Genomic DNA, 72,089 nt, shown 5'->3' with positions numbered 1-72,089 from the left:
ATGTATTATGCATGCATTCCGCAATAGTGTATAATTGGGATAATCTTTGTGAATATGTGTCATATTATTCAAAATTTCTAGATGGTATCGGAGCGAGCTAATTTGTAGAAGAAGTTCTACATGATATCAGTGTTGTATTGATCATCAGATCTATTATTCAGAAAGTGTTTACATTTTATTTCTTCAGGCAGAGTCTGTGATCAGGCCAGGTAGCCTCTTGATTCATCCTTCTTTTGGAAGGTGAGATATCCCGTGAATGCCCATACAGTCGATCTCTGTATGAGAAATACTTTGTTCTCAAGAATTTTAGATCAGAAGCGGTTGAGTTTTTTGAGCTGGTGGAATTCGAATTTGCAGCAGTGTTTTCTTGGTGTCAAAGTTGAAATGTCTTTCAACGGATTGCGATTGGAGTATGCCCTTGAGGGCAGCTCGAACTATATTGCATGGAAGGACAGGATGGAGGCAGTGTTAGATGATAATGGGTTGAAGGAGTTCATAGATGCGGATGTCTCAAAACCTACTGATGCTGCTCAAGTCGGGGATTGGCAAAAGGAGACAGCAAAGTGTTAAAGGATTCTGTTGGAGGGCGTGAGGGATCACATTGTGTCCAGCCTCCATGGAAAGGCTTCTCCATATTTGATGTGGAAAACGTTAACAGAATTATTCCAAAGCAAGAGAAACCAGAGGAAGTTGGCGCTCAAGGATAAACTCAGAAACATTAGGTGTGAGAATGGAGACAGTATGCCCCAGTATCTCACGAAGTTCACCCAATGCCGAGATGAGCTGGGAAGTGTTGGGTTAACTATTGAGGATGAGGATATGGTGAGTCTAGCACGCCTTGGCCTTCCTAAGAGTTGGCATAACTACCAGGACTCGGTGAATGGAAGGGAGAAATTGCCAGGATGGGAGAGACTTTGGTCGGATCTTGTGCAAGAGGAAATTAGACGGCACACCAGAGACAGTTCTTCATCTATGCATGATGAGGAGAACTGTGCCTTAGCGAGTAACGCGAAGAAGGGGAAGGGGAAGGTTTCTCTTTCCGAATCCAGTTCTTCCAATTATGGGAAGAAGGTTGACAACTTGAAGGTGAGATTCTTTCGTTGTCATGAGTTGGGCCATTATGCTACTAATTACCCAAAGAAGAAGTCAAACAAGGGATCCGGGGAAGGATCTGAAGGTGAGGCACTTGCTTCACAATTTGAGTTGGATTTCACACTCTTCGCATGCATGGTTTCATCCATGATGGGAAGTGGTTGGTTTCTTGACAGTGGATCTTCTTTCCACATGACCGGTGACAAAAGTTTGTTCAGTACTTTGGAGGAGAAAGATCTCCAGATACTCATAGGGGTGGGTAATGATGAGAAGTATAGTGTCTCAGGTGTAGACACGGTTATTTTTCAGAGGGAGCATGTAGCTCGCCTTACCTTGACCGATATCAAGTATGTACCAGGACTGAAGAGAAACTCGGTGTCGATCGCGGTGCTGGAAGATAGAGGCTATGATGTAGTCTTCAGTAAGGGAAAGGTTTTCCTTAGACACATCATCACTAGACAGGTGAAGCAGATTGGTTCACGAGTCAAGAACCTGTATGCTCTTGAGGTTCAAGATGCATGCAAAGCCTTGAGCAGCGAGGCAACTGATGGAGACTTATTGGTTGAGAGGGAGCATATATTAGCTCTCGACATGCAGAGCCAGAAGAAGTCTCAAACAATTGTGGAGGAGCCACGATTGGTGCAGCAGCTTTAGGAGGTTGTGGAGTAGCCACAACAAGGGAAGCTGAGTGGAGATCGAGTAGAGACATCTACTCATGCAGAGACCTCCAGTAGGGGGAAACTTTGAGCCAGGTGGGCTGAGGGATCGCATGCAGCCATACCTCCAGGTAGGAGGTGGGGCGATATAGAGTGATCGTCAGAAGGAGGAGGGGCAAGATCCTTGAGGTACCCAACCTCTTGGATGAGACCTTGCTATGGGAGCCCCGATGTGGAGTAGCAGGAACTGACTAATTGGGTAGAGACAGATGCAGATGGAGCGGCAGAGAGAGCGACAGTGCAGGGAATCCTAGGACAGTGCATAGCATGCAGGCTGTAGCAATGCAAGAGGCACAAGTGTTTTGCACAGTGCTAGGTAGCACAGAGAGGTGTGCAATGGTGCGAGATGCATGGGAATGTTGCAGTAGCATAGATTTCAGAGAGGGAGCACTTGTCAGTAGCAGGTAGAGCTTCAGCATCAGAGTATGTTCCTAGCCCAATAGAGTGGTCAGTTGGGAGTGTTTTTGTTCCAAGTGTTGTTGGAGCAAAGTGGACTGGGCAAATGTGTTGCATGCAGAACATTCCAGAGTTACAGGATCGGGTTTGAGAGGAAGCCTTTCTTGTTGAGAGGGAGTGTTGAAAATTTTGCAACAAGAAATGCTTGTTGAGAATGCAACAAGATGATGGAGCTTAGTGGAAAGGAGTCGCCTTCACTAAGTGGTCCCGCAGGCAAGTTTTGGTGCAAAGTCTATTTTTAGACTATGTCTATTTTTAGACATATGGACCATGGTCTATGAGTTGCAGGATGCTGTTTATGGATGATTGGTCATGTTGGGAAAAATAGATGGACTTCTATTTTTGGATCACAGCAGGAGTGATCAGAGTCTATTTTTAGACTGCTAGTCAAAATAGAAAATTCAAATATTATTGTCTCATAACAATATTTAGACTATAAACTTTATCTTATCCTCTTGGAGCACTTCAGTTTGAGCTACAGATGTGGCACATGCAGCTGTCAGAACGAAATACGCTTTCTTTATGAGTCAGTTGAACTATTGCATGCAGGACATTAGTTAGAACTCATGCATGTGAGTTCTATGGAGTTGGATGAGCAGTTAATGGAGTTGTGTTCAGTTTGACTTAGTTGAACTAGTTGTATTTAGTCTAACTGGCCAATAGACTAAGTGATGAGTTATGTTAATTAGTTATTAATTAATTCACTAATTATTAACTCATAATGCAATTGAAGAATACATCAGTTAACTCAGTGCATGTACAGTTCAGTGGAGACAGGTGTTAGAGGTTGAGATTGCTATCAGTTGTGACTATAGTTGTGCATGAGACTTTGCACAATCAAAGGATTGAGTATGCCCATGAGAATTGCATATGCCCAGTGATATAGCCTGTGCTCATGTGATTTCCAGTGTGAGTGATTTTCAAAGGTAAATAGAACTTGGAACGAGTTTGGATTCATTCATTCTCTTGCAGGATTGTGCAGTGGAGGTAGGCAAAGCAGCGGGGGAGATTTGGAGATCAGATCTGAGCTGTATTGTGTGTAACAGGTGGAGATAGTACTGAGTACTTGTGAGGAGTATTGTACTATGTATTTTTACATGTTATCAATCATTAATATACAGATAGTGTGGGGTTTTCAGCTGTAAGCTTTCCCCGGGTTACATACTGTGTTAATGTGTGCATGCGATTGATGTTTCATTATTTTTAATGCTGCTAAATTGATGATCAACGTAGAGGAGGTTATGTATTATGCATGTATTCCGCAATAGTGTATAATCAGGATAATCTCTGTGAATATGTGTCATATTATTCAAAATTTCTACAAGAAATAATTAGGTATCTTTACAGGTTAGAAATTGGTTTGAAGAGTGGAAAATATTGAGAATTCTTATGGATGATGAATAATGAGATTGATGATGTTAAATCCCTACTTGTCATTTCTCTATGGGGTGTTTGGCTAGCCATAAATTCTTCCATATTTGAAGGAAGGTACATGGTACCTTTTATGTTAGCCACTCAAAGCGTAAATATTTTGAAATTTTGGTAATGGCTACAAGGCAGATTATGGAGGAGTTCATTGATAGATTTGGGAGTCGGTTATATTTTGATGTATCAGAACAAGGGAGTCCTCTAGTATACATTTTGGGTGGTATTATCTATATTTTTAAGTTTCATATTGTGAATACCAAGGTAGTGTCGGGACTTGGAACAAACAATTTTGTTGAGAATATGGCTTTAAAATTAAACTAGATCTTAGTAGAAAAAAACAAGGCCTCTCGTATCCAAGTTTTTGGGGACATAATGTTGGTGATTAAATAGTCATTTGAAGATACCATTTGGGAAACTTTCTATTACAACCAATATGTGAAGAAATTATCTATAATCACTTTTATATTATCTATTTAATAACATGTCTATAAACAAAACAAAAAAAACTAAACAGAAAATAATCTTCGAAAGATAATCCACAATTGAACCTTAGTCAATACATCTTAGTAGAAAAACAAAATGCGTGCATTTAATAATTAGAGGACACCTTATTTTTAATCCTAGTGAAAGATCCATAATTTTTATAATTTATATGGTTCACTCTTTACAAGTTTTCTTTATAAAACATATAACATGTTTATCTTAAGCTGAAAAGTAAAAGAACAATTGTGAGAAGCTCTGGCGAACATGGTGACTTAGGGTTTGGGACAAACCTACAACGGCAGACCTGCAAAGTTTACAGCAACTCTGCCAACTCTTACAGCAATACGACAAACCATAAGGGACAAGGCGAGGCGCGCGAATCATGAGTCTCCCTCAGGGGGAGGACATGCAGCCTCCCCCCAATGAAAATGAAAACACTCCAATGCATGAGGAAGCCTTCAAGCAAACTGTACAAGGCGAAACGGGAGCAGGACATAATACACAAACAGACAAGACGACCGACAATGAGAATCCCAAAGTGACATCGACCACCTGCAAGCCGGTTGCAGCCAAAAGACCTAAGATTGAGCTCCCAGGCAATCAGATCAATGCTCAAATCTAATACATGAAGGATCATGCCTTGATTGGAAAGTTTATTGGCTTTTGGCCCACAGAAAAAGCTCTGCAGGGTTGGATTGCAGCCAAGTGGAAGCCGAAAGGACACATTACCCTGCAGTTGGGCCCTAAGGGTTTCTTCACGGCAGTTTTCAACTATCTAGAAGATAGGAACAGAGTCCTTGATGGAGGGCCGTATTTTTTCAATGCTGCTGGATTGTATCTGAGGGATTGGATTGAAAGATTCAATCTGGATAAAGAAGATCTCAGCTGGGCACCAGTTTGGATTCGTCTATACTCCCTCCCTCTGGAGTATTGGGATGAAGCTTCACTACAAGATATTGGCAATGGCCTTGGCGAATTTTTCAAGATTGCAGAGGAGACTAAACTTCAAAGATATACCTCATATGCCCGAATATGCGTCTACATGCATCTCAGCAATGCTCTTCCGGATGCGGTAAGTCTTTTCCATGACGATTTTGAATGGGTCCAATCAATAGACTATGAACATGTCCCGTTTCGCTATAGGAAATGCCATGCCCTTGGCCATTTATTCCGCGACTACCCCTCAAATCTGAAGACCTCAGCCCCAACCTCCTCTGATAAATCTGATTCGAATGGCTTTACCAAAGTCACCAATCATAGAAAGAACCCCAAAAAATCTATTCCAAACCCTAAGACACCTGCTGCCAACCCTTCCATGCCTTCCACAAGGAACAGTTTTGAAACCCTGGCATAACCAGAGTTGAACACCTTCGAAACCCCTGCTCCCTCCAAGGAGCAGCCCAAGTCAAAAGTCCATTCTGCCTCCACCAGCTCAAAGAAAACCCAGAAATCTAAACAAACCATCGACCTCACCTCTCCTTCTCCCAGTGTGATCCCCGCATGGCACCCTCAAGGCATGGATGTGGACAACATGCAACCCACTTTCAAAGATGCAACAGAAACTACAGAGGAAAGAAGTGAATTCCAGCACATGGAAGAGGAACCTGAAAGCATAGACATTGGAGATCTAGATATACTAGGCTTAGAACAAGCCTGCAAGACAAAAAATTATGATAAGATTCCAGAAAGACAGTTGGAAAACCTGGAAGTAATTCTTTCCAGAGCACAATAGCAAAGAACCCTCGGCATACAGCCTGGAAGTCAATGGGATGGCAAAAACTTTACCAAAGATAATAAAAAGAGAGGAAGGAAAATGGATCTCCAACGAACTATCCGCATTGGGGAAATGCTGGTGGAATCAGGAAGATACTCCAAGCTTACAAAGTACTACAATACCCTCCCCAATACTTCATCATGAATCTCATCTCATGGAATATTATAGGGCTCAATAGCCCTGGGAAATACAGATTGATAAAAAGTATGCTTCAACAGGAGAAACCCCAAATCTTCTTCATGCAAGAAACCAAATGCAACTCTACAACTCTAGACAGAACCATAGCAAAAGCATGGCTAGGTAGTCAAGCAATAGCAGTGGATGCCTCAGGTGCTTTAGGAGGCCTTGCAATAATCTGGGATAAACAAGCCATCACGCTTACCAATATTCATGCGAATAAGCACTTCATTCAAGCCACCTTCCACATAACAGGGACAAATATACATGGTCACTTAACCAATGTCTACTTTCCCCAGGAGGCCATGAACAAGATAGACATACTGAACAACCTATCTTTGATCAATGCTGACAAAACCCACCCACTCTGGATCACAGGAGGGGACTTCAACATGATAACCAAATTGGAAGAAAAGAGAGGGGGCAGGAATAAACTAGTTAAGGAGAGCTGTCATTTAAAAAAAATCATCCAAAACAACTGGCTCATTGATATGCCTTCTAATAATGGAATTTATACATGGAAAAATAAAAGAATAGGCTCTCAACAGATCGCCTCTCGATTGGACAGATTCTTGCTCTCTGACAATGCAATCCATCTAGGTGGAGATCTCTCAGCTTCAATCCTGCCCCTCACAGGCTCAGATCATTGGCCAATCTCGCTTCAATGGACAAGACCAGGCAACACTGCTCGTCGGCCCTTTTGCTTTGAAGCTTTCTGGCTGTTGCATCCAGATTTCAACAATCTAATAAATACGGTCTAGAACAGCTTCAAACCTGCGGAAGGCTCAAAAATGTTTCAATTCCAGCAAAAACTCAAAAATCTCAAAATCAACATCAAACAATGGAACCATTCCACTTTTGGCAATATTTTTCAGGCACAAAATGCTCTAGATCAAGAAATGAAAAGGCTACAGCAAAGGATCATCACAGAAGGAAGATCAAAGGAACTCTTAGCATAGGAAAGACACCTGCAATCACAAATATCAGAAAGAGCCAAGCAAGAAGAAGTTCTTTGGAAGCAAAAATCAAGAGTCAGATGGCTTAAGGAAGGTGAAAGAAATACAAAGTTTTTTCATCGTACTACTGTTCAAAGGAGGATGAACAATACCATCACTCACATCCAAAACAGGAAAGGAGACAAAGTGGAAAATCATGAAGATATAGAACAATAACTTCTCACCTACTTCAAGCAGGTTCACCAAGAGCCACAAACAGATAGGACGGAGGCCATAGAGAAAATAACCAAGACTATTCCAAAAGTAATCACTAAGGAACACAATCAGCTTCTTCTCAAGCCAATTTCCTTACAGGAGGTGGAACATGTGATGCGCCAATTAAAAGAAGGAAAAGTGCCTGGCCCCGATGGGTTTACTTCCAACTTTTTCCACAATTTCTAGGATCTGATCAAAATGGAAGTCTGGCAGGTAGTTGAGGAATCCAAGACCAATAGGTGGATGCTTCCCTCCATGAATGCAACTTTCATCGCCCTCATTCCCAAAGAAGCACAATCTTAGACCCCTGACAAATTCAGGCCTATCGTGCTGTGTAACGTCATCTACAAAATAGTCTCCAAAGTCATTGCCTCGAGGCTTAAACCACTGCTACCGTTACTCATTTCGCCAGAGCAATCAGGGTATGTGGAAGGCTGGCAGATCACGGATGGCATTATTCTTACTCATGAGATCATTCACTCCTTGAAGCAGTCTAAAAAAGCAGGTATGCTTCTAAAAATAGATCTCTCTAAAGCCTTTGATAGCTTAAGCTGGAATTATATTCAAAAGATGCTAAATGCCTTTGGTGTTTCTCCCCCATGGGTTAGATGGGTCATGAGTCTCATATCATCCACCTTCTTCTCCATTTTGATTAATGGCATCCCTTCCTCCCCTTTCCATCCTTCCAGAGGAATACGACAGGGAGATCCCCTATCCCCTTTTCTGTTCGTCATCATGGCAGAAGGTCTTGGTAGAAGCATCAAAGAAGCTCTTCATTCCCAGCAACTAAGAGGCCTCTCCTTTCCCAACTCCCCTACCTTTACCCACCAGCAATTTGTGGACGATAACATGCTTTTTGGCCATCCTTTAGTCCAGGAAGCTGTTAAATTAAAATCCCTGCTGAATGTTTTTTCGGTTGCCTCTAGAGCTAATATAAACCAGGCTAAATCCCAAATCTTCTTTTTTCATACTCCTGCTGTAACCCAAGCTTCTATTGCTCATATCCTTGGTTTTCCGATAGCTTCACTCCCATCCAAATATTTGGGAGCTCCCATGACTGATACTACCCTGAAACACTCATCTTGGCATCTACTCTTAGAAAAATTGGAAGCTCATCTCTCTTCTTGGACTCACAGATCCCTCAATATGGCCAGTCGCTTAGTCTTAATAAAAGTTGTTTTACAATCTATGCCACTGTATCTCTTTTTTGTCTTGGCAGTGCCAAAATGGGTCCTCAAAGAAATCAAACAACTCCAAAGATCCTTTCTGTGGGGCAACTCAGGACAGAATCGCAAATGGGCTCTAGTCAAATGGGACACAGTTTGTCTTCCAAAGAACTCAGGAGGCACAGGGCTTCGTGATCCCTATCATAGCAACGCTATCATGGGAGCACGCATCTGGTGGAATTGGCTCATGGCACCGCACACTCCCTGGGCTACCCTATGGACTACAAAATACGCCAACAACAGACCTGTAGAGGATCTAATTCAACTCACTGACGTGGGCCCAGGATCCCTAATCTGGAATGCAGCCAAGAAACAAAAGAATTTAATCCAGCAGCACAGCTTCTGGGAAGTTAGGGACAGTACCATTGCAAGATTCTGGGAAGATTCTTGGCAGCAGAAACCCAAGCTAAAGGATTTGATCAAACCCCACCAAATACCTAATTGGGAAACACAAAGGCTTGATAAGATCAATCAATATTGGAGACCTACCATAACCCAGGGATATAGGCAATGGCTAAGCTTAGATCACATCATTTGGCACGGCATGGAGTCCGAACAGCAGATCCTGGGAACAGAACTCTCCAATAGGAAAATACGATATTCAGATAAGAAGGATGTGCTTAGATGGGGCTATGAGGCAAGAGGAACTTTCACCACGCATGAAGCTTATAACATAATTATAAAAGATCATGCAATCAAAGATCCTCTCTGGAACACAATTTGGGCCCCCAATATTTGGCCGAAAGTGTCCACCTTCCTTTGGTTGCTTTGTCAAAACAAAATCCTCACTTGGGACAATCTTCGGAAGAGAAACTTCCATGGACCTTCCATTTGTCCCAATTGCAAACAAGAGGAAGAAACCACTTTGCACCTCATGAATTCATGCTCATTAGCTTACAGGCTCTGGGAAAAAGTGAGTTTTCGATGCCAAAAGGACAGCAGAATCAAAGAAGACATACCCACCACTGTACGCAATTAGGCACGGAACCCATATAAGAGTAAGCTACTTAACTCCTTATGGAAACTCATCCCAGGCCTTCTCATGTGGACAATATGGAAAGAGAGGAATAGATGTATCTTCAAGGATCAATCCTCACCTTTGGAAACCCTCTGGAACACTATCTGCCAAAATCTTAAGGAAACTCTACTACTTCAAACTTGGCAAGACGACGACCTTCCCTCCCTTCCACAGGAACATAATATCTGGGACAATTGGAATCTACACTGGAATCAAGAACTGACAATCCATGTTAAACTTGGAGCAAAGAGCACAATATCAGACAAATAGTTTTCTCCACCCCAACATGTGATACAACTGAACTTTGATGGCGCCTCGAAAGGTAATCCAGGCAAAGTAGGGTTTGGTGGAATTTTTAGAGATCATAAGGGTGCCCCCCTTTTAACCTTCATAGATTCAAATGGATGGGACACAAACAACTCAACAGAACTAGAAGGGTTATGGCAGGGGATCCTCTTAGCTCAAACTCATGGTTTCTTCCCACTCATGATTGAAGGTGACTCTCAAATCCTAATAAATATGGTGAATAAGATTTTGTAGGGGACTCCTTCAAACAAAGTGGGCAACAACTGGAGATTAGCGGAAAGACTGGAACTCATTGAAATTTGGCTTAGGACCCACAGAGCAGTCAATTTCAAGCATATTCGTCGGAAGGGTAATAGAGTGGCTGACCTTCTAGCTAATATAGGAGTGGAGAGTGGAACTGCTCTTTGTGCAAACCCGCTAACTACTGCAGCCACGGAAGCCCAGCTAAAGGAATACAATGAATTAGTGAAGATTGAAAAGGCACAGGGAGAAGGAGCACACCCGGATGCGGGTGACATCCAATGCGATTAATGAATAGCAGGATGGATGGCGACGAGAGGACGGGTCATTTGGCCGATGGCGCTTCACCCCACACCAGCCTGAACCTCAATCAAGACAGACCGTAAGTAGCATTTAATGATTGCTTGGGTCGAGAAATGGTTATCATTTGCCCAGGCATGGACTCCCCTCATCTAATTGTGTCTCCTTCTCCCCTGTTCCACTGCAACTGCCCACCCCAAGCTACTGAACCCAGCTCCCACACAGTCACTGGGCGTCACTGTTGGTTAGCAAGCTGTGTTGATTTCGGTAATGGGCATCATCATTCCCATTCCAGGTTCTGCCAGTTAATCTCCGCCCTGCCAGTCCTTGTTCCCCTGCTCAATTCCTCCGCCATCACTCCCACTGAACATTTGGCCAGGCATTCCGTCATGGTTCGGCATCGCATGAGGAGCCACAGAGGAGGGACTCGGGGGGGCAGTGCCCGCCCTCAGACAACGCTGAATCTTGAGCCCGTTGCCTCCTCTCCTTCCCCTGAACTTCCTCACCCTCATAGCTCTATTTCGGGAAGGTACCCCAATACTCGTAGTGGCCAGGGTCATTCTCTGTCTCTAGGTGATGGTCGCAGGGACTTCGTAGTTCACACTACCAATTTCCCTTTGCCTCCTCACCCTGCTCCCCACTTGACCCAATTCAAATTTCGCAGCAACCTGAACAGGCCAGTGATTACTGCTACAATCACCATCCTTTTCATTGAAGATAATGAGATGCAAGCTACCCAGGCGGAAAGTTCTGAAATGCGGCAAGAGGAGACTCTCAGACGCAGAAATGGCTATGACATTGGAAAGAATCTGCTGGACGAGGAAAAGGCTGCTCTGCATGGCCAGACCATGGGTGGCGGTCAGCATGTTGAGGGTGGTAGTTCTGGCACCACACGCTCCCCAGGTGGAAGAGGGACTGAAGGGTTAGCTCCGCAGGCGGCGGCTGGCAGCTATGGTGGCGTCCAACTTGTGGGTGGGCCACATGGCGGTGCGTCGTCGTCGGAGGAGGATGACTGGACGAAGTATGTGTGTCCAGTTGTAGAGGAGCCCATCCCAGACGAGTTCAAATGATGATACGTGGCTGCCAGGTGTCGCCAGCTGAGGTCTCCTTTACTGATTGGTCTTTTTTGATATGTCTGCTCTACTGGAATTTGTCTGGATTTATTTTTGTCCTGGTGAAACTTCTCTGGTTTTTGTTTGTTCTGGTCTTAAAGACTGATATCCCATATCTGGGTTTTTTTTCCTCTGCGGACTGGTTTCCCCAATGTTGGGGCAATCAAGATATTCTTTGATAAACTATGTTAAGCATTGTTGAGGCCTAAGCCTCACTGTACTTTTGTGTTACATATTAATAGATTAACTTAACTTAGAAAAAACAAAAAGTTGAAAAGTAAAAGATTCAAATAGAAGATCATAGGGTTAGCTTAGAAAAATAGACTTTATAGTAAATTTTAATTTTAGAACATTATTATAGTTTGGTTCATACCAAGGATCAATAGAGAGCTTCAATTTAGTTGTCTTCTTTTTTCCCTGACTAAAACCAAGAATGCACTATAAATTATAAATGGATGTATGAACGTAAATGGTAAAAAAAAAAAAAAAATTATCACAACATTTGTGTAATGCAACCCCTTCATATTTAGAAAATATAATTTTATTTCATTCTTTATGAAATGCTAAATTCAAAACAAAATGTAACACATATTGAAATATAGTTTTTTTTTTCAAATTTCATGTTTTCCTATCATATTATTTTCCATATAATTATTTACATAAATGGAAAGAAACAGAGCCGCTTTTGAGTATGTTCAACATATTATATTAAATTTTGTAAATAAATTTTATTAAATATTTAATATTTTTTTAATCCATTCTTTATTATTTAGTTTTTAAATTTAATTTATAATAATATTATTAATAAAATTTAATTTTATCATTTATATTAATTATTTAATTTTAATTTTTTATTAAAAAAAATCTATAAAAAAATTATTTAGAGTATTAATTATTTTATCATATATTTCAAGGAATTCAATGTAAAGGATTTATAGTTTAAAGCAACAACTCTATATATATGGTCTATATATTAACAAGGCTGCATAGCTTGTTTAGTATAATTATTGATTTTGAAAGGTATGAACTAACACTCACATTTGAACAATGGATACATAGTAGTTACTCCACTTAATTTCAATGTAGTTAAATTAGAGTAAAAACAATAAAGACATACAACTTTATATTAATAAAAATTATAAGTAAAATAGAAAGATAATTCACGATTGCATTATAAGAACTCTATTTGTGGATGTTTTTTTTATAAACTATAATAACATATTTGTTCATTTTAATCTATTATTTGGATAGATTTGTATGGAAAATTTATGTTTTTTTGACAAAAGACAACTTCCTTCTAGGAACGCTCTCATGGGAAAAGATAGATGTGTGGTGTTATATTAAAATATAGTTAAATTAAAATATATGTTATTGTTAAATATGTTCTCTTTATTATTAATTTGTACTATATACCTAATTAAAGTAAAAGAAAATAAAAGAAAAGATTGCAATTGATAAATGACTTATAAAACTCAAGGTTTTCATCACCAACCTCATCCATGCATGTGAATGGAATATTATGCATGGATGGAGAGGAACTTTTAGAACAATCACACTAGGTTATTGATGTTAAATGGTGATAACTAATTTAATTTTATGTCTTCATCATCATTTAATTTTAGTTACTACTTTAATGTACTGTAAATTTTCAAAAAAAAGAATCCATTAATAAAATAACGAAAACTACCTCAACCTTCTCATTATTCTCTCCTTGCATTTAATATAACTACTTCAACCAAACAAAAGAAAACTAAACTTTAGAGATTTATTAGTTTTGTGTTTACTATCCAAGTGAAATTCTCCTTGAATTCTCCTTAAAAGCCAAACAGATTCAAAATGAAATGAATGAGCGCGCAAGATGAAATGAAATGCTAAAGGGAGGGAGAAGAATAAATGGGAGATTGGTTGCAACCTTCATGTGTGGAGGCATGAAGATGGGCATCGCCGGTAGGCAAGAGGGGATAGAAACTAGGTCCAAGGCGCTCATTGCATGGTTCTGCAAATGATCTGTTGAAGAACCCATTGTGTTAACCCCTGTTTCACTTGTTCGAATTGAATCACATGGATAGATACTTGGGTTCATCATATCTGTCATCGTCAAGTAGTATTAAAAAGCTCTGGGAAGAAGACCTATGGCCTGTCGACATCGAGGAAGGCGATCTTGACTCTATCCAATATCACAAAGATAAGAATCGTAACCACAAACATTTTGTCATACACAACACCAGACTCAATAGGAGTGTGCATATGCTTATGAGGATTGAAAATGATTCATCGAACGTTGGGCGCTGACAACATCATCAATATACACCTATTGACATTCCATACTATAGCAAAATACAGGGCTCATCAACCGTCAGAGAGAGCCTTGTCTCAATTTCAGTCTCAAATCAAAACAAAACATTGTAATTACCAAGTTATGATGCCTTAGTACTAGTATGATAGTACAAAACATGATTGTAAATGGCACTGCAAATGATCTAGTGGCAGCAAAAATCATTGCACAATAAGACTCAAGACTCATTAACCAATCATAATCCAAAAATATAGAATTAAAATAATTGAAAAAATAAATTGATTTTTTTATAATGTCAACATTACAAATTGTCGTTTCATTTTTTGTTAAAGAAGAATTAATTCAAGGTCAACACATATATCAAATGTGTTATACCTTGCCTGCCGTAGGAATAATAAACTATGAGAGACTATATGTTTTCATAGTTATTCATATTGGGAGAACTTTTTCGGATGAAACTTTGTAGAGGATTTTATATTCTTTCCAACGTTTCGGGTGGACTGTCCACCCATCATTACGGACTGAAAATTTGAATGATCACTGTGTATTCATTTATCGAAGAAAGGTTTAGAATTAGTCATTAAATGATAATATTAAATAATAATAAACTAGTCGTTAAAGATAAAATTATTAGGAATAATATTAAGATAATAAAATAGTCATTTAAAATAAATAAGTCAAATAAAATAGAGGAACAAGGGGAAGAGAATTATAGGGGATTATTAGGAATATATTAGGATTAACTAATTAGATGTTGAAAGTCAAATCAAGATAATTAAAAATTAAAGGGAATGTCAATTAAAAATAAATAATTTTACTATTAAAAGAAAAGGTTAAGCCCCCATATTTACCTAAATAATTAATTAATTAAGTAGGGGGTAGAGAATTAAGAGAAAACTAAGGATAATAAAAGGATTAAATTAATAGTAAGAGTCAAGTCAAGAGACTTAAACAAATTGATTAATTAAAGGGATGCAAATTATCAATTAAAAACAAATAATTTTACTATTAAAAGAAAAGGTCAAGCCCACATATTTACCTAAATAATTAATTAATTAAGTTGGGGGTAGATAATTAAGAGAAAATTGAGGATAATAAAAGGATTAAATTAATAGTAAGAGTCAAGTCAAGAGACTTAAACAAATTGATTAATTAAAGGGATGCAAATTAAAGGGAAATTTAAGTTAATAATAATAATAAAGAGGACAAGGGAAATTTAGATAACATTCATTAACAAGTGAGAAAATATAACTAGTCAAATAACCAAAGCTTAAATTTTTTTGATGGTTGATAAGCAAAGTAAAGGAAATAAATATAAAAAATGAAAATGAAAGGTTAAAGTGTTTATTATTGGATTAAAATAAATAAATAAATGAAATGAAAAAATGGTTAAATAATAAAATGAATAATTGTTTATTTAATTTTAACAATGATGGAAGGAAATGGAATCAAGCACGCAAGGTAAGGAGAGACAAAGAAAGGAGAAGAGAAGAAAAAGGTAAAGAGATAAGGAAAACGAATGGGGGGAGCGATAACTAATGAGTTAAATACTGGAAAATTAGATGCCAAGGATGGATTAATTTATAGTCATCTTCTCGATTAAAGTTTTCATGGTGCTTCTCTATTTCAAGAGCCTTCCTAATGATTCTCGAATTGTAAAAAGGAATAGAGGCAAGAATTTTGATTTGATTAAAACATAAAAGATTCTTTGAATTAAAAGAGTGCATGACTATGATAGACTTTGAAAGTCGGAGATGATTGGTGTCAGAAATATGTTCTTTAATTCGAGCTTTGAAGGAATGCCCCGTCTAGCCAATGGATGATTTTCCACATGAACAGGGGATTCAGTAAACCCCTAGATTCAACATGGGATCAGACTTATTTGTGGCTGACGAGAACAACTGCTTCAAATTTTTATGAGGTTTGAAAATGGTCTTCACGTTCGCTTTTAGCAAGAATTTTGCAATAACATTAGTGGTCCCTTTTATGTAAGGGTGATAAACTTGACCGAGAGGTGGAGAGGAAGGAGGGCTAATAGATTTGGATTTAGAGACAACCTTGAAAGATTTATTAATCTGAGAAGAGGAATAACCATTAGCTTTTAAGGCTTGGAATAGGAGGGCTTTTTGAGAAAGAAGGAATTGGGGAGCTCAAATTTTAAGGGCACGAGAGATGAGGGTTTTAATAACACTAGATTTTTGGGATGGGTGGTGATGAGAATGAGCATTAAGGTAACAATTAGTGTCGGTATTTTTTCTGTAAACCTGATGGGTTAGGGAACCATCGGGAAGATAGGTGAGAAGGACATCTAAGAAGGGAACAAAACTATTAAATTCAATTTCCACGGTGAATTGAATATGAGGGGAAATGTTGTTGAGATGGGCAAGAAAGGCATCTAGAGTTTCTCTACCATGTTTCCAAATAACAAAAGTATCATCTACAAACGTAAACCAACATTTAGGCTTTAGATGCCAAGAGTTAAGAGCTTTAGCCTCAAAGTATTCTAATTAAGCTATGCCTCTTATCCACTTTCTTCTCTTACAAAGGAACAATTTATGAGCAAACTGAAGGTACAACAATGGGTTCATCTCTTTCTCCTGTCGTGGCTAACATCTTTATGGAATACTTTGAGGCTAAAGCTCTTAACTCTTGGCATCTAAAGCCTAAATGTTGGTTTAGGTTTGTAGATGATACTTTCATTATTTGGAAACATGGTAGAGCAGCTCTAGATGCCTTTCTCGCCCATCTCAATAACATTTCCCCTCATATTCAATTCACCATGGAAATTGAATCTAATAATTCTCTTCCCTTCTTAGATGTCCTTGTCACCTGCCTTCCTAATGGTTCCTTAACCCATCAGATTTACAGAAAAAGACCCACACTAATTGTTATCTTCATGCTCATTCTCATCACCACCCATCCCAAAAATCTGGTGTTCTTAAAACCCTTATCTCTCGTGCCCTTAAAATTTCATCTCCCCAATTCCTTCCTTCCGAGAAAGCCCTCCTATTCCAAGCCTTTAGAAATAATGGTTATTCCTCTTCTCATATTAATAAATCTTTCAAGGTTGTCTCTAAACCCAAATATATTAGCCCTCCTTCCTCTCTGCCTCTGGGTCAAGTTTCTCTCCCTTACATAAAAGGGACCACTGATGTTATAGCAAAATTCTTGCTAAAAAAGAACATGAAGACCATTTTCAAACCTCATAAAACTTTGAAGCAGTTGTTCCGGTTAGCCAAGGATAAGTCTAACCCCATGTTGAATTAAGGGGTTTACCAAATCCCTTGTTCATGTGGAAAATCATACATTGGCCAGAATGGGCATTCCTTCAAAGCTCGAATTAAAGAACAAATTGTTGGCACCAACCATCTTCGGCTTTCGAAGTCTGCCCTAGCCGATCACTATTTTAATTCAAAGCATATTTTATGTTTTAATCAAACCAAAATTCTTGCCTCTTTTCCTTTTTACAAGTCGAGGATCATTTGGGAGTCACTTGACATAGAGAAGCACCGTGAAAAATTTAATCGTGAAGACGACTATAAATCAAGTCATTCTTGGCATGAAATTATCCACCATTTAACTCATTAGTTATCACTCCCCCTTATTTTTCCTTATCTCTTTACCGTTTTCTTCTCTTCTCCTTTCTTATCTCTCCTTACCCTCTCTACTTATTCCCTTTCGTTCAATCATTGTTAAAATTATTTAGCCAATTATTCATTTTTGAGCTGAGAGGCACTCTACCGGCTAGTATATGAGGGAGATGTTGTCATGTAACATTACATTAAAAAGTATTTAAAAAATACGAGGGAGATGTTGTAATGTAACGTTACACTAAAAAAAAATATTAAAAAAATATGAGGGAGATGTTGTCACGTGCTGCAGGAGCATTTAGCCCAAGGAAAATCATTGTAAATAGTAGACATAGGGGGTCATGCAGTTTAGGAAATAGTTTCCTAAGTATCAAATTAATGCAACATTTAGGCTTTAAGTGTGATTTAATTAGATGCTCTCAAAACAAGTAAAGGATAACATGAGTAGTTCCATGATCCTAGGGGCAAGAGAGAGCTTTTAGGCATTAAAGGGAGAATAGATGTGGACCCTTGAGCAAAACAGGGGACTTTCTATTTTAAAACAGAGAAAAGATTGAGTGGATAAAGTCTGCCACATATGCAAGCTTTAGGGCTTTAGTTGAGTGATTAAGGGAAGGATGTGATCAATCCGATCCAATATTTCCATATAAATATATGTAAGCCTACGGGCAATAGGGAGGAGGCCACCAATAGTAGAATCGGGCCTGTGTATGTCTGTGTGAGCGAGATCGAGGAGTCTTGAATGTAATCTGTCTTCTATATTAATATGTTATGAAACCAACTCACAAAAAGATAAAAAAGATATATGAACGCCTTAGAAATAAGCCTCCTCGAGGGGGCAACCTCCTTTACATTACACAAATGAACAATTCTTGGATGATACAAATGACAAGACCTCCTTTCTATATATAGGAGTCTAAGGGGTCATAATATAATCAGAGCCGACATAAAAATAATAACGTAAGGGCACATAATAACAATAATGGGCTTCCATGGGGCACAATAATAACAATATGGGGACTACATGGGCACAACAATATAATAATGGGGTTGTACTAATAACAATAAGGGGTTACCCTAGTAGTATAGGGTCCTAACATGGCCCTCTCCTTCAAAAAGTGTTGTCCTCAACGCTTGAGTAGTTCTTGATGCTTCTGTACAAATTCTTATCCTCCCATGTGGAATCTTCAGCGGGTAAGTTCTTCCACTTGATGAGATACTCTGAAATTGATCGATTTTGTAGCTGTCGGGTTCTTGTTTTTGTGAATGATCTAGGTTCCAATATGATTTTTCCTTCCTCGTAAAGTTCTGACAATATTGTTTGAACTGGGATCTTCTGCAACTTTTGAATGAGTGGCCATACTTCTTTGTCCTTCTTCCATTCATCCCTTGTTTTGTTTATCCAATCTGGTTGGATAATAGAAATAACACAAAACAATGCTTCCACATCCTCATCCTTTCTTGAGAGTGCATCTGCCAAAAAAATTTCTTCCCTTTTCTATAGATGTTGTTAAAGTCATAACCCAACATATTTGTGACCCATTTTTTTTGTTCTTCTAAAGATAATATTTGTTCTAAAAAGTATTTAAGACTATCATGATCCATTTTTATCTTGAAGTGTCTTCCCATTGGGTAAGGTCACCATTTCTTAAGTGTATGTAGTATTACCAACATTTCCTTCTCATAAATAGCTTGCTTGAGATGTAGCCGTAAAAATACCCAATCACCTACATCAAAAAAAATTTCACTGCAATGTTGATCTACCTGTTGTTTCATTCGATTCTACACCAAAGTGGCGTTATCCTTTAAAAGTTGGAGAACTTGTTGTTGATGCTCGATGTGATCTTTCACTTTGAACATTTTTCTTCTTGATATGTCCTTCTATCTTGATGGTTTGAGGAGTGGTAATTTCGGCCAATGCATTACAAGATATTGTTGGATTCATTTCTTCTTTTTCAATTTGATATTTCACTTCTTGAACCTTTTTCTTCTTGATATGTCCTTCTATCTTAATAGTTTGAGGAGTAGTAATTATTTCCAATGCTTTACAAGATATGGTCAGATTCATTGCTTCTTTCTCTAGGGTTCGTTCTTGGTGTATATACTCTTCTTTTGACATTTCTTGATCCTTTTCTTCCTCCTCTCCACAATCTATGTAAAATAGTTTCTTCTCAGCACACTTATGACTTTTAATGTATTTGTTATCACAATTGTAACAAAGCCCTTTTTCTCTTTTTTCTTCCAATTGTTGTGCTGTAACCCTTGTAGGTTGTGGAAGGCTAGGAGAAACAACACTTCCATCTTTATATTTGTGAGGGGTAGAATTCCTTGTTGCCATAATTTTGCTTTCCACTTTGTAACAAATCCCTTTTTCTCTTTTTCCTTCCAATTGTTGTGGTGTTACTCTAAAGAAGGTGTTGATCTTTGTATCCTCATAATGTGCTATCATTTCCTCTGTGAAAAGTGACCACGTAACAAGTTGTCCATGAGAACAGAGCCCTTTATACCATATAAATTGATCTGGCTATAAATATGAAGATGCAATACATACCTTTTGTAACAGTGGTACACCATGTAGATCAAAATATTGCTCCATTTCTAGTATCCAATTTACCGGATCCTTGCCATCAAACTTCCTCATATCGCCTTTTCTTGATTTTAGGAGCTTGATATTGAAATGACTGTAACTCTGTAATTTCGAATCTTCCAGTTCTGAAACCATGACCTACAGTAGCCCTCTGTGTCCTATTTCAAATGCCACCAGTTTGATCAAAATTGGATTCTCCAAGAAAGAGTTATGCACAATATCCCAAGATGACCTGATTATATACCTTTTTAGTAGAGCGAACTTGTATGAAGTGCCACGTGTCACTATTTTGACCTTTGTATCTGAAAAATATACACAGAAAACTACAGTCCATCCTCTTTTTGTAACTTCTTACGAAATTGAAATCGGATGCCTAGAGAGACAGTTATGACTATTTCCCCAAGGTGACCTATTTGGAATGTAATTCGGGGGTCTGCAAAAACCCTAAATTCCTCAGACTATATCTCCACAACTATAGTGAGACAAGATCTGAAATTCGGCGCCAAGGTTTAGACTAACTTCTTCTCAAATGGGTTTTTTTTTTAGATTCTGAAACTTCGTAGTGAAAGAGTTATAGTGAAAATCTCACAATGACCCGTTTTAACTTAAATTCTAGAGCTTGCAAAAAGCCTAACTTCCTCAGATCATATCTCTGAAAATATAGGGAAACAAGCTCTAAAATTTGGGCCTGAGGTTCAGCGTGATTTCATCTCAAATGGGTTTTTGTTTTCACTTCTAAAATGTCACAGAAAAGAAGTTATAGCGAAAATTCCACGATGACCTATTTGGAGTAGCGAAACCCTAGAATGAAAACCTCTGATACCAAATGTTATGAAACCAACTCACAAAAAGATAGAAAAGATAGATGAACTCCTTAGAAATAAGCCTCTTTGAGGGGGCAACCTCCTTTACATTACACAAATGAACAATTCTTGGATGATACAAATGACAAGACCTCCTTTCTATATATAAGAGTCTAAGGGGTCATAATATAATTAGAGCCGACATAACAATAATAATGTAAGAGCACAATAATAAAAATAATGGGCTTCCATGGGGCACAACAATAACAATATGGGGACTACATGGGCACAACAATATAATAAAGGGGTTGTACTAATAACAATAAGGGCTACCCTAGTAGTATAGGGACCTAACATAATATATGTATAGAGTTAATTCTAAATGTCTTAATATAGTGTAAATTGCGTGTTGGTGATGAATTATGAGTTGAACTCATAGGTTTTGCTACATGAGATATGCAGGGAAAGTTTTGCAGAACACGCAGAGGAGACATTGAGGATTGTTCGAGCATAACAATGAGGTGAAGTTGGGCAAGATAGAAACCCATAGATAAACGCTGAGAAGATAGCGAAAACGTAAGCAAAGAGAAGAATGGAGAAGTGAATCAGAGTCATGCAGCGGAAACAGCAAGGATGGGAGCTTTTAAAAAAACTCAAGCACACAGAGAAATTGAAGAAAACATGAAGAAATTACAAGTAAAAGGAATAAACGGAGAAGTGCAAGTGACGCTCAGTAGTTGTTGGATCATTTAGATCAACGGCCAGGATCAAGTCGCGTCGGCATAAGCCTTTTGAAAACATCGGCGCAAACCTTTGAGATGGAGCGATCGTGATTCTGCGATTAAACGTGGACTATCGGATCGAAATTTAGATCGACGGTCCAGATCTAATCACAAATCGCGTTATCAGCTGGTTCGAGTGGCATTGATCGACCAATGCATATGTAATACGGCGATAGTGATAAGGAAATCAGCGATCAGCGTTGGCGGTATATCGGCGTTGACGGAGATCGGGGTTATAAGCCATAGAGACTTGGAAGGAACGGACCCGACGGTACATAGATTCGGATCTATATATATTTAAAGTCCAAAATACTTGTGTGGAGTGCAATTTTAATGAAATTCCTTTGTAATTGCGATAAAGTGTTGCGAGCCTTTTAAGGCTTAAATGATCCGATAGTCATATCGGAGTCGGGGAAGGGGTGATGGTTCATATGTGTATGACCGTTGGACATTGTGATGGCCGATTGTGATTGAGGTATAGCCTCGGGAAATGTAACCAGGTTGTATGGAAGATGAAAAAAGGGTGTGCTTTCATGCATTTTCCTTTGTAATCGATTTAGAAGGAAATAAGCTTCGATAGTGTGTTTATGTGCTTATATATATTAACCAATGTTTAAGAGGGGGTTTGATATATATATATATATATATATATATATATGTATATATATATATATATATATATATATATATATATATATATATATATATATATATATATATATATATATATATATATATATGGCTTATGATTCATACATTATAGATTGGTTATGATGACTTAATGAGCCCCGATACGAATGATTTAAGGGAAGACTTTAATAATGTCTTCAATGAAGGGTTAAGGGTTCATATATTCCCGATAGAGGTTTCAGGCGGGGTGATTGGTTCTGATACAAAGGGATAGTTTATAAAGGGGCCTAACATTGATGAATGAAGATCTAACTCCATTGTTGAGTCAAATATCCTGGACAGTTGTATTTATGCACATTGATGCATATTGTGGGTATGTGCGGGGTCTTGACCTGCACCATCACGTAACGATATGTGTAAAGTTACTATATATGTGTCAGCTAATATATATTGTATACACTGAAGATATGTGTAACGCTACTTTAAAATAAAAAAATAATCAAAATAGAAAAAGGTGTGGACTAATATTAACAAACTCAATTTTGAAAACGATATATATACAATTTCAAAAGATATCGATTAGATTATTCATTGAATAACAAAGAAAATTAGGTAAAGGAAGCGGGGGATTCAATTTAGCAGATCCTGTAATAATAACGAGGTAAATTTCATGGTGTTTGTGGAATCAAGTAAATTTATATTTCGTTGTGTTCAGGTTTTAGTTGTAGGAAGGTAAACTCAATATAATGGAAGGTGCTCAATAAAATTAGTAGGAGTGAGGGGAAATATTGAGTAGAATGTAATATTTAGGGTGGGGTTAGGTAAAATTTAATAATATTACATTTTAATTAGTATTTCTCCCCAACCCTCGCCACTATTTATTAGGTGGGGGTGGTTATAAATATTGGGTAACATATAATATTGTAATATTATATTTTATGTAATCAATATATTTGTAACAATTAATATAGATGTGTTCCATCTATAAATTTAATTAATAAGTAGATAAAAACTTAATATTTACAATATGACAAGATTTTTAATCATGAATATTTACCATGGATATTATTAACTTCTAAGTAGGTTTTTTTACAATACCATGGGCCAATACCCACAAGAGAAAGATAGAGAGGGAGAGATAAAAACTTAATATTTACAATATGACAAGGTTTTTAATCATGAATATTTACCATGGATATTATTAACTTCTAAGTAGGTATTTTTTACAATACCATGGGCCAATACCCACAAGAGAAAGATAGAGAGGGAGAGGAGGGAAGAAAATTATAATTCCATGGGCTACTACCATGGCTTATCAATATACCACATGCCCAAAAAAATACCTTATTTCAAAATAAAAATAGTTTAGTTTAATTTAATTTTATAACATTTTTTAATTAAATCTGAGAGAAAAAATGTTATAATTACTCTTGAGGTATATCTAAACCCTCCATCCTCACGACTACTAACAATATTTCATCATTTTTCATCATTCAAGTTACTAATAGTCTCTCTGATCTCAACAAACTAAGGTAACTAAGAAAAATTTAAATTAAATTGACCAAATTAATCCTAGACATATTTAGCATATTTAAAATGATCAAAATAGTTAGATGTTCAACAAATTTTGTATGACCGCACACGACTGAAACCAACCTAGATCCATTTTTCACAACATTTTTCTAAAATAGACAAAATGGCATTTTTTCACAACATTTTTCTAATTAATTTTAACCAAAATCTAGAGTTTTTAAAAACTTGAGTTTAAGTTGTTTTTTTGTAGAATTCAAGTGCCTTGAGGTTTTTTAATGTGTTGAATCTATTTATGCATTCAAAAAATGTATTTTAAACAACAACAAAATAAAAAATTTGATGAAAAAGGTTGTGATGAAAGAGGCCATTTCATATTTTAAACAACAACAAAATCACAATTTTGATTGACATTGTATATTCCAATGAAAAAGGCTATTTCCTCTATAAGTGAAACTTCACCAAATAAACATGTAATGAACAATGCTAATAACCACATGTAGTGAGCAATGTTTTAAAAAGTTATGGGTTAGTGTGTTATGTATGAGTGTGTTGGTAGCATTAAAATTATAAATAACTATATTGGATTATAATTTACCATGATTAACTATAATCAACCATAGTAAATTATAATAAGTGGGTAGTTAAGGGGTGATTGAGTTGGTTGATCCATGATTAGAGGAATTGTTGGTTAGTGGATCAATGGTTTTAATCAACCATATTCAATTATAATAAGTGGGTAGTTAAGAGGTGATTGATTTGGTTGATTGATGATTAGAGGAATTGTTGGTTAATGGATCAATGGTTAAAGAGTGTGTTGGTTTGTGGGTCAATGGTGAAGGAGTTTAGTAGATTAGTGATTGGAGTTATTTTGGGTTATTAATTTAATAGGTAATGGGTTAGATATTAAGGGGTTCATAATAATGGATTGGTATTAATAGGTGGTGCATCATGTAGTGTATTAGAGACTAGGGATTTAATGGTTTCATGATTAGATAGGATGACTTGATTTTTGTTTTTAATCCGATTCAAAGTTTCAATCCTGTACAATATTTCTTGCATGTCACATTGAGTTTTTATTTTTGAAGATATCCCATAATGTATTACATGTACAAATCAACAATTATGAGAAAGAATTGGAGGAAATGAAACACATGAAAATCATTTTGCATTTATTTATAGGCTCATGCCTGGTCAAATACATAGCCAAGTCTCGTAGAATATCATGTTGAATAAAGGAAAGCTCATGGTTGCTACCATAAGATTTCACCATAGTTCCTCTTAATAGTGAATTAAAGTTGTTATGTCAGCGAAAAGAATTATTTAATCAATGCTCAACAAAAGATCCACTTCTCTCCTATCAAACAATGTAAAGTTTTAATGTCAATGACTAGCTTTATAGATATATATATTTCATAGATATGCTTTAAACTAGTTCATCCAATGGTAAATTTTGAATTTGTTATTTTTGAAAAAAACATTGAATATAAACCTTCTGTTTCACAAACTAGTCCAAATGCCCAAAAGAAGTTAAGCAAGGACAAGAAAAGATTAATCCAATCACCTTAAAAGCAAGTGGTAAAAGAATGTTGGATTAGTGGGTCCTGACCTAGGTTCAGAGTTAGTTTCGCCAAACAAATCCCTACATTATTGGCCCTTTCGGCATCTACCCATGAGGCGCGAGCTGAAGTCTCACCCGAAGCATTATGGGGGGATGTTGGAACCAAGTTTCCACACCCAGAGATGAGTGTGATGTCTTTATATGCTCTAAATCTTCCTTCATGCAGATATTTGTGTAAACAATTAACAATAATTGTGTTCATATAACAGTATAACTCGTGTCAAGTCGAGCATCAATACATCATTATTTCATCAATCCATTATAACATCAGGCACATTCATATAAGCAGAAGTAAAGAGATAACACAAGTATTTCTGCAACAATATTCTTTATTGATAATCAGTTCAATCTTACAGACTTAAGACTTCCCTGTGCACTTAGCTGTAGGGGTCCGCGCACTTAGCTGCAGACTCTACTCTAGGCATCTGCGTACATAGCTGCAAAGCCTTCCTTCTACTCTAAGACTTCTTCACGCTTACTCTTACTGACCCATTACATTCATCCTCATCATCTGTTCTCTGCGTTAGACTCTCTAAGACACACCTACTTATATAATCCCATGGTCCGCGAACCATGGGTAGATCTTCAAAATCCAGCTCAAAATACATAAAAGAAGGGTAAAACCCTTTATGACACTTTAACTATCTATGAACTCCGCGACCACAACTTGCGGAAACTTTACATTTTATACAACAAAACTTGGGCTTTTGCCCCAAAATTGACCCTAGAGGACCTGATCCCAATAGGCCCACAACACAAAGATCATGACTTGCCCTCGAGTCACTGTACTGGTGCGGAGGTCTTATTGCGGAGACCTCCCAACTTGACTTGTGCCACGACCACTTTAGTCATGCTCTACGTGGCTGCTTGTTTGATCTACTCCACCAGCTGCTCTGTTGTTAGTCCTGCACTATCCTCCTTGATTTTCTATTGCGTGCTCTGTAGGCTTGCCAACTTCTCCTGAATGTTGGCGGAGATAATGTAGGCCTCATCCAGCCAAGGCCCCAATCTGGCCTTAAGGACCACCTCTTTCTTTCTGTGCTGCTTCCACCTATAGATGCAATTGCCTTGCCTCCTGTAGCTTAGCAAGGCGTTGTGCGGCAGCAACGGTGTGCGTCGTTGCTCTGACTTCATCATATTGTTGCTGGAGTTCGCGAGCTTGTGTATTCAAGGCCTGCAAGGTGGGATCTTCTTGTAGGGTCGTGACTACCTCCATTTCTTGCTCAAAAAGCACGGTTCAGTCTGCCACCATGGCATCCACTGTCGCAACTCCATCCTTCATAATGGCTTTGCACCGTTCTCTGACCTCTAGCGGAGTTGAAGGTTGTGACTTCAACTCTAATTTTGTGATCTTCAAGTTTAGCTCAAACTGAACTCGAGCCATTTATGTCTTGGCGTTGTGCACGCCTGCAACCAACTTTCTGATCTTCACCTCCAAATTGATTATAACCATGATCTTAGCAAGGTCCACCATTAATCCTTTTCTGCACACCATATGACCCAGCAAGATCCCTAAAGGGACGAAGAACAAGAATTTCTTCAAGTTTAGCGTGATCTGATACCTTCGGCATGTATCCAACATAAAGTGTTGAATGTGTACATGGCGCTTAACTAGCCCAAACATTGTCCAATCATCGAAATAGACTTCTAAGAACTTGTGAATGAACTCCTTGAACACTGCGATGACCACGCGCGAGAAGATCATCGACACATTCTTAAGTCCGAAAGGCATCACTGTATACTGGAAACATCCCCATTTTGTCGTGAAGGTGGTCCTACTCCTGTCTTTTGGCGTGATCTTTATCTGATGGTTTCCAGAGAACCCATCAGTAAATGGATAGGCCTCTTTCCCGCCAACATTATCCAGTACTTCATTTGTGAATGGAGTTGGAAAAGGATCATGAACACAAGCATCGTTCAGCTTCCTGAGATCTATGCAAATCCTTATTTCATCCTTCTTCTTCTTTTCCTGAACTACCATTGGACTCACCCAATCAGATTCCTCCACTAGTTCAATAATACCCGCTGCAAGCATCTTGTCCAACTCTAAGCAGACCTTTTCCTTGTACTTGGGATTAAGGCAATATGGCCTCTTCTTAACAGGCTTCACATCTAGTTTCAAAGTTATTTTCATCACTCCCAAATCACCTATGATGCCTTTCAAGTCCAAAAATTTTGTGGGAAACAAATCCTGATATTTGTGGAGCAACTCAGCAACTTTGTCCACCGTAGCATCATCCCAGTAGTCCCCTATCTTCGCAAACTTCGGTTCCACCTCTATGCCAATGTTTACCTGTCTAGTTTTCAAGGGCGCAGTGATATCTAGATTCTCTATCTACGGCCCCTCAACTTCACGGTGGCCTTCCACCTCTGGGATGTTAATGTTCCTTAGATCCTCTTCTTCATCTTTGACAGTCACATTATAACACTCCAACGCATGCCACAACTAGATGCTCCAAGCCGGTTGAATCAATTCCAAGGGATCCTACGGAATTCCGAAGATTGTTGCCTTAACCTCATGTAGCGCTTCAGCAATAATTTCGAATCCATCTTCAAATCTGAATGTCCTTACAAACCATTCTCTCAAAATATCCCATTCCGAAGTTCCATGGCAGAGTTCTATTTCCAAATACCAGTTCATAGGGATGATGTCCAAAGTGTGACAGAAAATATGCACCCACTCTGGTGGCGGCTTTGTTCCATAAGCCTTATTCCACTTTTCCAAATGATCATGCGGATAATTTCTCCCATCATAGTTCTTAGTCAACCGTACCTTGGGGTGACAAAATCGCATCCTCATCATCTTCCTATAGTCAAGCTATTCTTCAAAACTGTCTTTATGCGTACCCGACCACCGTGTGAGCATAACGCGCAGTGCCAAGTCCAATGCTTGGAAGCGATGCTTCTCAGGCACTTACCTTTCAAATGCATCCAAAAATTTATCAAAATCAGTTAGACCATCATAATAAGGAAAAATTATTATCTTAGATGATACACAACACAACGATTTAGTCATCATATTACATCGCAATGTAGATACTTCGTGTAACCTATTCTTCTATTGCTCCAATTCTTCATATGAATTTGATGTAAAGGAGCTTTTGTGGTCCCATGCAATTCATCTTTTGGCTGTCAGATTAACCCAATATTGATCTCACACTGTTATCTTATAGATCTGGTCTAAATCATCATCACTTTCCTCATAGCCGTGACCGGTTCAATATAGTGTGGTCCTTCTGTGGGGTCCAATGGTACTACCATGCAGAGCGTTTTCCTCTTAAATGAAATCATCCACTTCTTCAGATTTATTACCCCATTCATGTCGATGGCGCAATCAATTCCAAGGAGTGCAGGGTATGGATTGTTGTCATCAACAATCTCTATCACTTTAAAGTCAGCCAATGCACTTACACCTTCTATATCTACAGTTACCCCATGCAATCTCCCAATAGGGATAATATTCTGTTAATTTTCCATTCTTAATTGAATCGGAGACCATTACAACGCAGGCCTCCCTATATTTTCCTAAGTCTGTTTAGGCAAAACATTCACATCCGACCCCAGATCCAAAATAACTTGATCCATCTCATATTCTCCTATTTGCACGGTGAGCCTCATCTCGCATCTTGTTCTCGTCTTATGTCTACCAATATTTCTGACCGCGCGATGCCCATCAGAAGTATTATCCCTACCAGCACATTTATTTATCAACTCCTGTAATCCTTTCACAGCCCTGTTGTCGCGCAACAGTTTCATGCAAGTCTCCAAGAAAGTAGTAAGCATGGAGGGGTCAACTTCTTTAGATATCCTACCCTGACTTCCTGAGGTCAAGGCTTTAGCAAAGCTTTTCTTTACTTCCATGAACGTTTCCTTTGCACACTCTATATCAAACCCAACTTCTTTTTTTGGAGCCTTACGAACCCATCCACCTTCTTCAGGTTGCTTTCCCTTATCGTCACCATTCATCATACCACTTGGCAGCACAATATTGACATTGGGATCTTCTTCGCGAGGCTCTACCCTCATCATTTGCAGGTTCTAAGTGGGTTGCTAAGGCTGCACCTTCTTCTCTTGCATCTTATCTATCAATATTGGGCATTCCTCTATCACGTGGTTGAAATGAGTACAATACTAGCATGATGGGCATGTTTGGCTTGTACATTCCTGCACGTAGTGTCTTGGCACTCCGTAGTTATAGAAAATAACTTGCCCTCGACCTCTCACAGGGCCTCGTCCTCCTCGACCTCATCCACATCCCTAATATCCTTTGCGCGCTCCCCTAACGCCTTGATACAGAGGCCGAGTTTTTGTTTGCATTCGATACGTGGGCGTTCTTTCCATCATCAATTCATAGCTACAACAATTATGTTCATTGTGGCCCACTAATTTACATAAATTGCAAAATAGTTGTTGCGGTGTTTGCACAAACTTTTGTAGCAAATGGAAATTGTTTGTTACATGTTTTCCAGCTACTTGACAGATAGTGCACCATAGGGTGGGCCCTGTACTTGGTCCAGCTTGAGCTTCTTACCTCAGGGGCATTGGCCCATCTCCTGCCATATAATTTTAAAAAACAGGGTTGTGATCCTTATCATGCCCCTAGATTTTACATTTGAGGCACCAAACTTCTTCACGCACCTCTAGCCGAGCCCCTTTCTCCTTTTTCAAGATTTGAAACTCTAAGCAGAGGTTCTGCAAATCTACATGAATCTGTTGAACTCCCAACGTTGCATCCTGGATAGGTGTCGCATGTAATCTCATTGCGATCTCCAACACTTCTGCTTGCGTTCCTATCCTTTGTGTAGAAATTTCACCGTAGATCACCTGATAATGCAATATACTAAAGCAAAATACCAGAACTACTTCTAAAACAAACTTGTGGAAGCTTAATTTATTATGATCAAGATCAAATAGAACACATATAACTGAGAATGAGAAAGCAATCACACATGAACACATAAGAATACTTTGGGGAAAGCCTCAGCTATAAAACCCTGATCTCTGTAATATCATACAAGTGGAAATATATCAGAATTACACAAAGCTTTAGCTCAGAAGCTATCCAGCTCTCAGTACAATCCCTCTGTTGCTCAGAGATAGTCAAAGGCTTCTCACAAACCTTCTCCTCTGCCCTCCAAGACTCCCATTTCCTTGCGCAGTTTTTCCTGGGGTCTAGTGCTTCCACTTCTGTGAATTCCCACCTCACATTGCTCACTTGGCTCAGTAGTAATTGCACAATCCTGAAGGAAATAATTCCTTCTGCATGGATGAGTTTCCTTTATAGGAAAAATCCTTCCTCCAACTGCTAGTACACTGTCCCTTCCTCTGATCTCAACTGGGTCTCTGATTGAACTGACATGCATGAGCTATTTATGAGAGAATATTCAGTTATCTGGAGAGCAGCAGTTACATGCATGCAAGCATTAACTAACTGAACTCACAATTAATTCTACAAACTGCTAGAACTAATCTAACTTGACTTAACTTAGATAACTGAGCTAACTAATTACAACTCAAAGTACAACTCATTCTCATCTCCTTAATTGAGGGATAAATTCCTCAATCAATGGAGAAACTGTTGCATGTTTTCACATTGACTTCATGTTTGATTTCCTACAACTAATTAACTCAAGATGAATTAATTAGTTATTTTACAAACAACTGCTAAGATCAAATTCGATTTTTACTTCTCAATTTTAGTTCAGGGACTAACTAAAATTGGAATCTATCCCGAAATGCTATTTATAGCAATGCTATTTTTAGCACTTCCATTTTTCATTCCTTGTTGCTATGTCCAACACTGGTACCCGAATTACTATTTATAGCAGTTCTATTTTTAGAATTTCTTGTTGCTACTTTCAGCACTCCCTCTCAACAAGAAAGGCGTTCAACTCGAACTCGATCCTGAATCTTTGGAATGTTCTGCATGCAACACTTCTCCCAAGTGTTATTACTCCAACAACTCTAGAAACAAAAAAAATCTCCCAACTGACCTCCCTGTTGGGCTAGAAACATCCTCTGATGCTGAAGCTTCCTTTGCTGCTGACAAGTGCTCCCTCTGTGACCTCTGAGCTGCTGCAACACTCCATGCATCTCGCACCATTGCACACCTCTCTGTGCCATCCTGCACTGGTGCAACACTCCTGTGCCTCTCGCATTGTTGCAGCCTGCTAGCTTTACACTGTCTTGGGATTCCTACACTGTAGCTCTCTCTGCCGCTCCATCCGCATTTGTCTCTACCCACTCAGCCAGTCCTGCTACTCCTCATCGGGGCTCCCGTAGCAAGGTATAATCAAAGAGGTTAGGTACCTCAATGATCCTGCCCCTGTTCCAGCCTTCTTGGGATTGTCACTCCACATCACTCCACCTCCTACCTGGAGGTATGGATGCATGTGATCCCTTTTCCCACTTGGCTCAAAATTTGCCCCTACTGGATGTCTCTACATGAGTGGATGCCTCCACTCTGTCTCCTCGAGGCTTCCCCAGTTGTGGCTGCTCCACAACCTACTGAAGTTGCTTCACCAATCGTGGTTCCTCCACAATTGCCTAAGACTTCGTCTGGCGCTGCATGTTGAGAGGTAGTGTACTCTCCCTCTCAAGAACCAAGTCTCCAATAGTTTCCTTGCTCCTCAAGGATTTGCATGCATCTTGAACCTCATGAGCATACAGGTTCTTGATTCGTGAACCAATTTTCTTCATCTGTCTTGTGGTGATGCGTCGAAGGAAAACCTTTCCTTTACTAAAGACTAAATCATAGCCTTTGTCTTCTAGCATTGCAATCGACACCAAATTTTTCCTCAGTCTTGGTACATACTTGACATCGGTCAAGGTAATGCGAGCTCCATACTCCCTTTGAAAAACAACCATGCCTACACCTAAGACACTATACTTTTCATCATTACCCATTGCTATGAGTATTTGGAGATCTTTCTCCTCTAAGGTACTGAACAAACTCTTGCCATCGGTCATGTGGAAAGAAGCTCCACTGTCAAGAAACCAACCACATCTCACCATGGATGAAACCATGCATGTGAACAGGGTGAAATCCAACTCGAACTGTGAGGCCAATGCCTCACCTTCAGATCCTTCCTTGGATCCCATCTTAGATTTCTTCAGTGGAAAATTTGTTGCAAAATGGCCCACCTCATGACAATGAAAGCATCGCACTTTTGATTTGTTAAACTTCTTCCCACCATGGGAAGAACTAGATTTGGGATGAGAATCCTTCTCCCTCCCTTTCTTCACCTTACTCGCTAAGGCGCAATTTTCTTCATCCTCCTTGGATGAAGAACCATCTCTGGTGCTTCTTCTTATCTCCTCCTACATCAGATCCGACCAAAGTCGTTCCCAATCTGGAAGTTTTTCTCTTCCATTTACCGAGTCTTGGTAGCTATGCTAGCTCTTAGGAAGACCGAGGAGTGCAAGAATCACCATGTCATCATTGGCTGACATGATCCCTACACTTCCAAGCTCATCCCTGCAGGTGGTGAGCTTGTTCAGATACGTAGAGATTGTGTCGCCCTTTTCACACTTGATTTTCCGAAGCTTGTCTTTCAGCGCCAACTTCCTCTAGTCACTGCTATTCTGATATAGATCTTTCAATGTTTTCCACATCGAAAATGATGTCTCCTTGCCATGGGGACTCGAGACTATGAGGTCTCAAACTCCCTCCAGAAGGATTCTCCTTGCTCTAGCCACACATTTCTTCCATTCCACTAATTCAATAGCATCAGTCGGCTTGGGGACTTCTTGATCAATGAAGTCCTTTAAACCGTTATCCTCTAATACTACTTCCATGCGATCCTTCCAGGCTATATAATTCGAACTGCCATCAAGAGCATATTTGAGTCTTAAACCATTGAACGCCATTGGTGAAAATGAGGTGTGATAAGAACTCAATTTCTATATTCAGAAACCATAAACTTTGAACTTCTCCCTTCTTGTATATTGTTCTCTCCTTGATCGCCTTTGTCTGATACCATGTAGAAATTTCACTGTAGGTCACCTGATAATGCAATATACTAAAGCAAAATACCAGATCTACTTCTACAAAAAACTTGCGGAAGCTTAATCGATTATGAGCAAGATCAAATAGAACACATATAACTGAGAATGAGAAAGAAATCACACATGAACACAAAAGAATACTCTGGGGAAAGCCTCAACTATAAAACCCCGATCTCTGTAATATCATACAAGTGGAAATATATCCGGATGACACAAAGCTTTAGCTTAGAAGCTATCTAGCTCTCAGTACAATCCCTCTGCTACTCATAGACAGTAAAAGGCTTCTCTCAAACCTTCTCCTTTTCCCTCCAAGCCTCCTATTTCCTTGCGCAGTTTTTCCTGGGGTCCAGTGCTTCCACTTGTGTGAATTCCCACCTCACACTGCTCACTTGGCTCAGTAGTAACTGCGCAATCCTGAAGGAGATAATTCCTTCTGCATGGATGATTTTTCTTTATAGGAAAAATCCTCCAACTGATAGTACATTGTCCCTTCCTCTGATGTCAACTAGGTCTCTGACTGAACTGACATGCATGAGTTATTTATGAGAGAATATTCAGTTATATGGAGAGTAGTAGTTACATGCATGCAAGCATTAACTAACTGAACTCACAATTAATTCTACAAATTGTTATAATTAATCTAACTGGACTTAACTCAAATAACTGAGCTAACTAATTACAACTCAAAGTACAACTCATCCTCATCTCCTTAACTAAGGGATGAATTCCTCAATCAATGGAGAAACTGTTGCATGTTTTCAAGTAGACTTCATGTTTGATTTCCTACAACTAATTAACTCAAGATGAATTAATTAATTATTTTACAAACAATTGCTAAGATCAAATTCGATTTTTACTTCTCAATTTTAGTTCAGGGACTAACTAAAATTGGAATCTATCCCGAAATGCTATTTATAGCAATGCTATTTATAGCAATGCTATTTTTAGAACTTCCATTTTTCATTCCTTGTTGCTATGTCCAACACTGGTACTTGAACTGCTATTTATAGCAGTGCTATTTTTAGCATTTCTTGTTGCTATTTTCAACATTTTGTTGTGACAAAGCAATCCTTAAGTGAGGCAGGAGCGCGGCTATAAACCAGTCACGGTGTTGACTATCTGTGAGATTCATATTGGCTTCACGGATTCTGCACTTCAGTCTTTGATCCAACTCCCAGGGTGTTTCACCGATCCTCATCGTGATTTCCTTGAATCCCACTACCAACTACGTTTTAGACTTAGGCCTACCGAATTCCTTGTTCAATGCTGTCTAAGTATCCGCTAATGATGCCAATGGATTATCAGTGCAGTACTTAATGTACCATGTCAACGCGCGATCTTGTAGAGTAGTAACCAACTGCGCTTTCTTCATATGATCATCTGTAATATTCTGTGTTGTCCACACGGCCTTCGCAACGAACCAAAACTGGTCCGGGTCCTCATTTCCCAAGCCCTTGAAAATAGGCAACTTCATTGTATTCGACATATTGAATGGTGGCGGAGGTGGTGGTAGTGTGGGCGAAGGTATATGATGTGGAGGTGAAGGTGGAGGTGGTGTGGACGGATAAGATATTCGCAGGAACCCTTGCCTTATCAACTGGACAACACTTTGTGGTGAAGCATGTGTTGCTCCATCATCGTCACTCAGAGGAGGCTCAATTAGCGAGCTATATTCGGGACCTTTCCTCCCTCTATTCTTGAAGAACTTTCGACTTTGCGTAGCTCCAAACATTAAGGTAATGGCATAACCCGCTTTTCACACAAGAGCATCTTAATCTAAGTATTCAAATAACTTAAATACTTACCTCGCAGTCCCTTGAAGAAGCATCGTTCTGCTTGGCTGTAGCTGACTGAGGTATCAATCGCAAATTATGTCACAAATACTCCTATGACTCGATCAAGCCAGTGATCAACATCGCACACGAGCTTATCTTCAGAAGCTTCCAATCTCCACATTAGCTTTGGGGTCCACACTAGCTCCAGGGTCCACACTATTGGACTGTCAAGCCTCCACCTTCCTTGGGCATCTGCCAATTTAGCGATCCACTCGTATAGTCTGATTGGGAAGGTGCAGAAGAAGATCTCGCATATTTCTGTTTATGGGTATCTGTCCAACCATTGTTCTTTCATCAAGCGCGGGTTTCTGTTTTCTTGTGCCACGAATTCATGGATATTTCTATCCAACCACTCATCAATTTCTTTCTTTGTTGGATTCCAGTGATGCGACATCACACATCTCTTTATGCAAATCCCAGTCTTGGCAACGGAACCATTTGTTGGCTTAGTGGGTCCTGACCCAGGTTCAGAATTAGTTTCGCAAACAAATCCCTACGCTACTGGCCCTTTTTGTATCAACCCGCTAGGCACGGGCTAAAGTCTCACCCGAAGCAGTATGGGGGGGTGGTGGAACCAAGTTTCCACATGCAGAGATGAGCGTGATGTTGTTTTATGCCCTAAATTTGCCTTCACGCAGATCGATAAGCCTTTAAGGCTTATCGATGTAACTCCCTTTAGTCAGTCTCTAAACCTCTGTGAATGGTTACGACTGTCTTTCACGAACCCTGAATATGTGAATCAACTACTTACACGCATCAAAGATTACGTATAACCCAGTAACTACTTAGATTAGCTTAAGTGTTCGACAACTTCAACATACAATAAGATAATTTTTGCGTAAACAGTTAATAGTAATTGTGTTCATATAATAGTATAAGCCATGTCAAGTCGCGCATCAATACATAATTATTTCATAAACCCATTTTAACATCAGGCGCATTCATATAAGCAAAAGTAAAGAGATAACACAAGTATTCTGCAACAATCTTGTTTATTGATAATCAGTTCAATCTTACAGACTCAAGACTTTCTTGCACACTCAGATGTGGGGATTTGCACACTTGGCTACGGACTCTACTCTAGGCCTTTGCGCACACAACTGTAGATCCTCCCTTCTACTCTAAGACTTCTTCACTCTTACTCTTACTGACCCATTACGTTCGTATTCATCATCTATTCTCTGCCTTAGACTCTCTAAGACACACCTACTTACATAATCCCATGGTCTGCGGACCATGGGTAGATCTTCAAAAGCCAACTCAACTTACATAAAAGAAGGGTAAAACCCTTTATGACACTTTAACTATCTACGTGCTCCGCGGCCACAACTTGGAGAGACTTTACATTTTATACAACAAAACTTGGGCTTTTGCCCTAAAATTGACCCTAGCGGACCCCATCCCAACAAAACTATAAGATTTTGATCAAGTGACACAGTTCAAAATTGAAAAAGAGCATATTTTTTATCAAATATTTGCTATTGGAACTTGAAAGATAATCTTTAAAGATTGATAGGCAATCTATGTTGGAAAGGTCACACAATCTGTAAATTTCACATAATGTAAGTGATTTCACTTTATCTTCTAGCTTTGAATGAAATTTTGTTTACTAATTTTTATATTCATTGATCTTCTATATGTCAAGATTCTTCTCGAATTTATGCCTTACGATGTTTCCTTTGCAATATCTAGAACAATTGCCAGTTCTAAATCTTTCTTCTATAAATGAATACACAATGCTCATTTGTGATCATTCAAATTCTTAGTCCCTCATGATAGGTGGATAGTCCACCCAAAACTTTGAAAAAAATATAAAATCCTCTACACAATTTCATTTGAAAAAATTATCCCAATAATAAACTATATCAAAAATTGATAATAGTTATTTAACTTAAAAAGAACATAATCTATATATTGAAATATCTTATTTCTTATTCTTTATCCCCTAATTTAATTATTTTTCTTTAATATATGATATTTATTTATTTAATATAATATTTATTTATTTACTTAATGATAATTGAATTTGAATACTTATCTCTTAAAACATTGTTTTATTAGTTAGAATTTATTTCATTTATAACTATCCTTTCGAGTATGCCATATATTACTATAAATTTTCTAAATAACTTTAGTTAAATTTAATTTATAATGATATTATTAATAAAATTTAAAAAAATCTATAAATTTATTTATACATAATAGAGTAATAATTACCTTATCATATATCTCCAGGAATTCCACGTAAGGCCTTTATAGCCTAGCGCAACAACTCTATCTCTATGCATTATACGTTAATAAGCTATATAAAAAATGGATAAGAGTTCCTCGACTTCAAAAAAAAACATAATCTACAAATTGAAATATCTTGTTTCTTATTTTTCATCATCTAATTTAATTATTTTTTCTTTAATTTAATGTATATCATATATAGTTATTTAATGTATTATATATTTATTTGAGTGATTAATACTAATTAAATTTGAATACTTATTTTTAAAATATTATTTTATTATTTTTAATTTATTTTATTTATCATTTGAGAGTGTAATTTAATGTATCTTTCTATAGGTAATAAGAGCTACTTAACAGCTAGTGGGTATTGCTTAATTTAAATATAGATTAATTAAACTAAAAAATAATAAAGACAAATATTTCATTACAAAAATAAAAAAACTAATACAATATTGCATTGTTAAATGTCATCATAGCTTAATTAAACTAAATTTTTTATAAAAATAAATATTTCATCACAAAAGTAAAACAATTAATAATAATTGTTAAATGTCATCACCAAAAATTAAGAAATGTAATTAACTAATATATATATGTGTGTGTGTGTTTTATTTTTTATTAATGTATATAAATTTTTATAATTAAATTTATTAAAATATGTTTTTAATATAATAATAAGTCATCTTAAATTGAAAATATGGAGGAAAATCTATAATTCATAAAAATAGAAATAATAAAAAAAAGGAAACAATCAAAATAATAGAAAAATGAAAAAAAATCATAATCAAAAAGTTAAATAAAAAACAAATAAAACTAGAAACAAAAAATTAGTAATTAATAGAAATAGAAGTTACTAAAAAATCCATAAGACCTCAACCAATCACTTTTCGAATAAATAAATTTAAATAATAATAAAAAATAGCAAAAATTGAATTCCTAATGTTAAATTATGGATAAGTGACAGAAATTTTTGATAAAAAACAAACTAATACATAGTCAAAGGAAAAATTGAATGCATAATACCATCATGTGTGTGGCATGTATAAAAAATAAATGTGTAATACTATATTTACAATGTGTACAATAATTTATTTTTCATTACATAAATATGAACATTTTTCCCAAACTCTACATTTTTTGTTTTTTTTTTTAATAATACAATTTTTGAAGCTATTATAATATTGGTGAAGTTTCTATTTCAAATATTAAAAATGTTGTGATAATTGGTGAAGTTTTTATTTGAAATATTAGAAATGTTGTGATAATTGGTGAAGTGTCTACTAGAAAGATTGGAACTGTTGTGATAATGGATGAAATATTCACTCTAAACATTAAGGTTGTTTCCAAATCTAATATAAATTATCTATAGAATTTAGGCTAACATCAATTTTTAATAATGTATGCAAACTGTTCAACACTTTTTATCTTTTTCAAGCATAATTTTTGTTTGATTTTATATGAAATGTTACACGATTTCTTGGCATTGTAATTTTGAGCTATGTAATATGCATACAACATGCCTTTTTTTCTATTTATGTATTTAGAAACACATTTTAAACAATGAAAATTCACATCCTACCAAAATTCAGTCACTAAATTCCAAGAAAAAAACATTAAATAATTAGATTATATAATTTTTGTATATTCTTATTCAAAACCTTAAGTAAAAAATAATAAAACACTCTTTAAACATTGCATAACCCTCAAACAATTTCACAATTTTTTCTTATTTTTTATCTTTATTTTTTATTTTTTAAGCAAGTTCAAAATTTTCTATTAATAAAAATATTTTACATTAAAGCCATGCTTATCAAAAAAGACTAATTGGGGAGTGAAAAACTCTAACCAAATTTTTTTGAGTAGCATCAAAGCTTCCAAAAAGCAGAATGACTAGCATGATCATCATTTATCACTAGTTTTACAAAACATCACACAAGTAATAAACAAATATGTTCCCAACCAAAAGTGGCAAGATTCGAAGTACCAAAATGAAAAACTACAAGAAGAAATTCCATCCATGAGAGTGAAACAAGAGCGCAATGAAATCCAACCATCAGCTTTCCATATTGATGTCATGAAAATTTTTGAAGCCACTAGTGCTTAGTCTACGTTGAGGAGAAGTGCCACAAATGTGCTTTGCAAATAAAATAGTACCCTTAGTCTGAGATCACCACTAGAGAAAGGGGAGCTACATTAGCTGGTGAAGCAATGTTGAACGGTTGGACATTGATGACAATGGGACTATCAGTGGTATCTTCAGAGTCAAAATCTGAATCTGACACTACATACTTTTCCACCTTTTCCAAATGTGTTAGTATGTCATCCAAACAAACAAAAAAAATTCCTTAGGAGGTGTTTTATTTCCTATTGACCTGCAAAAACTTTGTGATTATCCACTTGTTTATTTCATATCACCAAACGAAATAGGGTGTCCAGTTTTTGATGAACTGTGATAGAATGCAAGAAATGAAGTCTTCTTCTTCGAAACTTCCCATGGATGGGAATCCATTTTGTAATCTTCATTACCCACCTTTGAATCATAGAAGTAGGCCTTATCACCAAATTCTATGGATTCAAGGTGTTGAATTTCCTTTCTGGTCTCCGAAGGAACTGAGTCAAACAAGGTTTCCACCGAATTCCATCCAAATAAAAGCTTATGTTGAGAAATAGATCTACTACTAACACCCCCCCATCCGCTTGCCATTCTCTGATGAGGTGGCATAGTCACTTCGAGGTGCAAATGTTATGAAACCAGCTCACAAAAAGATAGAAAAGAAAGATCAACGCCTTATAAATCGACCTCTTCAAGGGGGCAACCTCCTTTACATTACACAAATGAACAATTCTTGGATAATACAAATGAAAAAACCTCCTTTCTATATATAGGAGTCTAAGGGGTCACAATATAATCAAAGCCAACATAACAATAATAATATAAGGGCACAACAATAACAATAGTGGGCTTCTAAGGGGCAGAATAATAACAATATGGGGACAATAGGGGCACAAAAATAACAATAATGGGCTTCTATGCGGTACAATAATAACAATATGGGGACAATAGGGGCATAACAATAACAATAAGGGCTACAATGACAATAGTAATGGGGGAATCACTAGTATTTTAGGGACCTAACATGCCCATCCACTTCAAAAAAGTGTTGCCCTCAATGCTTGAGTAGTTCTAGATGCTTCTGTATATAATTCTCATCCTCCCATGTGGAATCTTAAGCAGGTAAGTTCTTCCACTTGACGAGATACTCCGAAATTGATCGATTTCGTAGCTATCGAGTTCTTGCTTCTGTGACGGCTTCAGGTTCCAATATGATTTTTCCTTCCTTGTCAAGTTCTGGCAATATTGTTTGAACTGGGGGCTTATCACCAATAACCTTCTTTAAGGATGAAACATGGAAAACTGGGTGCACTTGGGAAGCTACAGGAAGCTCCAATTTGTATGCCATAGTACCAATATTTTGCAACACCTTGTACGGACCATAATACTTTGGTGATAATTTATTATCCTTCTTAGCTTGCTTGAGGGACATTTTTTTGTATGGTTTTAGCCGTAAAAATACCCAATCGCCTACATCAAAACTTCTTTCACTACGATGTTGATATGCCTGTTGTTTCATTCAATTTTGCACCAAAGTGGGGTTATCCTTTAAAAGTTGGAGAACTTGTTGTTGATGCTTGATATGATCTTTCATTGCTTGAACCTTTTTCTTCTTGATATGTCCTTCTATCTTGAGAGTTTGAGGAGCGGTAATTCCTGCCAATGCATTACAAGATATGGTCGGATTCATTTCTTGATGCTCGATGTGATCTTTCACTTCTTGAACCTTTTTCTTCTTAATATGTCCTTCTATCTTGAGAGTTTGAGGAGTGGTAATTCTTGCCATTTATTTACAAGATATGGTCATATTCATTGCTTCTTTCTCTGGGGTTGGTTCTTGGAGTATATCCTCTTCTTTTGATGTTTCTTGATCCTTTTTCTTCCTCCTCTTCACAATCTATGTAAAATAATTTCTTCTCAGCACACTTATGAACTTTAGTGTATTTTCTATCACAACTGTAACAAAGCCCTTTTTCCCTTTTTTCTTCCAAGTGTTGTGGTGTAAACCTTGTAGGTTTTGGAAGGCTAGGAGCAAAAACACTTCCATATTTATAGTTGTGAGTGGTAGGATTCCTTGTTTCCATAATTCTGCTTTCAAATTTCTTTGCCAACCTGAATGCCTTCTCCAATGAATCAGGTTTCCAAAGACGAATCTCATGTTGAACGTTATCCTTTAAAGTCCCTATGAAGACATCAATCCTTTGCTTCTCTAGAACATCATTTACCCTTATATTCAATTTTTAGAAGTCCTCAATGTGCTCTTCCATTGAACCCTTTTGTTTGAGATTTATCAATTAGCTAAAGAAAGTGTTGCTCTTTGTATCCTCATAATGTGCTATCATTTCCTCCATGAAAATTGACTAGGTGACAAGTGGTTTATGAGAAAAAATCCCTTTATACCATACAAACCAATTTGGTTCTAAATATAAAGATGCAATATGTACCTTTTGTAACAGTTGCACATCATGTAGATCAAAATATTGCTCAATCTATAGTATCAAATTTACCAGATCCTTGCCATCAAACTTCCTCATATCGCTTTTTCTTAATTTTAGGAGCTCGATGTTGAAACGAATGTAACTCTGTAATTTCAAATCTCCAAGTTTCGAAATTGTGTCCCATGGTAGCTCTCTGAGTCCTCTTTCTAACCCCACTAGTCTGATCAATATTGGATTCTTCAAGAAAGAGTTATGCCAAATATCCTACGATGGCCTGATTATAGAGTCGTTTAGTAGAGCGAAGTTGTATGACCTACCACGTGTCACTATTTCGACCTTCAGACCTAAAACCAATACACAGAAAATTAAAGTCTGTCCTCTTTCTGTAACTTCTTACGAAATTTCAATCTGATGCTCAGAGAGAGAGTTATGACGATTTTCCCAAGTCACCTGTTTGGAATGTAGTTCGGGAGTCTGCAAAAACCCTAAATTCCTTATACCGTATCTCCGAAAATATAGTGAAACAAGATCTAAAATATGGTCCCGAGCTTTACCAAGATGTAGGCTCAAATGGGTTTTAATTTTAGTGTATGAACCTTCATATAAAACAAATTATAGCGAAAATTGCACGATGGCCTGTTTGAGATGGAATTGTGGAGCTTGCAAAAACCCTAACTTCCTCAGATCATATATCTGAAAATATAGCGACATAAGATCTGAAATTCAGACTCGAGGTTCAGAACGATTTCAGATCAAATGGGTTTTGATTTTAGCTTTTAAAACTTTGTAGAGAAAATTTTAGAGTGAAACTTCCAAGATGGTCTGTTTGGAGCAGCGAAACCCTAGAATCCAAAGCTCCGATACCAAATGTTATGAGACCAGCTCACAAAAAGATATAAAAGAAAGATCAATGCCTTAGAAATCAACCTCTTCAGAGGGGAAACCTCCTTTAGATTACATAAATGAACAATTCTTGGATGATACAAATGAAAAAACCTCCTTTCTATATATAGGAGTCTAAGGGGTCACAATATAATCAAAGCCGACATAAGAATAATAATATAAAGGCACAACAATAACAATAGTTGGCTTCTATGGGGCACAATAATAACAATATGGGGAAAATAGGGGAACAAAAATAACAATAAGGGCTACAATGACAATAGTAATGGGGGAATCACTAGTATTATAGGGACCTAACAGCGAAAGATTTGCACTAACTTGACTAACCCTAAGACTAACCCCAAGATTTATAAACTAACTCACAGAGAAATAAATTGGAGATTTGTTTAAGAGGACTATGTCATCCCCATAACCCACAGAGAAAAGTGTTGGAAAATGCCCAAATAGGATGAATCCCTTGCAGAGCGTAGACTGAAGCAGGATTATATCTTCCTCCAAATATGAAGAAAAACCAACTCTGAATTTTAATGACCCTTGATAGATTTCAATTGCTTGTGATCAGAAAGCAATTTAGAAAATGACAATGGACTTTGAAGTATACAATCTCATAAAATTGGAGAGCCAGAATTCTTGAACCCCATGGAGACAATTTGAGACAATAACAATACCCAAAAAATACAATAACTGATAACCCTCGCCTACATCCAAATTTTGTTACTAGACTCAAACAAAAGAAATTGGTGGTGATATTTTAACACAAATGGATGACCCACATAATACAAAGGAAGTGAATTATCCACTACAGACCAGACTTTGTTACCAGGCACCAATATTAAACAATGTGGCCCAAAATTAAGCACATTAAGCCATAAAACTCTCCATTACATCTTTAGAGAGCCATGGTAGAAAATACTATTAAAACGAGATCAAAAAATTCCTTGGGTACTAAACCCCATATACCAGAACTGGGCAATTGAACGAGATATCCAGAAAATTCATGCTTGGAGTGTTGATGATGGAAGTAAAACCACTAACTCGAAGACAGTCATTGAGGCTGCATTATGTCGAAATAGGATGAAGAACATTGACCTCTTTCAAAAATTCGAAGGCCTTTGAAACAATAAACTCCTAAAACCCTAATTCCCTCCTTTGGGTAATTGTATCTCAATTTACCAAGAAATGGCTTCCAAAACACCCAACACACAGTATATATCATCACATGATAAACTAAAACATAATGACCATAAAAAAATTCAACATCTCTAAATAATATGATGTACGCTTGCCAACCTATGACTAATCCCAAACATTTATAGCGACTGGAGGAGGAGAATGTCTTGAGGTCGAGATACCATTAATCTTCTAGTGAAGGATGTAGATAAGACAAGTGTTAACTTTGGCACACTTGTTAAGGAAGACATTCCTTCTGTGTTCTAGTGAGCCATAAATGGTCTCAGAGCATGCATTCTTCTCTCCCCTAGTTGAGTATATCATAGCCATTATGGAACCACCCCCCCGCCAACAAATGTTGCATGAAAGAGATCAGAGATGATGAACAAAAAAAGTAACTTGTAATGTCCTTCTACCATTACCCTCATGCTTTTATGAGGAAGCATCATCGATTGTTGATGTTCCACCCTCCTAACATTATTCTTCCATGTATGGATCTATTGTAGACACATGTTAGTACCATCACACATTCCAACGAGAGTTTCACTATGAGCTCATTCCCACCCCCATAAATGATCCTCCTTCATGAAGTTTTGATTTCTTCCCAAAAAACACCATTATTGCTTCATTCTCCTCTTCCCAGTCTGAAATTTTCCATGACATATCCATTTCCAACCCTGTAAAATGACAACCCATATTTGCTATGTAGTCTGCAACTCCATTTCCTTCTCGTTTTGTGTGTTCAACTAGGATATATCCAAATTTCTTCAATAGCTCTGCAATATTGGCCACTGCATATTCTAATTTCCAACTATTAATTATTTTGGAAGATGGTTGGTTGTGTAATAATTGACGAATGCATTTAATTTCTAGTACTGAATCCCCATGTGTTTGGATTAAATTAAAACATTGATGGGTGATGATCTAGATTCCTCTCTCTATATCCAGGAACTCAGCTAGGTTATTAGTTGCAATTTCACAATATATGACAAAAAATCTTGAAGGGGTTGATTTACTATCTCTAAAAATTCCCCCAAAACTTGCAGGTGTAACAAACCTAAGTTAAAAATCCATGTAATAAATTAATAAAGGAAAAACAAGACCAAGATTATGGGACACGTATTCCAAACTGAATGTTGGGAAAAACATCCTAGTGGGTATTCATTTGGCTTATTATAGCTAAGGGAAATTGGCAAAGGCTTTGGAAAGGCAAGGAGGCATTATTTGGCATTTATTTATGAAAATAATGAAAAATAGGAGAAAATGAAGGTGAAAGGTCATAGGTTGCATGTGACGAGGAAAATGAATGGAAAATAGAGGAAAATGAAGAAAATAAAGGCCTCAATTATAAAAGGGATTATGAGGACCAGTTCACAGCTTTTTTTAGTTTAGTTTTGAGAGTTCTCTCTCTCTCCCTCAAGGGCAAGAAAGAAAAGGAAAACAATGTTCAAGTAAGGAAAAGGTTGGATCGAGAAGCTACAATTGGAATACTTGTAGGTAACAAGTTGCATGTGTGATTTCCTAGATGGTTTATGGATGCATGGTACATGCATGTATGCATTTGGTTCTCTTGCTATCACTGGAATGGGTTTTTCTAGGTGAGACAGTGGTTTCAACCTTGCCTTTCCATTTCCAGATAGCCATGGAGTGATGGGGTTATTTTTATTGGTCTAGCTAGATTACCGAATGGTTTCGAAACTAAGTGAGGTGGTCTTAGGAAAATTCCCAAAGGCCTAGAAATACTTGGACTAGTAATGGTGGGATATGTCGTAAAGCCTGAGGGTGGAGATGGGAAAATTCCTCACGGCTTAGGTGGAGAGATCCAGAGGTATCCATGCTTGTTTAGGGCCTAGTGATCCCTGGATCAGTAATGGTGGGATTGTAGTAAATCGTGGTAGTGTATGTTTCTTGTTTGGGACTAGGAATCCTTTACTGGTATATGGTAGGATATATGGTAAATCTTGGTTATATAGGTGCTTGCTTCAGGCCTGGAAATATTTGACCAATTTTGGTGAGATATGTGGTAAAGGCTGAGAAGAATGGTCACTTTGTTGTGAGTCCTGCATTCATGCTTGGAATATGGAAGACAGGTGATTGGCTATAAAAAAAAATTTGGTTCAGCCCAATCTATGGTCAGGTGGTATGTGGAAGTCCTTGACTTAGTTGGCTTTTGCATATGAATAATAAGAATATTTCCTCTTGAGTTTTATGAGCAAATGTGCTTGTTATTATATGATTTTAATGGTTGATATATCATTGTTAATTTGTTGGTTATATGCTAGTTATAAGCATGGTTTTATGACAAACATTAGTTATGGCTCTCTTCATGTTTTGGTTAGTAAATGAAGGGTTAATGAATGTATGACCTAATAGATGATAATTCAACTATTGTGAGAGGGAATCAGACATTCTTGACGATTCTCAGATAAGTATGAAATCCCTATGCTCAGATGTGTAATTATGGCATGTAGATTTCATGTTCATGATGTGTTTGATGGAATGCATGTCATGGTTAGGCCTTGCTAGGTCAAGTTCTTATCTAATTTTTGTATGGAAAGCTTTGTCTTTTCGTCGTTCATTATTTTGGAATGTTTCATAAAGTTCTAGGCAGTGACCTCGAGTCTAGACCTAAAAAGGTGGCACAGATTTCATGGTAACAGACACAAAAATGTGAAATTGAGACTATAGTCACTCCCTTGCATGATTATGTATTCAATTAGAGGCTTTCATCCACATGGATGTAGGCTTGTACATGCGCTTGGGAGTTCAGGTCAGTGAAAAACAAAGTTATCTCAAGGTCTAGGCACCTGGAAGGGTGGTTTAGCCCTTGGGGGTCCTGTAACACCTGAGGGAAGTTAGTAAGGTTTTGGTTTGTCAATTCCACTTCCTTAAGGTGATCTAGGAGGTTGAATCATATCATAGTAAATCTTCATCACATGTTTACCCCAGTAGGCTGGTTAACTTGGGTAAATGTGGGAGGAGGGTGTTACAGAGTGGTATCAGAGCATGTTGCACTCTCTTCAGGTGATATATGACACCACAGAGTAGTATCAAAGCATGGTTCAACACTTGGACTGGATGGGAGGAATGTCTTTTCCATGCATGCATGAAGGTTGTATATTTTCTTGTTCTGTATGCATGGCGATGGTCATTGTTATCATTATGTTTTCATGTAGAAGTTGATGATGTTGTTACTGGGATGAGTTTGTCATGAATTATTTTCATTTGTATATGAATTTGTTATTCATGTTAGTGTCTATATGGATGAATATGCATGTAGTGTTATGGTTATGATTTTCATGCATAAGGTCATGGTATGCACTTGGTGTTGTCATTCATGATGTTGGTATGTTGATGTGATTATGATTATACATGTATCATGCTAATCTAGTTGATCTTGCATATGCGATATCCTCCCCTGAACTATATCGAGGTATGTTGATTTTGTTTATATTTGGTTTATCTGACATGGTATGCTTGTAGGAGGTAGAAGGAAAATATGAATAGAATAATGGTGGATTATAGTTCTCGAGACTCTCTCTATAGATCATATGAGCATCATGGTGATGAATACTCCCATCACATAGTAGACACATTGAGTAGTTTGAAGGCAGAGATAAGGATTTGCAAAGAAGATAATGACATGATCATTCAGTCACGGGAGAGACTTTCTAGAGCACATAAGAAACAAGCATAGGTCAATGCAATCATCCTTCAGAGCTTGTCAAATTTGCAGAGACATGGATAGCCACTGATCAGTCATGAGGAGGAGAAAAGGAAATGGGGAATATGGTAACAGGTCTTATGGTGGGCACACATTTGACAGTGATGACACAATCATAGATGGTAGGTTCTTGGATACGCCATGATGGTAGGTTCTTGGATACGCCAGATAAGAGAGGTGATGGATACAGGTTCTATTATAGTTCTGGTTCTGACAGGTATCATGGTCATCCTCGTTATCATCCTTACAGAAGGAATGATAGGGGATATTTACTAGATGAGTTCAAGAAGCAAAGCCACCTACCTTTGATGGATATTTGAAGAATTCGAAAGATGTAGAGGCATGGTTTCTTTGGATGAAGAAGTTCTTTGAGTTGCATGATTATACAGAGAATATGAAGGCTAGAATAGTTATCTTCTACCTCAAAGGGAAAGCATACATCTGGAGGGAAGATTTGGAACATGTTAAAGACATCAGGATAGAGGAGTTGAGTTGGAATGAATTCAAGGGACTCTTCAGGAAGAAGTATTTGTTAGAGAGGTACTATGACAGCAAGGGAAAGGATTTCTATGAGTTAAATATGGGATCAATGAGAGATGAGGAGTATACGACTAAGTTCTTGGAGTTATTGAGGTATGTACCATATCTTAAGGATGAGAAGGAAAAATTTCAGATATTTTTCAGTGGATTACCATTAACATTTAAAGATTAGATTGAGTATGATGAGCCTCAGTCACTTGAAGAAGTCATTGGTAAGTTGAAGCACTGTTATGATAAATCAAAGCGCAAGACAGAGTCTCATCAATGTTGGAAGGGGAAAGTCAAAGCTAAAGTGAAATGGCAGCCGGAGAGAACAAGACCTCAAGATGTAGGTGAGAAAGAGAATGTTGTACCTTATAGAAAATTTAATGGACCTCAACCTAGAGCATAGCAGAACAAAGGTGATGGTAGGAGAAAGTTGTAGTGTTGGACATGTGGCAAGGGGCATCTCAAGAAGAATTTCCGTAGAATCAGCGTGGTAGGCCTCATATCTATAGTGCACAAGAAGCGTAGACAATTGGGGATGTTGGACAGAGCATTCCTCAGTTCTATGCAACATTTGATAACAAGCAGGCGGATCACTAGGCATCTATAATGAGATGGACAGTAAGCTTTGTGATCAAGTTGTTTCTATTTTGATTGACCCTAAATATAATTATAGTTATGTTAATCCTAACTTTGTGGATAAGTTTGGTTTGAGGAAATAAGTGCATGCATAGTCTTGGTTAGTGTACCTGGATATAAGTACAAAGAAATGAGTTCATCATTGGGTAACAGCTTGTTCATTTGAGCTAAATGGTATGCCTACATCAACGCATCTAAATGTACTTCCGTTCAGATCATACATTATGCTTCTGGGTATGGACTCATTGTATCTTCATAGGACTAAGGTGGGTTATTATGAAAAGGCTATTAAGTGTTTGGATGGCAATGGGGAACATAGAGTCTTACAGGGTAAGAAGAAAGCAACATCAGTTAAAATGGTTACATCTATGCAGGAAAAGCACAGTTGCAAGAAATGGTGTGTGTTATTTGTATTACATATCTCGAATGATAAAGGTAAGGATGTTGATGATGTAGAGGTCTTGAACATGTACCCAGTTTTATAGTAGTTTTAGGATGTGTTTCTACAAGAGATTTTAGAGTTGTTGCCTTATAGGGAATTGGACTTTTCTATTGATTTGGTACAAGGAGAAACACCAACATCAAAGGTACCTTACAGGATGAGAACACCACAGTTGGTGGAATTGAAATTACAGTTAAAGGACAGGCTTGACAAATGATATATTAGGTCAAGTGTGTCACCTTGGGGTGCACTAGTATTGTTTGTGAAGAAGAAGGATGGTACTCTCAAGTTATGGATTGACTACAAGTAGTTGAGAAAGGTAACCATCAAGAACAAGTACCCTTTACTGAGAATCGATGACATGTTTTACCAATTCAAGGTAGCAGCAGTGTCCTCAAAGATTGATATGTGATTAGGATACCATCAGGTACACAACAAAAAAGAGGACATTACAAGACTGCTTTTCAAACCAGTATGGACATTATGAGTTTCGTGTAGTTCCATTTGGTATGATTAATGCTCCGTATACTTTTATGTGCTTGATGAATAGTGCATTGCATCTTTATATGGAAAAGTCTGTTATTGTATTCATTGATGATGTATTGATATATTCTAAGAATGAGGAAGAGCATGTCAAACACTTAGTAGCCATACTAATATTTCTAAGAGAGAACCACTTGTATGCCAATCTTAGTAAATGCAATTTCTTTCAGACAAAAGTACATTATTTTGGGCATGTTGTTTCCAAGGAAGGCATAGCAGTGGATCCAGAAAAGATAAGGGCTATCATGGAATGGGCAGCTCTCAGGAATGTGGATGAGGTAAGGTCATTTATGGGGTTATCAGGTTACTACATGAGGTTCATCAGGAACTTCTCCCATATTGCTATCCTATCACATCATTGTAGTGAAAAGGAAAGAAATTTGAATGGATAGAGGAATGTGCAACAAGTTTTGAACAATTAAAGAATTTATTGAAAAATTCTCTATTTCTAAGGATTGTAGATCTGGATAAACAATTTGTGGTGTACATATGCTTACAAAACATGACTTGGTGGAGTTCTGATGTAGGAAGAACATGTAGTGTGCTATGAAGTAAGGAAATTGAATGAGCATGAGAAGAACTATGTGACACATGACCTTGAGTTAGAAACGATCATCCATGAATTGAAGATGTGGAGGAACTATCTTCTTGGGAGGTGATTCATCTTGATGGGTGATCAAAGTGCACTAAGATATTTGTTTGACAAATCGAATTTGAAATCCAGGAAAGCTAGATGGTTGGCGATCATCAGTGAATTTGAAGTCAAGATTAGGTATATTAAGGGTAAAGAGAACAAGGTTGCAAATTCTCTTAACAGATGGATACATGTAAATAACTTAGAAGCTTTGAGTTCATATGGGATAGATTTACAAGACTGGATATTACAGGAAAGGAACAAGATGTTGGGTACCGAGATCTTAGGCACAGGTTACAATAGGGTACAGGTGAATAGGATGTGGCTTACAGTTTTATAATAGATGGTTTGGTGAGATTTAGAGATAAGATCTACATGCCAGACAAGATTGATCTCAAGAAGCTTATCTTGAGGGAATTTCATTTTAAACCATATTTAGGTCATCCAGGATATCATAAGACATTGACAATGGTGAAGAAGTTTTACTATTGGTCCAATTTGAAGAAGGAAATGGCAGAGTTTGTTGCTAGGTGCTTGGATTGTTAACAGGTAAAAGAAGAGTGTAAGCCCTAGGTGGTTTACTACAACATATTCCAATTCGATAATGGAAATTGGAGTTCAATTCCATGGATTTCATTACAGGTTTGTCAAGGACATCTAGACAACATGAGTCCATTATGGTTGTGGTTGATAGGTTGACTAAGGTAGCTCACTTCATTCCAGTGAAGTCTACTAATTTGACTAGTGAGGTAACATAGGTATTCATTAGGGATATAGTGAGGTTGCATGGTGTTTCGAATAATTTTGTATCTGACAGAGATGCCAAGTTCACTTCCAGGTTCTGGAAAGAGTTATTTGTAGCTTTAGGTATAGAGTTGGTCTTAAGTATAGCTTATCATCTACAAACAAATAGACAGACAGAGAGGATCAATAGGATTTTGGAGGATATGTTGAGGATGTATGTTATGCATTAGCATTGGAAGTGGGAAGAGTATCTTCCACTAGTTGAGTTTTATTACAACAATGGGTATTATGAGTAACTGAGGATGAGTCCATTTGAGGAACTTTATGGGTGGAGATGTAATACTTCCATCAACTAGAGGGATCTAGTGAATAGGGTATTCATATGACTAGACATATTTGAAGAGATGGAATAGTAAATGTAGGTTGTCAAGAAGAATTTAAAAGCACCACAGCACAGGAAAAAAGTTATGCAGATCAGTATAGGGAATTCAAGGAGTTTCAGGTTGGGGAGCATGTGTACTTGTGCATAAATCCCAAGAAGACCTCCTTGAGGATTGGTTCATGTATGAAGGTAGAACCTAGGTATTGTGTACCTTTGAGATCGTTGAGAGGATTGGACTAGTAGTCTACAGACTTGCCCTACTTCCGATAGTGAAAGTCCATGATGTTTTCCATGTTTCATTTCTTAAAATATATGTGAAAGATGTTGATCATGTGATTGATTGGTTTGTATTGTAGGTGGAACCAGAAGGAGAATTCCAACTGGAACATTAGTGCATTTTACAGAGAAAGATTCTCATGCTCCCGAACCAGGCAATAGAGTAGGTTAAAGTGTAGTGGAAGCACTTTGGGCCCGATGAAGCTACATGGAAAATGGATGATAAGATGTGGGATATGTATCCAACATTGCTTTCCATTTGAGGAAAATAAATTTTGGTAGATGTATATATGTATATGTATGTAAATACTACAACGAGCTCTATTATGAAGATCCAATCAGTGGTATGGTTGTTATGTTTTCATGTTTGTCATGTTGGTTGCTTTTCAACGGGTATTTCATTGTAAATACTGCATTGAGCTAAGCTATAAAGCTCCATGGGAAGTATGTTTTGGTTTTCAGTGGTTTTACTGGTTGTAGGTGTCATAGAACATCGAGGATGGTGTTCCCCCAAGGGTTAGGGGTTTGTAATAGCCTTAGGTTAAAAATCCATGTAATACAGTTAATAAAGGAAAAATAAGACCAAGGTAATGTGACACTTATTGCAAGCTAATTGTTGGGAAAAATATCCTAGTGGGTGTTCATTTGGTTTATTATGGTTAAGGGGAATTGGCAAAGGCATGGGCAAAGGCTTTGGAAAGGCAAAGAGACATTATTTGGCATTTATTTATGAAAATAAAGGAAAATAGGAGAAAAGGAAGGTGAAAGGTCGTAGGTTTCATGTGAGGAGAAAAATGAATGGGAAATAAAGGAAAATGAAGAAAATAGAGGCCTCAATGATAAAAAGGCTTAGGAGGATCATTTCACATCTTTTTTTAGTTTAGTTTTGAGAGCTCTCTCTCTCTCTCTCTCTCTCTATTCTCTCTCTCATGCTCTTGCAAACTTGGAGAATTCTTGGATTACTCTAGAATTGGAGAAACAAAAAGCAAGGGAAGGGAAAGAAAGAAAAGGAAAGCAATTATCAAGTAAGAAAATGTTTGGATCAAGCAGCTACAATGGGAATACTTGTAGATAATAGGTTGCATGTGTGATTTCCTAACTGGTTTATGGATGCATGGTACATTCATGAATTCATTTTGTTCTCTTGTTGTTATTGGCATGGGTTTTTCCAGGTGTGACAGTGGTTTCAACTTTTCCTTTACATTTATGGATAGCCGTGGTGTGATGGGGTTCTATTGATGGTGTTGAACCTGCCAACATTTAGGGGATCTCCCTAGTATGAAGTGCCTTCTAGACCTCACATTGTTTGGTGTAGGAGTCCCATCCTGTACGATGGCCTAGTTCCCAATATCTTAGAGATTTTCCTTAGCTCTTGTTGTTTATCACCTGAGATTGTTATGCTTGTAACTTTAAGAAAGCGAGGTGAGTATGCCTGGTGAGTGCGTAATGTAACTTTGTCTCTGGGTTCTCTTACTATAAGGGGGAGGGTAAAAGTGAGCCTCTATATGAGAGGTAGTAGTACCACCCAAGGAGAGACACACACAATGATCTGAGTTGACTCAACTCCCAGATTTAACCAAGATCTTTTGCTTTCGTGATGTGATTAAAATTGCATTCAAAAGAGAAGAAAGGAACATATATGCATTCTGTAGAGAAGAAGGAACATGACAAGAATCAACAACATCAAACACAAGAAGTTGATAATGGAGTTCGTCTAGGAGGGACTACGTCTCTGGGCCTAGTGTCAAGATGGTGTAGGCCATTGCATTAAGTGTTGGAAAGAGTGAGGATGTACATGCATGTGTTTTATCTATCATACAAGGAATATGCCCTCATGCAGGAGTGGCTCCAAGAGATGTTCCGCTGTAGGAAATATCATTCAAAAGGGACTCCTATCAGTATGACATAATTTCACATATGACAATAATAAGCATCCCGCCAACATGGCATCAAGGGGATCCCAATTCAGACATACATGGCGACAACATGAGTATCCCATAAACATGACGACAAAGGGCTTTCAAACAAAACATGATGAATCATGAAAATAAGTACATCCCACAAATGATTCCACATCACATCAAACAGGAATCATGAAACAGGTAAGAAAAAAAGATCCCACATCAAACATCAAACAAGGATCTGTGCAACACAATGCATCTCATAGCAAAAAGAAGTATATGAACACACTACATATACCTCACATCTTGGTGCCATCTAAAGGAAAGGATGTCAAACTGCTGAAGTTGTCTGTACCATCAATCTCGCAGCATCGAAACTCATGGAATGACTTCTCACACATTGAATGCTGACACTTGCACTCCGCTTTGAAAAGTGGCTGAAAATTGGAATGATCAAATGGAAAATATGATTGCACCATAAGATTTGTGGCGTCGAAAGGGGTAAAATTGTCTGTCAAATTTTTGAATTTTGACAAATTGAGAATCTAGTGCTTAAGGAATCTTTTAGATTTGTTATAGACATTTTTGGGCACTACAACCCCAAGCATGAAATGTCCATAAACCAAGGGCTCCTAAGTCCCTAAAAGTGTCGTTCTAACCCCTAAAGGAATAAGGTCAACTGATTACAACTTCTCCCAGAAGTTCTCCATGAAAAACTGCTCAGAATTGGTCAAAACAGGATCATTTCAGCTGCTCCACAGGCCAAGTGCGTTGCATCTCACCTAAAAACAATGTGTGGGTGCGTTGAATTTCAAAAATCCCTTCTATGGGGTGTGATGGGCGAGAAATGACAAATGGCAGTGTCATTCCGCGAGGTGGAGAGGCAATGGAAGCTTCCAGAAACTTCTCCTGTGACACTTGCCTCTTTGAATTCAACCAAGGATGAGTAAGAGATCATCAATCTCCAAGTGGAAGCAAGAACTATCAGAGGGAAGACACTAATCAAATCACAAGCTGAATCATCTCCCTTACAGATATCTATATATGGATCCCTCATCCCAGAGATCCAGAGGCTGGAATTTTGCATATTGTAAGGAATTGTTGTTGGTTTCTTGAGACAAACATCAGATTGTTGGGTGATCTAAGCTTTGTATGAGGTGAAGAGGGGCTTCCTTGCTGAGAGGTTGATGCTGGGCCAGAACAACTGGTTGTAACTCCTCTTGGCTCTTTCTTGTTTATCAATAAAAGCTATTCAAGTTTTCCTCCATACTCTTGTGTCATTTATGTTTGCTGCATTTGTATGGTCAATTTACATCTCATCCTAGATTGTTTATGATTATAGATCCATGTTCTTGTATAGTGCTATGCTACTGTGATCTTACAGGTACTCTGTGAAGCTGGGAGTGCAAGGGAACAAGTAGCGAAAGACTATCAAGGAAGAGAGGAACCGAACCAGGAGATTAGCGCAAGACAGAGGTTGGCCTTCTTTGTTCCTCTCTATCTATACTTCATAAAGGAAAAACAAAATTAGCTTTACTCTGTTTGTTTCTAAGGCAGCTATCACACCTTAGTGGGATAAGCAGTTCTGAGTAGACACTTTTCCCTATAACAAAATGGCGACTCCGCTGGGGACGAATTAGTTTGTTTGTTTATCTTCCTTGTTGTCTATTTCATAAACTTACAGACGGAGTCTGAAGTTGTGCCTGGTAGCATTCGAACGAATGCCACTTCAGTCCATCTCCGGGATCTGTTTATGATTTAAACAACTTATTCACAAACTCTCTGATTGCCCTTGTGATAGCTCTTAGATCCTCCTTAGATCTACCCCTGATTATTGCATTACTAATTACCTTTTTCTCGGCCAAAACCTATGAACTAAACTGCAAACTGTGACCCGAAACCCAAGCAAAGTCTCGTTTCTAGCCCAGCACAGGTACTGTTATGAGAATATGAAATTCAGTGCACTTCCCGAGTATAGAAGGTGCGCTGCATTTCAAATTCCCTGTGTTACAGGTGCGCTGATCAGATTAGGCTTTGTGCAGTGTTGGTTTCTGTGATTCATTCTTTCCAGTTCTATTCATGAATTTTGCTGCCAGTGATCAGTATATCTCTGTTTGAGACCCCTTTTCTTTGCTGTTATTCCACCTCCTTTGTACAAAAGAACTGTAAATGTTTTTGTGTGTTTGTTGAGTCATTTTCAGTTCTCCTTTGCAAAAAGTAACATAATCTCACTGTCGTCCTTTGATTTGAAAGTGTCGCAAGTGTCGATTTCAATCATAGGAAAGAGTTTGATTGTTGTTGATAGTTGGTTATCCTGTTACTATTGTTTTTGGTCTGAATTTGTAATTTTTCTAGTGTCAAAACAAGTATTCATTTCAAAATCGTAAGGTGTTGTGATTGTCTCCATTTTTTATTTCGAAAAGAAACTTGTTGATATTTGTCACTTGAAAAGTAATTCAGATTTGTGCATCAACTTTCTTTTTATCATTCATATACTAAGAAAGTCGAAAACAAATACATGCATGTGCATTTGCATTTAGACAGTCTGATTGGTTTGATTTAGGAAAGTGCATTTAGATTGTGCTCTTTGCTCTTTGTGAAAGAATTTTGTCTTTCTTTCCTTAGTAGCTAGGATTTTCATTGCACAAAGAAGATAAAAAGATTGTTTATCATCTTAGATTGCATTTTAGGAATTACATCTACATCTCGTGATGAACCTGAAAGGCAAACTTCATAAACAAGATCAACTATAAAATAAATTCAATGAATCTAACAACGCTTTGGAACCTAACGCACAACATTTAGAAGTCTAGGCTAGAGACGTATTCTGGCATCGTAAAGCCTGGTAACTATTGTTCTCACTGATGGTTGGGTGATTCCTCCACTTTGAGACGATAAGTGCCAGTACGGACTTGTGCTCCCACGTACCATCGAGTATATTTTGGGAGACCACAATAGGCTTAATCCTTTATCCATAGGAAGCCGTGTCTGCCGCCCTATCGATCGCAATGCACTGAACACAGCATTTGGGAAGATTGACTTCCGTACCATAAAAAGTATTCTGCAGTTTTGCGATTGGTTTGGTAATCCCTCTACCTAGATTTCCAGAGCAGTCCCTTTCGTTCCTTTTCAGACTCTTTAACAGAAAAGGTCCATCTGAGCACTTGTCACTTCAGGCTCATTAAAAATCGAAGGCGACTAGAGTCATCTTTTGTTTTTTCTCGACTCTTAAAAATTGAAAAAACAAGTTGTGTCAAAGCGTCTAAAATTTATTTTAAACGGAATATTCATTACCCTTTCCTACGTTGATCTTGGGTTGAGGAAATGGAATCCACCAACCAAGGAATTCCCCTTGGAGGAAATCCTAGTCCCTTCTCCTCTTGGGGAGATGTTGGTGCACCCCATATGGCCACATTGTCACTTCTAGGACTGACAATCGGCTTGCCTGTATGGCTCTTCTCAACCTCTGTCGTTGAGAACACCGCAATTCCTGAACAATCAAGTCAACAACTAGACGATTCCAGAGTTACCCACCAACCTTCTACTTCCTCCAATTCTTCCTCTCCTCCTTCCTCTTCGCTTTATGGGGCTTGTAAAGCCAAAAGTCAAGTATCTGAGAAGAAGAAGAAAGAGAAGAAGAAGAAGGAGCCAAAGGCGAATGGGGGCAAACGAGCGTCGTCCAGCGAAAATCCACACACTGCACCGACCAGGCCTAAATCGCCATGTGTCATTTGCAAAGGAGACCACTATCATAGAGATTGTCCTTGCATCCCTCGGATCTTAAGGGACTGGTATCCTCATTTGCACAACCCGGTGTTATCAACCTCTGTTGATCATGTTGAAAACACACCATCGACTAGTGAAAGTGAAGCACCAGGACAAAAAGGAAAGTATATATTTCCTTGTACACTGTGCGAAGACGATCATGCCATCCACCATTATCCCTTCTTAGACGAGGCTAAAAGAGTTTTGGACGATCGTCCAGTTTCACCGTTACGACTTCCTCCTGGATATAAAAAACTCTTACCGAGTCCGTCACTAGTTGAAAATCCGGCTGGCCCGCTCAAGTGGTCGGCTGAAGCATCTATCATTGAAGACAAACCATCTGAACCCATACCAGACGAAAGTCAAAAGGTCGAGGTGGCAGTTGACCCGGTCTTGCCTTCAGAGGTTCCATCTTCAGATGATACAGTCACCGAAGAGAACAAGGATGACACCATCCAAATTCTTTTCGTAAGCACAGACTCCAATGAACATGGGGGCAATTTACCCGTTCCTTTACCGCAGGAAGGAAGTTTGTCAGAGTCATACCCAGCCGTCTATTTGGTCCCACCTCCAAGCAACCTAGTTGTCTCCTTTGATTGGAATCAACTAGGCAGACCCCATTTACCAGCTAGCATACCATTCCGAATCATTGTTCAAATACATAGAATGGTTATGGCTGGTACCATCATAGATGAAGGGGCTTCTCTGAGTATCCTTTCCTCGACTGCTTGGAAAGCACTTGGTTCGCCATCGCTTTTGCCTGAGATGAGAAATCTAACAGGCTTTGATAAAGGAACCAGTCGACCATTAGGGATCCTTCCCAATGTGCCAATAACATTGAGAGGGAAAACCGTTCAAATGAACGTAATGGTAGTCCAAGGACCCCTGGATTATAATCTACTCCTTGGATGAGACTATATTTATTGCATGGGAGCGATTGTCTCCTCACTCTTTAGAGTAATGTGTTTTCCGCACGAAGGAAGAGTGGTCAAGCTCGTAGACCAGCTTTCATTTCCCAGATCACACAGAGCAAATAGTCATATACCATCCCTGAATGGTCTTTTCACGCAAGAAATGTCTCAACCTCCAGTCCGTCCGCCTGATGAGCGCGAGTGATTCGGGGGACATGACTGAAACCCAGGGGGCATGCACCCTGGCCTACTTCGGCAGGAAAACTTCGGGTATAGGGTAGGTTTCCGCGAGAAAATATGACTAGTCTGTACTCCCGTCCGAGATTCAAAGAGGGGGTTATTCTGGAACAAGATTCTCTTGTCAAAGTTATGTGAGTGGAGGCGTCTGCACCGCTCGCCTTTGTCTACTTCGGTAGACATCGCCGAAGAAATGTTTTGTTTGCACTGTGAATAGAACAATCTTTGGTAACCTGAAAGAGGATTACCTTTCCTGATAAAACAAATGTTTCGTCGATAAGAACAAAAGGTAACCTTGAAACTTTATTTTATACCTGGGGGCATGCAAGCGAAGAGCGACTATTTATTTTTTAAATTTGTAGGTCCTCTAACCCTTTAAACTCGTAGGATTGGTCGTTTCCTAACTTGCATAAAGAAAGGATGTGGGGCAAAACTCTAAAAGTTGTCGTTTTTATATATGAGACATTCTTATCACACGACTGGATTAATCGAGCAGTTTTAGCGCGGACTTCATGCTCGTTAAAAAATAAACATAAGCAATGAGCACATGTTCCTCCAGAGTTTAAGCTCATTAAAAAATGAACCAATTTCCGGTAAATAACCATTGTGAATGTAATACTTCAGCCTTTAAAGCCTTGGTCGTGTTTGCACCGTCACCTCCATTTTTACATTGGCCGATCATTCACCTCCATTTTATTGTTTACCCATTTTGAGGAACAGCTGCGAAGAGTGATCTCACTAGCCATCCTTGTAACACTGTCGTGATTGGAAAATTCCAAACCTTACCTGGAATCAGTAGCTACCCATTTTTATCACTCGTTCCTCAAAAGACGAGTCTCCTTTAAGCTCTTTTCAATTGACTCGTAAAATATGAAAAGATTGCCGAGCCATTGGCCTCTCCAGCTCGTTAAAGGGACCGAAAGTTCTATCCCTCCTCTAAATTTTAATCTTTTTGGACCTGAGGGATTATTACACAAAAAGATCGAGCGCTTGTTTTGTTCGGCTCGTTAAAAGTATCGAAAATTCATCCCTTCTGTATTGTTTTATACTTTTTCGGACTTAAGGGATTAGATGACGAAAAAGGAATTTTGGAGTTTCCTTTACGTTCCTTTTCAGACTCTCTAAAATTGAAAAGGTCCGAGTTATCTTTGTCGTTAAACTCGTTAAAATTTTAATAGCGACAAACTTGTCTATAGATGAGAACGAGTTTCATTATCGCTAGGCTCGTTAAAACATAGTGATGGGTTTGCCCGAAGAGAAAATTATAGAACAAGCATATGTTATCCTCCTCAATCTTGATAAAAATAAAGAGGTACTGGTCAGCAATGACTGGGGAAAAATTGGGAAGAAAACTTGAAGAAACTTTGTTGGTAGCAAGTCACTCTTGAACATGACACTTTCACTCCGCATCCAAGTCGGGTTGGGTTGTTTCATTCACCGGTCACATCACCATGGTCCCATCATACCATCCACATTTGGGGTTAATGCTACCAATCCCTCACGTCAGTGTCGACGATATGTTCAAGAGAAGTCATTCAAAGAGTTCACCTGTGTCTCACCCACTACAATACATTTATACTCCATTCTTTCATGACCACCACCCTGAACTTTATATCACCAGATCGTTTTCACCTCCATTAAAATCATTTGCTCCATTCCGTGTCATTGATGTGGGATTCATTAAGGCCCTCCTGTGACGGATCGCTTCTTGTCGACATCAGCTCATTATCCAAGAAGTTGATCTAGGAACACCCCATTCAGTACTTTGAAGCTTGCATGCCTCAATGGCAAGTTTCTCACTTCCGGCGACAGGTTTACATCAATGACCTTCGACCGAAAGATTTTGCGTGGTGTTCAACGCCAAGTCCTTTATTCACACCACGTGAATTGTACTGCAGTACCTTGAGGGTCATTATCATTATCGGTGATTCCTCTCATGCCTGTTAACAGCTTACATCATTGGCTGGTAATCAGGTGATGTCTTTCCATGTTCGACTCCAGAACATCTCTCACACGGATAGACTTGTACTTCGAGTGAAGATCGAACGAGATTGAAGACCCCGAATCTAGTTTCATCCATCCGGGCTGCGACATATATTCAAGGAAATAAAGACATCAAATGTACATCATTGCTGCACAGATAATCATCCAATCAAAGGGATGATGGCTCTATCAGAATCATCAGTCTACACTCAGACGATTGTCTATCCTATGTACATGAAAATGAATTTATAAAGCTGAGCATGGGAATGCCCGCCTCAGCTAGATCATGAAAATATTATGAAGATAATGTATTGTATTGTATCTTATTACAGGTCTCCTCCCAGCTTGAAAGAACTTCGGATCCTCATAATAAATCATTTCACCCGACATCAAAGGATTAACGACCTCATGCTTTAGGGGGAAACTGTTATAGACATTTTTGGGCACTACAACCCCAAGCATGAAATGTCCATAAACCAAGGGCTCCTAAGTCCCTAAAAGTGTTGTTCTAACCCCTAAAGGAATAAGGTCAACTGATTACAGCTTCTCCCAGAAGTTCTCCATGAAAACCTGCTCAGAATTGGTCAAAACAGGATCATTTCATGTGTGGTTGTATCTTCCGGATCCACCGCATCTGTTGTTTTAGTGCATCGACGTTTCAGCTGCTCCACAGGCCAAGTGCGTTGCATCTCACCTAAATACATTGTGTGGGTGCGTTGCATTTCAAAAAGCCCTTCTATGGGGTGCGATGGGCGAGAAATGATAAATGGAAGTGTCATTCCGCGAGGTGGAGAGGCAATGGAAGCTTCCAGAAACTTCTCCTGTGACACTTGCCTCTTTGAATTCGACCAAGGATGAGTAAGAGATCATCAATCTCCAAGTGGAAGCAAGAACTATCAGAGGGAAGACACTAATCAAATCACAAGCTGACTCATCTCCCTTACAGATATCTATATATGGATCCCTCATCCCAGAGATCCAGAGGCTGGAATTTTGCATATTGTAAGGAATTGTTGTTGGTTTCTTGAGACAAACATCAGATTGTTGGGTGATCTAAGATTTGTATGAGGTGAAGATGGGCTTCCTTGCTGAGAGGTTGATGCTGGGTCAGAACAACTGGTTGTAACTCCTCTTGGCTCTTTCTTGTTTATCAATAAAAGCTATTCAAGTTTTCCTCCATACTCTTGTGTCATTTATGTTTGTTGCACTTGTATGGTCAATTTACATCTCATCCTAGATTGTTTATGATTATAGATCCATGTTCTTGTATATTTCTATGCTACTGTGATCTTACAGGTACTCTGTGAAGCTGGGCGTGCAAGGGAACAAGTAGCGAAAGACTATCAAGGAAGAGAGGAACCGAACTAGGAGATTAGCGCAAGACAGAGGTTGGCCTTCTTTGTTCCTCTCTATCTATACTTCATAAAGGAAAAATGAAAGTAGCTTTACTCTATTTGTTTCTAAGGCAGCTATCACACCTTAGTGGGATAAGCAGTTCTGAGTAGACACTTTTCCCTGTAACAAGATTCCCCCTAGATTCCTCAAAGATTCCCTACTTTGAGTCATCTAAAAATTTGCTGCTTAGATCAAAATTCTGACTGCGCCATCAGGTTTGTGTCACTAAGAGGTGTAAGATCAACATAAAATTTGTCCAATTTGGACACTGGCAAAATCTCGCCCTTCTAAGAATTTGGCTCAATCATGGTTTTGCCTGCGCTTTTCCCAAGTTCATGGTTCCACCTGCAAATGAATTAAAAAAACAACACCTCAAACTACATGCCACATTCTCCCTAGCTTCCACACACTGAAAAAATGACTTTATATAACATTTCGTGGGCAGATATGTCAATGAAAAGGTCATTGGCCTATTGGTTAAGGCGGAGGTATTAAGCGCGCGGAGGTCGCGGGATCAAATCCTGACCCCTCAAAACTTATACACGTCATGTATTTTTAAACAACGGTTATAACGGGAATGGAACTGGTTTATATTTATGGTGCATTGTTGGTGTGACAGATGGGGCCGCCCAGTGGGGGCCGACCCACGTGGTCCAGGTGGGTTCAATCCCCACCAGCCTTGTAATAATTGTTCTATGTATATGGGTGGGGGCATGGGCTAGGTCCACAGGAGGTGGCCCGCCCACAACCCAAATTATCCTGGGTCTGTTCAGGATAACTCTCACCAGTTATCGATTATCCTAGATTCAAAAAAAAAAACATAAGTTATGGAGGTTGGTTGGCAGCCGGCCACCCCAAAAATATATATTTTTTAATTTTTATATTATATAAAATAATTAGTCACTTTTGAAAATTCAGAAAATTGACTAAAGCAATCAATTTAAGTAGGCCACAAATTCACCCGAAATCTAGTCCAGGTTGGCCAGAATTCAATGGCCAGATTTTGTCCAAATTGAGGCCTCCTTAAGACTGCCCAGTCACCCAAGTCAACCCTGAACTTTGACTGCTCCTAACTTTCACATATGGACTTGGTTTGACGAACTGTTCACACCACCATGATCACGACGATGAGATCTTCAACATGAACCTAGTTCAAGAACAATCCAAACAATTTTATTTTTGACCCTTTCTGAGTCCTCTGGGACTTCTGCCTATGACTAGATCCACCTGGATCAATCCTCCCCACTGAGGAGCTTTTGGTCCTCCCAAAGCATGAAAAATAATCTGCAACTTCTCTGTACCTTGTTTGCATCACAAGCATCTTGAAAAGGTCTCGCTTCCATCTCCTTCACCTTTTTTCTTCGGAGCCTTAAGTGATGAGCCGAGACCTAAAACCTCTAGTAAATTGTTTTGCAAAATACATGCTTGACTTACATGACCAACTAATGACCCAAGCATTCCATACTTGCCACGAATTTATAACACATACTCGATGGTCAAGTTTACATCAAAATGGAAATAATGCCCCAACGATAAAAACAAGGCCAAAATATCATTGTTGCTTCAATAGGTGATGGAAAACACATCATCACCACAACACATGATTTACGAAAATAAGGCCAAACATTATTTTTGTTTTGACAAGTGATGGAAACACAACATCACTTTCAGAGTGTAAAATGCAACACAAAATAAGACCAGACATCATTGTTGCTTAACAAGTGATGGAACACAAATCATCACTTTTACATCTTAAAATGCAACAAATTATTTACAAAAGCATGACCATGACAAGCTAACATATCTAAAAAACCATTTTTCACTTATCAATTTGAATGGGCCACCTCCTTCTGGTGGTTTTGCTTGTCGAACAATTGTTTCACTTGGTTCATGCACGAATGCTTTGTCTTTAAGGCGCTGCTCTGGATGGAGCCTCCAACATGTGGCCCTTTGGTGGCCACCTCTGTTACAATGACTGTAGTACATCTTCTTCCTCCAGATTGGCTTAACATGTTTCTTTACCTACTGTGGAGAGGGTCCTTCATGCCTCCTCCTTTTGTGTGCTGCTATTCTTTTCCAATGCTTAGAAAATGTATGGTTATGTAATCCACAAAAGGTACATGTTTTTTGGTGCCTTGATTTATGTCCATCATTAATAACAAGATTACAATTGAAATTAACATTTTAATATCGAGACTGGTTATACCTTTCCTTGCTACCTCTAGTGTCATTATGGTGATGAGAGCTTGCCTCAGCTTTTCCCCTGCAATGGACACTGCCATGGGATGATGGTGATGTGTTTCCATCATTCTCTTTCCTCAATGATTTCGACGATGTCTCGGAAGAATATGACACCTTCGAGAATTCTCCTTCGGTGTATCCCAAGCCTGCAAATTGAGGTCTTTGAACAACCTCCAATGGTTGAGTTATGCCTTGGTTATTAACACCAAGTTCTCCTTCCTCCTTGTACCTAATCTTGGTAAGGAGCCTCATGTTTTTCCCTGTAATTGGTATCTCCACATCTCCAACATAAATCATACTATGTGAAGACAAAACTGAAAGGAAATCAACCTCTTTTACCTTCCCTGTTGAGTTGGAAAGAACTGATGAGGGTTGCTCATCATGTGTTGTTGGTGGTTCACTGTCTATCTTGGCGCATTCCCCAACTTCCTTTCTGACATACCCAAGTCCTGCCTGACAAGGTAATTCCTCTACTTTGATGGGATTGACAATGCCTTGGCCATTAGTGCCCAAGCCTTTTCCTTCATACCCAATTTTCTTCAATATTTTGGAGCCAATTCCTATGGTATGATTTTCAAAAACAACGAAATCATCATCAGGAAACGTACATGAATTCAGAGAACTACTTTTTACCTCACATGGGTCATGTTGCAGCTTTTCCAAGGCCTCGTCCTTAGCTTGCAGTTGTTGTAGAAAACTCTATTTTTCCTCTTTCTCTTCATGTATAAGCATCTTCAATTCAGTGTTCTCTGTTTGAAGATTATGTTTGTTTTTCTTCAGCTCTTCTAGGGCCTCTTCTGTGGCTCGCAATTGAAGCTACAATCGCTCCTTTTCCTCAGTCTCTTTTTGTGGAGATTCATACATTATTTCTACCCTTTGGGCAATTTTGAGCATGGTCTCGTACATCGCTTTTTCATCCTCGGTCGCTACACGTTCCATTGTTCATGCTTTCAATTCACATCCACGAAAGACTGCTCTGATACCAAACTTGATCCGAGTTGACTTAACTCCCAGATTTAACCAAGATCTTTTTCTTTTGTGATGTGATTAAAATTGCATTTAAAAGAGAAGAAAGGAACATATATGCATGTTGTAAAGAAGAAGGAACATGACAAGAATCAGCAACATCAAACACAAGACGTTGATAACAGAGTTCATCCAAGAGGGACTACGTCTTCGAACCCGGTGTCAAGATGGTGTAGGTTGCTACATTAAGTGTTGGAAAGAGTGAGGATGTACATGCATGTGTTTTCTCTATTATACAAGGAATATGCCCTCAAGCAGGAGTGGCTCCAAGAGATGTTTCATTGCACGAACTCTCATTCAAAAAGGACTCTTATTTGTATGACATAATTTCACATATGACAATAATGAGCATGCTGCCAACATGGCATCAAAGGGATCTCAATTCAGACATACATGGTGACAACATGAGTATCCCATCAACATGACGACAAAGGGATCTCAAAAAAAACATGACGAATCATGACAACAAGTACATCCCACAGATGATTCTACGTCACATCAAGCAGGAATCATGAAACATGTAAGAAAACAAGATCCCACATCAAACATCAAATAGGGATCTGTGCAGCACAATGCATCTCATAGAAAAAAGAAGTATATGAACGCACTGCATATACCTCACATCATGGGGCCATCTAAAGGAAAGGATCTCAAACTATTGAAGCTGTCCGTACCATCAATCTCGTGACGTCGAATCTCATGGAATGACTGCTCACATGTTGAATTTTGACACCTACACTCCACTTTGAAAAGTGTCCAAAAAATGGAATGATCAAATGGAAAATTTGATTGCACCATCAGATTTGTGGTGTCGAATAGGGTAAAATCGACTGTCAAACTTCTGAATTCTAACAAAGTGAGAATCTGGTGCTTAAGGAATCTTTTAGATTCTCCCTAGATTCCTCAAAAATTCCCTCCTCTGGGTCATCTGAAGATCTGTTGTTCAAATCAAAATTCTGACTGTGCCATCAGGTTTGCATCACTGAGAGGTGTAAGATCGACGTAATTTTTTTCCAATTTGGACATTGGCAAAATCTCGCCCTTTTGAGAATTTGGCTCAATCATGGTTCCACCTGCTCTTTTCCCAGGTTCATGGTTCCACCTGCAAATGAATTAAAAAAACAACACCTCGAACTCCATGCCACATTCTCCCTAGCCTCTGTGCACTGAACAAATGACTTTATATAACATTTTGTGGGTGGATATGTCAGTGGAAAGGCCATTGGCTTGTTGGTTAAGGTGGAGGTATTAAGCGCGCTGAGGTTTGGGGATCAAATCCCAACCCCTCCAAACTTATATGCGTTATGTATTTTTAAACAACAGTTAAAAGGGGCGTGGAACCAGTCTATATTTATGGTGCATTGTTGTGTTAATATGATGTGTGGTTGGTGATGTTAGCGTGACACATGGGGCTGCCTAGTCGGGGCTAGTCCACATGGGTCAGGCGAGTTCAATCCCCACCGACCCCGCAATAACTGTTCTGCGTATATGGGTGGGGGCATGGGCCGGGTCCACCGGAGGTGGCCCGCTCACAACCCAAATTATGTTTTGTTATTAACATAAGGTATGGAGGTTGGTTGAAGGCCGACAGGGGTCATGGCCCGTCGGCCACATTTAAATAAATTTTTGTTTTTTTTTAAAAGTATGTTGGTCGTTGGGGGATGGCAGGGTTGGTGGCCCACCACCCCAAAAATATATTTTTAAAATTTTTATATTATATAAAATAATTAGTCATTTTTGAAAATTCGGAAAATTGAATGAAGGAGTCAATTTAAGTAGGCCACAAATTCGCTCGGAATTTGGCCCAGGTTGGCCAGAATCCGGTGGCTAGAATTTTTCCAAATTGTTGCCTCCTTAAAACTGCCTAGTCACCCAAGTCAACCATGAATTTTGACTGCTCCTAAATTTCGCATACGGACTCAGTTTGATGAATCGTTCACACCACCGCGATCACAATGACGAGATTTTCAACGTGAACCTAGTTCAAGAATAATCTAAACACTTTGATTTTTTACCCTTTCTGAGTCCTCTGGGACTTCTGCCTATGTCTGGAGCCACTTGGATCATGCGAAAAACAACAAGGGTCTATCCAACATCTAGCGGAATAGTCCACAGAAGATGCGACAGTCGTTAAAACCAAAGTGTAAGGGAAAACATATACAACGTCCAGCAGAGTAGTCCACACGGGGTTTGATGAGCCCCAGTACTGCAGCAAGGATGTTGCAACTCCTAAGGTTATCAAATTTACTTTATCAACCCGGGGTTCTTATAAACTTGGAGGGACAGTGCTATATGCACAACAGATGCAACAATCTACTCTTGTCACTTTTCAACTGGGGTGATAGACCACTAGGGTTTCCCAAACTAGTCTTCCATTGACTGGAAGGAGACTGACTACTGGTAGTGACTGTGAAGTTATCTTTAATACAAAAAGTAAATGCTTGCCTATGTTAAGGAAATGAAAGTGCTATGAAAATGACATGAAATCACCTAGCTAGGAATTAACATACATTACTTGCAGAAGAGACCTAATTTACCCTTGCATTCTATCATCTAATTATCTGAACTAAGTAAGCATGGAACTGATGCTAACACTTCTAAGACTGATGTATGAATGCATTAGCTAAACATTGCAGAAAAGAGTTTGTTGGTTTTCCATTTAGAAATGTAAATTTAAACTAATCAAGCCGATCTTTTGCAGGAGAGGAAGGTATGGGAAAACTGGTCAAAAATGGCATTGAGGGGTATGGAGGTCAAGTTGAAGGCCTATCCTAGGCTCTCATCATTATTTCTACCCAAAATAGTATAAAACGGGCTACTGCGTGGTTTTCTGTCGTTGCTACAGGTTTTCATATAGTTACTACAAGATGTCCTGGTTTACTATAGGAAACTTGGCTGAAAGTTATAGGAAGGTAGGGAAGGTGAAAGGAAGTGATGGGAAAGTGAATGATTGTGGAATAAGGTATGGGGAAGGTGCACACTACCCAAGGATCATCCCAAATCTTCAGTATGGTTGGATTTGCTAAAGGTGGTTTTCCACAGTGGCTACAAAGCAAAAATTTGAATTGATGGTTGGTAGGGTTTGGCAAGAGGTGGAGAAGACTTAGATGAGGTTAGCGAAATGATTTCTCCTTGTAGATAAACAACTCCTGCAACAACACATATTCATTACTTCATTTATGCACAAATTTATGTAAATGTGGAAAAGATGAGTTGAATTTAAGAAATTGATTCATTGATGGCTAGTGGATCAAATCTGTGGAATGGAATTCTTTATAATCTACAGCAAACTTAAGAAACCAACATGCAATTGCAAGTGGTTATAAGAAATCATGAACAATGACTTATTCAACAAGAAATGCTAAGCTATGCAATAACCAAAAGATAACTCTGTTTTTGGGGTTGTGAGAGTGGGACCCTCAAACCATGATCCCATGAGGGAGATGAGGATGAGGCCACTGTCACAATATTTTCTGAAGTCTTTTCTTTCACTACTATAACACTGATCTACTTATCCAACTAATGGAAGCAAAACTAACCAATCATTCAAAGACTTGCAAATTAAACAAAACATAAATAATTTCAGTAGCTAATCTATGATTCTAATCTAAGGATACATGTACAAAAATAAGAGGAACCTCTGTTGCTAGGGTTGGGCCCTAACCCAAGAGCTTCATCCCTTTGAGTCAACTCAGTGCTGGATCAAAGAAACCCTTTTCATTATCACCAAAATGTCAAAAATAACATGAGAATAACAGTCACAATATCTTAAGCTCGAAATTGCCTCTTGGCTACAATAAAAAGTCAAATCCTAATGAGGCCCTAGGCCTTCTTATTTATACAACTAAAGTTACCAAAAAATTCCTTAAAATTAGGGAGGTTTGGCTCCCAAACTCAAGATTAACTTGTCTTCAACTATCACTGGCTTGGCTACCAATGAACTTAGTGGGCTTGGCTGCTTGTAACTCCGAGGTGATGAGATCTAGTGGAGGAATCTTCAAGTGATTAAGGAGTTAAGGAGGGAGACCCAATATCCCAAAATCCATCTTGCTTGTCTAATTTAAATTCCTGCACTTAAATTAGCCAAAACCTACTCCAAATCCCACAATTAATGCACATTAGGCCACATAACATAACATCTCACCTTTACCTTTCTCACTAAGTAAAATATAATAAAATATGTAAAGAAATGTGAGAAACATTGATTTTAATAAGCTGGAGTGTGGCATTAAGGCCCATATAATTTACCTATTGATGAGCCTCATCAGGGGTGATGGTCGTTATAACCAAGGAAAACAAGAATGATCTATCTAATGTTCAGTGGATTAGTCCACATGGATGAGACAACGGTGATGAACAATACAACACATCTTCAACAAGGTAAGTACTAAAATAACCGAAGTAGTTCAACTATCTTAGTACAAGTTAAGAAAACATGCTTTACAAACATTTAAAGAATAGTCTTACAAATGGATTCAAAACATGTGTGAAAATGTGTTGGCCTAAGAAAGGCTTCTAAATTAAGAAAAATTTCTAAGACACATTTGTACACCATGCATCACTAGTTCCAGTAATGGGACATTGTAGCCACTCCTCGCTCCTCAAAGAAAAGACTACATACTCTCAAGGCTATGTGGGAGGAGCCAGGGTGAAAAGTCCTTTGCTTATACAATGAGGGGGTATATATAGCCAAGGGGGATACTTGACCCTTGTGACTCTTTGACTTCCCTCCTTACTATTCAAATTCTTATGACTTTTCAACTTACATGACTGTGTCTCTTGGACTTTCACATTAAATTACATTTGATTACAACAAGTATGGCCCATAGTAGTCATTTGGCCAAAACAACTCATGAAACAACTTGACTTGACACTGTTGACATGTACTAGATGACTGTGGTGTTTGTGTCGAGCTATTATGATGTTGAGTAATGGGTGTGTTCTTGATGTATCATGTCTTCACCTCCGCATGGCAAAGTGTGCAGGGTCTTCAATGGTCTTGGTATTTTCTTGATGATGCACGTGTATGTGTCCCTTTCGCTTGCTACTTGATGTGCTTCATATGTTCGTTCAACTACGAGAAAGCCTTATAGAATGTGCTCCTTCTTCATACTGTTCATCCTTGCGCCATGTTTCATCAATGTACATGTTCTTGCAATCATTCATGACGAGATGACATCAAATCTAGAAATATCCTAGTCTAGCATTATGCATTATTTTTCGTTTTAGGTGAAGGTGATTGGGAGGGAGGACAAGGCACTGAAACTGTGTAGAGCACAACTTAGACCAAGATGAGAGGCTCCATGGAACTATCAGGAAAAACTGTGCAGATGTCACTGGGAGGCAGATTTGTACAATTTGAGACAGCAGTGAAAACTACAAGGTAGAACCCAGCTAGGCAGAACTGCGCAGTTCCTAGGAGGAAGACAAGGCAGGGTGTCAAGAGGAACTACTGGGAAATTCTGTGAAGTTTTCAGGATGAGGACTGGGCATCTCATCTGGGGGTCTAGCTGGGAATCTGTGCAGTTTTCAGGATGAGGACTGGGCAGCTCAACCAGGGGTCTAGCTGGGAATCTGCGCGGTTTCTCTGAGGAAGACAGAGCAGGAAGGAGAAGGCACTATTAGACATTTCTACGTATTTTTCCAAAGCAAGGTTGGATCGGGCTGTGAGGAGCTGCTGGTCAAAACTACGCAGCTTTGAGGGATAGTTTCAGACAGGCAGCGAGGGCCTTCTTGACACAATTGCATAGTTTTCGGGATGAGTGAAGAGCATGACAACGGGGACAGTTATAGTTAAAACTATGCAATTTTTATGGACAAAGCAGAGTAAGCCAGTAGGGGGGCCTACCAGTCAGATCTACGCAATTTCTTGGAACAGTGCAGTGTTAGGCAGCAGAGGTCTGACTCACATGACTGCACAATTTATGCAGGCAGTGTAGGACAGGAAGTTGGGCACGTCTCTGTAGTTTTGGAGAGGAGTGCAGCTCGGGGTCATAATGAAGTTTAGGCTTCTGGTAGACGAGAGGGAGGCTTGATGAGTGATCTTGTAGGAAGCACAAATTGGATCGGACTTGGGGAAAATTTTATGCAGTTTTAGGAGACAATCATCTTTCTCACTTCCAAGATTATGCAATGCAGGCGGCCTTGGAGGACATTCTCAAGCTCTACATAGTTTTGGGCAGCAGAGTAGGGTCACTAAGAGCTAAGACAGCGCAGTGCAGCTCAGTTGGGGTCCAGTTAAAGGAGGGTTGTCCAGTCGAAATATTTTTAGGAAAAATGGCTAAGTGTGAGAGCAAGTGAACTTGTGCATACATGACATTATGATTATACACTTAGCATGACTCGATGACAAAACACCTCAAACCAACTAGACAAACATGTGCTCAGTGAGATTGTCTTAAAGATTAAGAGTGATAAGTGCGAAAATTGAGATAGATCTTCAAACGACCATGAAGACACTTGCACGATAATGCTTTCAACTTTGTGTGTGAGTACAACTGATGTTCATAGAGAAGAAACAACTCATGAACACAAAGACAAACCTTAAAAATTACTAGAACAAGACTGCAAGCATGACATAGAAATCAACACACCAAAATATCACCGGTGGTCGACCAAGCAAAAAGGGGTGTAAAGACTCGA

The sequence above is a fragment of the Pinus tabuliformis genome, chromosome 4_2 (assembly GCF_031772625.1).
Source record: "Pinus tabuliformis cultivar Carrire ecotype Pingquan chromosome 4_2, CPIR1, whole genome shotgun sequence".
Taxonomy (NCBI): Eukaryota; Viridiplantae; Streptophyta; class Pinopsida; order Pinales; family Pinaceae; genus Pinus; species Pinus tabuliformis.
This window is presented reverse-complemented; position numbering follows the sequence as displayed.